Source organism: Miscanthus floridulus, chromosome 3 (genome assembly GCF_019320115.1).
Source record: "Miscanthus floridulus cultivar M001 chromosome 3, ASM1932011v1, whole genome shotgun sequence".
Taxonomy (NCBI): Eukaryota; Viridiplantae; Streptophyta; class Magnoliopsida; order Poales; family Poaceae; genus Miscanthus; species Miscanthus floridulus.
The window spans coordinates 151958554-152030264 of record NC_089582.1 but is presented as its reverse complement, the minus strand read 5'-3'; the positions used below and the strand labels follow the sequence as shown (position 1 = coordinate 152030264).

Genomic DNA, 71711 nt, shown 5'->3' with positions numbered 1-71711 from the left:
CCTGTGGGCCAACAAGTGGTATCCGAGCATGGGGGAAGCTGGCAGCTTCACCAACACCTTCGTCGTCGAGCACCTAGTCATCCACGGTGGTGGAGACACTGGGGACGAGGTGCCAAGCACTCCGGGAGGAGCGCCGAGCACTCCAGCGGCAGAGCCGAGCACTCCTGGGACAATGCCGAGCACTTCGGGAGGGATGCCGAGCACTCTGGGAGGAGTGCCGAACACTCCTGGAGGGATGCCGAGCACGCCAGGAGTGGTGCCAGAAGGTTCAGCAGTGGTGGCGACCACTCCAAGACGGGTGCCGAGCACTCCCGTGACGGAGCCAAGACGTCTTACAGTGGTGCCAACCACTCCAAGACTGAGGCTAGGTACTCCTACAGTGTGGCCGAACACTGTAGGAGTTATGACAAGAAATCCAGAAGTAGTGCCGAGCACTGCAACCAGGGTGCCGAGCACTCAAGGTGCTATGCCGAGCACTCCGACGGAACAGGGAACTCCATCAACGCTGATCGAGTTCACCTCACCTCCAAGTGACGTCACGGAGTTCGTGGACGCCTACCATGAAGGTGAGGAGGTGCGGTTCCGTAGGCTGGACGACATCGTCGGCGGCACAGGACCCTCAGGACTGGCTGGTCGGCTGCTCAATGAGGCAGAGCTGCTGCTTGTCAGTGCAGAGGAACCACCCACGTTCGAGCTGGCCGAGCGGGACGGAAACTGGCGACGGGCGATGTTGGAGGAGATGAAGGTGATCGAGGAAAACGAGACATGGCAGCTCGTCGATCCACCTCCAGGATGCCGTCCGATCAGCCTGAAGTGGGTGTACAAGGTCAAGCGGGACGAGCTCGGCGCCATTGTCAAGCACAAGGCGCGCCTCGTCGCCCGAGGCTTTGTTCAGCGCGAGGGCATCGACTTCGAGGAGGTCTTTGCGCCAGTTGCGCGCATGGAGTCGGTTCGTTTGCTACTAGCTTTAGCAGCAGCAAAGGACTGGCGCGTCCATCACTTGGATGTTAAATCGACCTTCCTAAACGGCGAACTGACGAAGACGGTCTTCGTCAGGCAACCTCCAGGTTTCGCCGTCAAGGGAGAGGAGCATAGGGTGCTCTGACTGCGCAAGGCGCTCTACGGGCTGCGGCAGGCCCCACGAGCATGGAACGCCAAGCTTGACGCCACACTGGGCGAACTTGGGCTTCAGCAGTGCACACCCGAGCACGCGCTCTATACGTGGCGACGGGGGAAGGAGGAGCTCGTCATCGGCGTGTATGTGGATGACTTGATCGTCACCGGCGCGCGCACGGAGGACATCAACGGCTTCAAGCGCGAGATGGCGGCTCGTTTTCGAATGAGCGATCTCGGCGCACTCTTCTACTACCTCGGCATCGAGGTGAGACAGGGGAAGGAGGAACTCACGCTCGGTCAGAGCGCGTATGCCCCCAAGCTGTTGGAGAGGAGCGGCATGGCTGAGTGCAAGCCAAGCGTGACTCCGATGGAGGAGCGGCTGAAGCTAACGAAGGCCAGCACCGCGGCGAAGGTGGATGCAACACTCTTCCGGAGCATCATCGGCGGTCTGCGCTACCTAGTCCACACGAGACCGAACATTGTGTTCGCCGTGGGCTACGTTAGTCGCTTCATGGAGGATCCCAGAGAGGATCACTAGGCTGCGGTGAAGCGGCTACTGCGCTACGTCAAGGGAACGGCGGATTAAGAGATCATTTTCCCAAAGATCGGCGGGAGTAGGCTGCAGCTCACTGTGTTCAGCGATGCAGACATGGCGGGGGACATCGACGGACGACGGAGCACCTCTGGCGTGCTCCTCTTCCTCGGGTCGGTCCCAATTTCATGTCTGTCGCTGAAACAGAAGGTGGTGGCGCTATCTACGTGCGAGGCAGAGTACGTAGCGGCGGCCACAGCGGCGTGCCAAGTTATCTGGCTGCGCCGGCTGCTGGGCGAGTTGACCGGTGTGGAAGTTCACCCACCAGCACTGATGGTGGACAACTAGCCCGCCATCGCCCTCGTGAAGAATCCGGTTCTGCACGACCGGAGTAAACACATCGACATGAAATTCCACTTCCTCAGGGACTGTGTCGATGGAGGGCAGGTCGTCATCAAGTTCGTCGAAACTGGTCGGCAACTCGCGGACGTCCTCACCAAGCCGCTCGAACGTCTTCGACTCACGGAGTTGAAGGAGATGATCGGCATGGAGGGGGTACAAGGGTTAGCAGTAGGATTATGGGAAGATTGTGAGATAATCTACTGCTACCTTGTGTGAACACAGCAAGGGAAGGCTGCGTCGAAAGGCCCCCTGCTGTGATACTGTAGCCGCTGCAGGTGCAGGCGCCGCACGGCTCACCTGCAGCACTGTAGCCACATGCAGAGGCCGGCGCCGAGTCAGCCCTGTATGTTATCTAGTCACTATTGCAGCAGGGCAGCTGTACTGGGACTAGATAGATAGAGTTGTATAAATAGACTATCACGACAACTCAGTAAAGAGAGTTCAGATTTGCCATCTCTCAGACATGACTTCGGCCAACGCTGGTGTCTTGTACTGTGTGTGCATGCTCTGTTCTCCCTTCTTCTTCTAGCTCTAGCCATAGTGAGTGGGGACGGACAACGCTTGTTCGTGGTCGGCACGGCTAGTGGGTGCTCGGCAACACTAGCGGGTACTCGGCAAGACTGGTGAGTGGTTCACTCACCTGAGCCGGTAATCCTGTGGGCCAACATTTAGTGCATCAATAACACGGAGCTGGGCATATGTGAAATCAACTGCAATCCCAGTGAATTTAAATCGCATCAAGGGAACCTTAGCCTTCTCCACAGTTTGCAGTTCTGATACTTCTGATCTGCCCTCAAGAATTTGTCTCAAAACAACAAAGAAATGGTACTACAAAATAGACAGGAGTTATTATGTCGACATTACAAATCAATATCGAGTCAGAGTAAGATACGAAACAGAAAGAACCATACCCACCTGCAGTGTTGCAATACAAGGTCCAACGCAAAGTACATCAATGTCAGATTCAGGTTCATGAGCCTTGAGAAAGAGAAATAAAGATTAGTCAAATCCAGTGGAGATGTGTCTAGATGGTACTTTATATAAGCATAGACACTAATTTCCATCCATAGACCCTAAGCTTGAAGAGCAATGGCAACAACTCATCTCTATAAACATTACAACTCAAGTCTAGAAAAGGCCAATGTGTTAGCTGCTGATGCTTTCCTTTTATTTGGATTCATGGAATTAATGTGTCATAAGCAGAAACTATGTCAAAATAGAAGATAGAAGATAAAATAGAACTGTGCTGGGCAGTAACCTGCACAATGCAATATCCACAATTGAGGAGGGTTGGAAAAAAAGATTTCAGATAATCTGCGGTCATTTTATATCAGCACTACCCAAGTGATGCACTTAAGTTATAATGTAGGCTAGCTTAATAAAAGACAAAATATGTTAAGCATTGAACCTAGGATATGTAGCTCAAATGTAATGTTATAAATAAAATAATTCAAAACATGAAATTGGGGATATCCCTATAAACAACATGAACGAGGAACATAAACTGCGCAACAATTCAGACACATCAAAAGTCCAAATTCACCATTCTCTCACTTAGCCACAATGTGTAATAACCGCATGTCAACAACATGAACTACAAAGAACAAAGTGCGCCAGAATTCAGAAAAATCAAGACTCTAAAGTTGTGCAGCTCTTGCTTACCCCTAATGTGTAAGAACCGTATGTCAAGACCGTAGCCGTGGCCATCCCCTGGGGCACACTCTGCTCATAGGCCACCGCGTTGGCCCAATGCATCACTATCTGAGAGAAGCGCGAGAACGCAACAAATCAGGAATCCAGGTACGGGCGTACGCCGTACGGCACAACCACAAGATGCTTTCTTTGACCCAAAGACCTGAGCGGGTGAGCCGCATTACCTTCTTCAGTTCTCGGATCACCTTATCCCTCTTCTTTTCATCCTCCGGCGACGGAACGGCCCCCTCATCCTTCAAGAACTGTGCCATGGCAGAGAGCGCACGAATGAGTCGGAAACTCGGAATGCGAGGGGAACGCGATCGAGATTGAACCTCCGGGGCAAGGCTCACCTGCACGAGGGAACTGCTGCGGCGCTGATCCGGCTCCGCGAGGAAGCTGGGGTGGGGCTGGAGCTGGATGACGATCGGAGCTGGGGGAGGAAGGATAGAGTACCCCGCAGGCGGCGGCGCCAGCAAGAAGGGTAGGGTTTGGGGCTCTGGATAGCCGGCGGCAGAGGACGCGTCGAGGAAGCCCACAGGCGCCAGCTCCAGTGGAGGTGGCCACCAGGGGATGGGCGCGACAGCTGCCATGTACGCCATGGCGGGCACCCTCGTCGCCGGCGACGGTCGCGGCGGCGGAAGAGGAGAAGCGGAGGGGGGCAGAGAGATTTCCGGCCGTTTCTTAGGGAAATTGTTGGGTTTAGGTAGCAAGGCGAGAGAGGGGAGGGGGAAGAAGCAGCGAGCGTGGAGAGGAGGAGAGGGGACGAAGACGAGGCGAGAGCGCCAGAGCGGGGCGGCGGTTATATATGTCGGCGGCTCGCGGATCGCGGCCGCGTGTAGTAGTTGATCAATGGGAAGCGCCAGCGCCCGTATACGGATCCATCGGACTGTTCTGGGACACACTCCCTCAGCGCGTCCTCTTTTCCAGCTCGCACCGCACGTTCTCCAGTGACACGTGCAAGGAGCGGATCCACTGGCGATGGTATGAGGTTCGGGCAGCAGCATGGACCGACGTCGCCACCCTGAGATTACGCGCCCACGCGAACTGCCGCTGCTGCATCTTCGTCGAACGAAGAGCCCCGCAAACACCGACGAACCTGCAACCTGCGATGCCTACGAAGAGCCCCGCTAGCCTATGTGCCGTGCAAGTCCGCACGTCCCCAGATCGCCCCCGCAGCATGTCGCATCCACCCCACGCCCGCGACGAGCATGCCCAGCGCCCCCTACGGCCACAGCACCCCACGTCCGTCAGCCCCAGCACCTCCGCCCGCTAGGCCCCGGCGAACCACGCGCCCCCGTCCGTCCCGGCTCGCCCCTTCCCGGCCGAACAACATAGAAAGCTAAAATAAAACACGTGCAACAACACGAAAAACAACTACTGCAACATTAGGCTGAAGCAGCTGAAACACCATAAACATATATATTGCAACAACAAGAAACAACAGCTGCAACATTAGAATGAAAAAGTTGGAACACCATGAACATATTATTACAACAACAAAGGAACAACAACTGAAACATTAGGCTAAAGCAGCTGAAACACCATGAACATATTATTGCAACAATACAGAACATACTGCTGCAACAATAGGTTGAAGACGCTGATATATTTGGAACATATTATTGCAACAACACCGAACAAACTGCTGCAACAAATAGGTTGAAGGAGCTAAAACATTTGAAACATATTCTTGCAACACTGATGTGAAGCATATGAAATAACGCTCGAAATAAAAACACTTGCAACAACATGGAACAACTACTGCAACATGAGATTGAAGCAATTGAAACATACTGCAACATCTCAAGCAGTACTACTGCAACATCGCAAAAACATCTGTTACAACAACAAAAAAAACCATTGCAACATTCAAAATCATCTGTTGCAACATCAAAAAAAACCATTACAACACGGTGAGATCTGACTCCCCGAGAGCTCGCTGGAACCCTAGCCACCGCCGCATCCCTTAGAGGAGGAGGAGAGCTCAGATCCAGAGGAGGAGAGAGGAAGGCTCAGATCCAGATCTAGAGGAGGAGGGGCAATGCCTCAGATCTAGATCCCTCCGCAACCTACCTCGTCGGAGCCACCGCCGTCATCCTCATCTCCGGTAGGGTGCGGGAGCCGGGTTGCAGGGAGAGTGGGGTGCATGGAGGTCATGGAGGGCGAGGGAGGGAGGGAGGAAGGGAGCACGGGCGGGCGGACGCGCAGCGAGCTCGCGTGCGGAGGGAGGGAGGGAGGTCGTGGAGGGGCGAGGGACAGAGGGAGGGAGGGAGCTCGCACGGTGAGGCGCGAAGAGCGAGCAGGAAAGCGGCACGGAGAGCGAGTGCAGGAGAGAGCGAGGGCGAGGACGGGCGGAGTGCGACTGCGAGGAAGCGGGCGGAGCGGGTGAAGTGTGAGTGCGGGGGGAGCGGGTGAAGTGAAGCGGCGTCAGGCGGGCGGATAAGACAAGGTGTGGCTGGTAAAGTCGTGAATGGTAGTCTAACACGCGTCCGGCGCGTCGGACGTACGCGTCATAGCATTTCCGTTGATCAATGGTTGCTTTCCTGGGCACCCGCCTGGTCCTGCGGGATGCGGCGGAGGGGGTCGGAATGCTATTTGGGATTCTTTTCTTTTATAAACTAATTTAAAGTTCAAACCCAGCTATCTGGTTTTAAAAAGCGCATTAACATTTATACAATGGATTAATTTCATTGGGTAAAATCTATTAAAACCTTTAACTTGTAGATTTTACACTTTAAAATATGAAGTTGGGTACCGGACACCTCTTATATAATTATTATATAAACCAGAAAAATATGGTCCTTTAATTAGTTTCAAATGTGATTTTCTATTTTTACTAAAAATAATAAAAATGAGTTTAATATAAAAAACCATCGCGTACCAGAGAAGGGCGAAAATATATGTTTAGAAAATAGAAAACCATCTTTGAAACCCGACGGAAGTTTTGAAGGTTGAAGGGTGTCTTGTGCCTAGTTTAATAATAGTTCAGGATTGAAAATTGAACTGTCTTATAAGTTTGAAGTTAAAATAATGGACTTTACTCATTTCATTATATCTACCATGAAATATATTGTGCCTAGGTTTAGAGAGCAATTCATACTATAATTCAAAGACACTAAGACAATGTATATAGATTGTTCTTAAAATGTACTTCAATGTCTTTATAGATACTATCATAGCAAATCATAATCAAAGCTAAACTATTTTTTTCGAGAGCGTGTCATTGTTCAAAATGACAAGAATTGTGAAACAAGACGCCTACCATTAAACATTTTATATGTGTTTTTTGCAAAGCATGCAATTTTTTAAAATGTTATTGAACATTTAGTGTATTATTAAAGATATTATTTTTAATTAAGTGCTCTTTGGATTCTTGAGCATTACCAATTCATAATTGGTCTTTGATTCTCATACCCTGCTATAAATAAAAGTGTGCTGCAACTGCAAGCACGGTGCACATAATAAAGATTAGTCATTTAGGACATTGACATGGTCTATAACTAATAAGGTTAGGCCAGTCTTAGTGGAGATTTCATGTCCCAGTTTTCAAGACACCCATATTTTGGACACAGTGCATAAGAGTTTCATTCACATGAAACTCTCTCTACTCCCATGAAACTTTCACCATATCTCTTCATCAATACAGTGTCATGTCAGCGTATTTAATGCCCATGAAACCCCTATTGAGACTGGCCTTACACTCCGAATAGCAATCTCTATGGAAATATAGTATTCCAAAAAGATAAAGTTATATATGATCAAATTACTTTCCCTAACAAATCTAATAGCATCAATCTTATATTGTAAATCTGCTTTAGATTTTTAGATAATGGTTGGCAAAGCTCAAAAAAGCTTGAATTACACAAACCTAACATGACATACATTTGGAATATACAGAAGGGAATATAAGATGACTAAAAAATCTATCCTTTCACCCTCGGTCTTTATTTTATTTGTTTCCACGTTTACAACACATCAGCTGGGGTGACAAATAAAGGATTGTTGTATGGAGAAGGGATTTTTCTAGGACCTTAAGGATATACTTCCTACATCCCAAAGTATAAGTCATTCTAACTTTCTTGGAGAGTTAAAGTATCTCAAGTTTGATCAAAATTATAGAGAGAATTATAAAGTTTATGACATAAAATAGATATACTATGAAAATTTAATTAATAAAGAATGTAATGATACTTATTTGGTATCATAAATATTATTATTTTATCATATAAATTTGGTTAAACTTGAGATGCTTTGACTCTCCAAGAAAGCTAGAATGACTTATAATTTGGGACCGATGGAGTACAATAGATGATAATCTTTATGTTTGTACAAGGCCCGACATGCGTTGCAATGTCGCATACTCCCAAATGGATGGGCACCTAGTAACTGCGGTCAATCTTGTTTAAACTGCAAAAGAATGCGGCTATCCATTGCCGCACAAAACAAATATGGGAGTAAGTACCTAATGTTATCTATATTTTTATTATTAAAAGTATTAATTTATATTTTTGTTGACGTCTCATAGCGTCAACTAGTAAATTTATATGGCTTGCACTCAGAGACTCATGATTTATACTGATTCACGTCAAGTATGGTGGTGTTCAATCATGTTCGTGAGCACGTGGGCTCGATGCTTGCAGTAGGGTCTGCAAATAAGGAGTGGAAGAGAAAGCTATCGATCTAAGACTAAGAGAAAGTCCAAAGACCCCGAGAGAAAGTCCTAGTCTCCCCTTATATAACTTATATCGAGGGCCATGTTACAATGAGAGAAAGGAGAAAAAAGAATAGAGAAATGCTTCTGTCCATCTCCGGTGTGCTTCATCCTTCATCCTTATCAGTCGGTGTTCAATTTGGGGGCACCGTGTTTGTACTTGTAGCGGGAGATATGGAGTTCATGATACCCTATGCCAGACGTTCTTCAACAAGTCATGGCGGCAATAGTGTTACAAGGGTAGGTATCCAAGGGTTGACAATCCTCGTTACTTAGTGTAGATGATTATATTGCTATGCAAACATAGGAATGAGCTAGCTCACCTTGTTTTTAACTTTCATGGTTGTATCCAAAGGTTGCATGCCCTTATCAAAACTACCTATCGGTGATATGTACCTAGGGTAACTCACCGCATGGACAATAGCCCAAGTAGGACGGGGGATGCCAAGCAGGCTATGCAAGGAGCCCAACCCAGACGGGGTACCTTATCTATTTGGAAAGCAAGGCATAGCAATATGTGTCGGGTTCCTAAAACTGGGGTCCCCAATGGGCTCGCTTCATAGCAAAAGCTCGGCCCAGCAGACGACATAGCGACAATGCGCGCCTCCTAGGCCGGCCCAGATACCTAATGACAGGTCAGGAGATCGATCCGATCTCCGACCATAAGGCCTGGCAAAGGAGGGGATATCGTCCAACTCCGACCTCCTTTTCCGACCGAGAATACGTCGAACCTCTACTTGCAGCTCTTCCCTGACCGATACGATCGGAGCCGACCGAGAACGACTGACCAGGGATGACCACTCGATAAGGACCCAAGGATCCGGCAGAGCAGATAAGGTAAGGTACTCAAGTCAACCGCAATACCGAGGACCGTACCCTGCCATACCCTGCACACCTACAGGACAGTGCCACCAGGCCATGCCAGACGGGTACTATGCAACCTTCTAGGCGTGTCAGAACCCAAACAGTGTTGCAGGCATTGACATTTGTTTTATAGTATTGTAGGCGCCAACATTTACCATACCAGGTAAACACGGTAAAACCTGCCAGATGCGTCTAGGCATGAACAATATTATGGGCGCCGACAATCCTCTCGTACCCGATCGCGTGAGCAATAAGACTAGGTAGCACATGTACACACTCTCTCTCTTTCTCTCTAAACTTGTAAGGCCATCCCCTTCACCTATAAAAGGGGATACGCTCTCTTCCAACAGGGACGGTCGCTCAAACTCTCTCTGGCTGGCTCTAGATAATCTAAGCATTCGAACAGCTCCATAGCTCTAGAACTCTAAAGCTACAAGAGCATACGCTCTAATACTTAGCGCACGTTAGAGCTCCCGTCACTCTCGGCCCTTAGGTTCAAAGTCCGACCGAACCTTTAACACCCCCTTCTTATTCCCACTCGTTTATAACCCCACAACAAACTTCGAGCACCTGGGCTCAGGAATAAAGTCACCGACCGACCAAAACTGGACGTAGGGCATGTTGCTTGAACTAGTATAAATCCTGTGCCATTGAGTGCTAGGCCATATCCGATCACAACGCATGGCAAAACTACAAATATTTACTTGTTGGTCACTTTTCGCACCGACAGTTGGTGCCGTCCGTGGGGAGGATGTTGTGCGTTCACGCTTTTGGTCATCGGATGGTCCATCTTTCCACCATCTTTGACATGGCAGGCTCAAGCGATACGATCTGCTTCGGGTCGCTGGAGTTTCCCATGCTCTCACCTATTGGGATGTGGGTTCCTTCTGTCTTTGAGCCGCTCTAGACCTTCCTCTTTGGAAGTCTAGACTTCATTGCTGACCAGCTCAGCGTACTCCACCTTAGCGTGGAGGCACCTATCCCGGCGCCCACTGGAGGAGGAGCACCCTCCATCGGCCTAGGACTGTTGGACGACCTCAACGACAAGATAGCTACGCTTTGCTTTGAGCCCACGCTGGGCTCAAACCCCACTATGAGTAACGTACATATTATTCTTTACTCGCTATTTAATACCTTCCACCGACTCTCTAGAGGGACCCCATTGTCCCCACCGCAACCGTCATGCGACCGGTTCCCCTACGACCCTCACGTCCCCATGGACACGTATGCGTGGGAGGCTCCGAAGGATGCTGACGCCGCCCCCTCTCACATCCGAATTTCTGAGGATGGCGGGCTACGCTCCGGTCTCTTTCTACAACCTCGTGGATGACGAGGTTGAAAGAAACGGCTCCAACATTGGCGATGTTGTGGCACCTAACCACACTCTGTCCCGAGAGTGTGCTATGGCGACGCTCCAGGACAGCCGCCGATGGTAGCGGAGTTTCTACAGACTCACACCCCTCTAGACCCTTGTGTGTAGGCCCTCGCACGTGCGCAGGAGCACGGCGAGGAGTTACGATAAAGGCGGCAGAGCCAGCCGCCACCTATGCTGGTGCACTCGGCGTAGTACGCTGCATCCCGCGCACATAACTTGGTGAGCGGCGTCTGGGGTCATGCCCGTCTGGTCTAGCGCAACATCCTAGACGGGGGGAATGCCCCCCCTCGGTTTGCTCAAGCTGGCCAGAACATCGCTGCTGCGGCGATGCTTCTACGCGACCTCCCCAAGCCGGCTGACCCCTAGGATCAAGCAATCCATCGGAACCTCCAGGCGCTGGTGGAGACCACCGCCATTCAACAGGCGAAGAGCTCCGCGCCGTGACACCGGCTTGCAGCCTCTTACCCCACCAGTCGAATCGCTCCATCCACTCACCACTACAGTTGCTGGAGGTGAGGCAGGAGGCCACGGCTGTGCCACAGCCTAACCCAGCGCCCGCTCCACACCGACCACCGGTGTGCAAATGCCTCGGGATGAACCATGATGCTTGCAATGTCATCAACAATCGATGCCATGCCCGACACAATGATGACACCTACCGAATGGTGGCAAGAGCAGGCGATATAGGCCCCGGACTGACCATCGAGGAGTGTGGGGACACGCACCTTGGGCATGGTCGCCGACCAGACGATCGGAGTCCTAGCTCGGATGGCCTAGGACCACGGGCCTTTGGTCATCACATCCAGAGAGCGTCGTTCCCACAACGCTTCCGACCACCCACCAACATTGCCAGATACACCGGGGAGACCAACCTCGGTATATGGCTCAAAGACTTCTGGCTCGCCTGCCAAGCCATAAGAGTGGATGATGACCACTTCATCATCCAGTACCTCCCCATCTGCTTGGGGGAGCATGTTTGAGCATGGCTCTAATTCCTCCTGCCCGACAGCATCCGTGACTGGGTGGATCTCAGGAGGATCTTCGTTGGAAATTTCCAGGAGACATATGTCTGTCCTAGGAATTGCTGGGACCTCAAGAGCTGCCAGCAGGAGCCCAATGAGTCCCTACGAGATTACATCCATAGGTTCTCAAAATGGTGCAACTCCCTTCCTGATGTCATCGATGTGGATGTCATCACATGTTCCTCTCTGGGACAACCTACAAGTCCTTGATCCACAAGCTCAGCTATGTGAAGCCCTATACCACCCATGACCTGCTCGACATCGCTAGGAACCATGCCTCTAGCAAGGAGGCGGTTGGGGTGGTCTTCAGCGGTGGTTGGGACAGGGGCAAGGCCAAGCGTGAGGACCAAGGTGAGGGCCCCTCTATACAAAAGGGGAAGAAGAGCAAGAAGGATCGATGCCAATTGACCAACCCAGCCTTGGTCACCATAGCCGATCATATGGGCAAGTAGCCCTAGCAGGGCTAGCCCAACCACTTTGACAAGCTCATAGAGAGTCCATGCACCAACCACACCTACCCCGTCAGGCACCTCTACAAGGACTACGAGCTCCTCAAATGCTTCTTGTGATAGGCCGACAGGCTGAAGGAAGGGAAGGGCAAGGAAGAGGTGGCCAGGAAAGAAGGCATGGCAGGCAAGGATAATGATGGCTTCCCTAACCCCAAGGAATGCCTCATGATCTTTGTGGGATCTGATTCCATCCACTCCAAGCGCCAGCACAAGGTGCACTATAGAGAGGCATGTGCCGCTGAGACGGCCGTCCCCTCTTTCCTTAGCTAGTCAAACTCTCTGATTACTTTTGATCAAAGAGACCATCCTTCACACATCGCCCGATTGGGTCGCTACCCGCTCATCACCAAATGTTGATGGACGGAGGCATTGTCCTCAACATTCTCTATGTTGACACCTTCAACGCCATGCACATCCCCCGGTTGGAGATCTACCCAGTGAGCTCTCCCTTCCACAAAGTGATCCTAGGGATGAAGGCGTACCCGCTTAGGCAGATCGACCTGCCCATCACATTTGGTGATCGAGCTAACTTTTGCTCAGAGGTCCTCACCTTCGAGGTGGTGGACTTCGTAGGGTCCTACCACGTCATCCTAGGCGGCCATGCTACGCCAAGTTCATGGCGATCCCCAACTATACCTACCTCAAGTTGAAGATGCCAGGACCAAACGGCGTCATCACCATGGGTACCACCTTTTCGCACGCCTACACATGCGACTATGAGCATTACGAGCTCAGCACGGTCGTCATCAACTCCACCGAGCTCCTAGAGCTTGGGACTTCGTTGACTCTAGTAGTCCTAGACTGCAATGAGCTGACCTCCTCAAGTGCCTTCCACCCCACTGAGGAAACCAAGGTGGTGGGGAGTGACCCCACTGACCAGACCAAAATGGTGTGGATCGGGACCAAGCTCCCGGCCAAATAGGAAAGCAAGCTCGCCGACTTTCTACGTGCCAACCACGATGTCTTCGCATGGAAACCCTCTGACATGTTGGTCATACCAAGGGAGGTCACCGAGCACGCATTATGCCTTGTCCTGGGCTCAAAGCCCGCCAAACAATGCCTACGTCACTTTGACAACGAGAGGCACAGGGCCATAGGTGAGGATATCACTAAACTCCTAGCGGCTAGATTCATCAAAGAGGTATATCACTTCGACTAGCTAGCTAATCCTATTCTTGTGAAAAAGAAGATTGGGAAATAGAGAATGTGTGTTGATTATACTAACCTTAAGAAGGCATGTCCAAATGACCATTTTCCTTTGCCACGCATAGACCAGATAATCGACTCCACCTCAGGATGCAAAATCCTCTCCTTTCTAGATGCCTACTCTAGCTACCACCAGATCATGATGAAAGAGTCCGACCAGGTCATGACCTCATTCATCACCCCATATGGTTTGTACTGTTACGTAACCATGCCTTTCGGTCTGAAGAATGCTGGTGCCACCTATCAATGGTGCATGCAACGATGCTTCGCCGACCAAATCGACCCGCCCGACCAGCTTGACCAAGTCAAGCGGCCAAAACCAACAATCGCCGTCTATGTAGATGACATAGTGGTCAAAACGGCTCAAGCTAGCGACTTGATAGCAAACTTGGCCGCAACATTCGCAAACCTCCGAAGGTTCAGCGTCAAATTGAATCCCAAAAAATGTGTTTTTGGGGTCCCAAAGGGGAAGCTGCTCGGATACATCATGTCCGAGCGGGGCATCGAAGCCAACCCCAATAAAATCATGACGATCTCCAACATAGGCCCTATTTGCAATGTAAAGGTCGTACAGAGGCTCCCTGACTGTTTGGCCACCCTGAGCCAGTTCATCTCTTGATTAGGCGAGTGGGGGATGCCTCTCTACAAACTTCTTAAGAAGACAGACACATTTGTCTAGATAGAGGAGGCGCAGCAGGCTCTAAAAAGCCTCAAAACATCACTGACGTTGGCCCCCAATCCTCGTCGCTCCTAAATGGAGAGAGCCCCTCCTCCTCTACATCACGGAAACAACCACATGGTGAGCGCCACCCTAGTCATTGAAAAGGAGCTAGGACACCCCTAGAAGGTTCAACGACTAGTATACTTCGTCGATGAGGTACTCACCGACGCCAAGGTTCGATACCCCTAGGTTCAGAAGCTTCTATACACTATGCTAATGGTGACCCAAAAGCTCTTGCACTACTTCATCGACCACGAAGTCATGGTCGTCACTTCATACCCACTAGGAGACATCGTCCGCAGCCACGACGCCGCGGGATGGATCTCCAAGTGGGCACTTAAGCTCATGGGCCATGACATTAGGTATATCCCCCACACTGCTATTAAGTCTTAGGCTCTCACCGACTTTTATCACCGAATGGATGTAGGTCCAGCTACCGACCCTAGACATCACCCACGAGTACTGGACAACGTACTTTGATGGGTCGGTCGTGGCACCTGGCTCGAGGGCTGGAGTGGTTTTGATCTCCACAGATGAGAGCAAGCTTCGCTACATGATCTGTCTTCATTTCTCAACCTCAAACAATGTCGTGGAGTATGAGGCCCTCATCAATGGAATGCACATCGCCGTCGAGCTCGGCGCTACATGGTTGTATGTCCACTGTGACTCAGAGTTGGTCATCGACCAGGTCATGAAGGAGTCCTCCTGTAAGAGCCCTCTCATGGCAGCATATTGCCAGGAGGTGCGCAAGCTCGAGGACAAATTCCGAGGGATCAAACTGCATCATGTCCTCTGAAAGGACAATGATGCCTCTAATTTCCTTGCAAAATTAGCTATTAGGCGGGTGCCGTCTCTAGTTGAGGTCTTCATCAACGATCTCCTTGAGCCATCTGCCCACGTTCTAGAGGATCTGATCTAGACGCGCTCTAACATTAATCTGGCACACGGAGGCTCCGACCTCCCGACGTGCCCTGACCCTAGCCATGTGCTCGGGGGCTCCAACCTTGGTGCTTCCATGGCAACATCGCTCATCAACGTCGCTATGGTGGCACTCGATCAGACTGACTAGAGAGCACCATTGCTCACCTACCTCCTCGAGGAGGTTCTCCCACTAGAAAGGATAGAAGCACGATGAATCACTCACCGCGCCAAGACATTCATCACCATCAGCAACGAACTCAACAAACGGAGCCCATCAGGAGTACTCATGAAGTGCATCTCGATCGACTAGGGGAAACAGCTTCTCCTCAAAGTTCACGCCAAAATGTGTGGACATCACGCGGCCCCGAGGTCGCTGGTCGAGAAAGCCTTCCACCAAGGTTTTTACTGACCCACCTCACTACGAGATGCAGAGGAGGTCATCCGTAGGTGTGAGGGATGCCAGTTCTATGCTCGGCAAACTCATTTACCGGCGCAGGAGCTTCAAACCATCCCCATCACCTGGCCATTTGTGGTCTGGGGCCTCGACATGATCGGACCCCTTAGAAAGGCCCTAAGCGGCTTCACTCACCTACTCATAGCGGTGGACAAGTTTACCAAGTGGATAGAGGCGAAGCCCATCACCAACATTTGCTTGGAAGAAGCGGCCAAGTTCTTCCTCAACATCATCTATTAGTTTGGTGTTCCAAACTGCATCATCACCGACCATAGAACAAACTTCACTAGGAAGAAATTCCTGGACTTCTATGATGGATACAACATAAGGATTGACTGGGCCTCAGTTGGACATCAGCGTACTAAAGGTTAGGTTGAGTGAGCCAATGGCATGGTCCTCCAAGAACTCAAGCCCCATATTTTTTACCGACTCAATAAGTATGCCAGGCGATGGGTTGTAGAGGTCCCAGTGATCCTTTGGAGCCTGAGAAGGACCCCGAACCGATCCACAGGGTTCACACCCTTCTTCCTAGCCTACGAAGCTGAAGCAGTGTTTCCCTCCGACCTCAACCACGGTGCCCCAAGAGTGAAGGCCTTCGACCGAGACTGAGCCACAAAGGCTCAGTAGTTCATGGTCGACCTACTCAAGGAGGCTTGTGAGACAACCGTCATCCACTCCACTCGCTACCAGCAAACTCTCCATAGGTACCATGAAAGAAAAATCAGGGGGAGGATCCTCGAGGTCGGTGATCTCGTGCTCCAGAGAACCCAATCGACCAAGGAGAAACATAAACTCTCTCCATCATGGGAAGGAACCTACACAGTGACTGAGGTGATCCAACTGGGCTCCTACCAACTAAAGGACAACAATGGCAACATTCTCACCAACACATGGAACATCGAACAGTTATGTTGTTTCTTCCCCTAAAGCTCGGTCTTACCATTTTCTTTTCATTCAACGTTTGCTCCTATAGCACCCTAGCCTGAGCACTCTCATCCTAGGTCGCTTAGGGGTCCATGTGGGTGCGATACCACGCTCCCTTTTTACTATCATATAGTAATACTTTTGCCCAAATGAAAAGGCGTCGCCCAAACGAAAGGGCATTCCGTTCATTTGATTACCCTACATAACTTTTGTTTTAAACTCCTGACCGGTCACACCCTACCATGACCTATGGTTACGAGCAGCTGAGCCTCATGGACCACACCCGGGTTCTTAAGGTTGCATCCTATGGGTCAACGGGCAGGTCCAAAAAAGAAAGGATAAAAAACAAAGCTATGCTTGGGTAAAAACAAGGGCGGATGGGACAAGCTTCCTTCACGAGTGCTTTCATCACAAAAACAAACTCAAAATAGTCATGAGTGTAAAAATGTTCATACAAGGACTTCCCCACGAACTCATCTTTTACATCTACTGACTATTTCTATTCTAAACTCTATTATGGCCGCCCGACGACATCGGCTGACGGCATGGTTGACGAGGACGAAGGCGGCTCGCTCTCGGTTGGGACGACGTTCGGCTCTGTTGGGGGTGAGATGATGCTGGCCTCTGACCCTATCTCCACTCCCTCCATAGGCTAGATGACATCTTCCCAGTGTAGTTCTTCAGCCTTGCTCGAACGACGAGCCTCCATCTCCCACTGTGCGGTGACCAGCTCGACGACCATCTATGTGTATGCCACCAAACTCTCCCCCAGCGCATGGATTTCATTTGTGCTCCACCCATCGGTGTATCCTCTACTGATGGCCGCAAAGTCTAGATCGGGGTGGTGGGTCACCACCGAGGTCAGCACCCCCGATGTCTCATAGAACATGCTGCTAGAGATGAGCGCCCTAACTATGTTTAGAACCTCCACCAGCTGGACAGCAGGCGTATAGGTGCTTGGTCCTGACCTGAACACCTCAGAGATGACAACCTGTGTGATGTTACGAATCTAGTCGAGCTCTCCCTCGAGAGCACGTCGCTCCTCAAGGGACTTGGCTAACGCCTCCGCACCCTGACCGACCGCCGCTTTGGCCGTCACCAGCTCTTGCTCTAGAGAGCCAATTTTTCCACCCAGTTCTAGAAAAAGACAACAAGTTCAAAAGCAAAGGAAAGGAAAAACCAAGGCATCAACTGAAGGTGGAATAGATTCGTACCAAGGCGGACGCTTTTGAGGATGGAGAGTCCTTCCTCTTCTAGGTCACCTTCTTGAGCAGTCGAGCGTTCGACTCCTTTGCCCCGAGCACCTGCCCCTGGAGTGCAACCACTTCTTGTTCGGTGTTCGACCGGGCCTTTCGCTCCGCCTCTAGAGCCTCCAAGGCCTTTTGAAGTGCCGCCTTGGTCTCCACCAAGTGGACCTTTGCCGCATCGAGTTCTCACTCAGCAGCAGTTGCCCGCTCGACCACACGCAGTTCTGTCGCCCATGCTCTCATTGCCTCGGCCGCCCAGTCTTGGGACTCATGGTGGGTGGACTCTAGCTAGTGCCTAAGCTCATCAACCTGCCACAATGCCATGGTTTCCTGATCCATCCGACCATGCTCCTCCTGAAGAAATCTAGATTTGCAGATCGACATCGTCTCTAAATCCTGTAAGGCAAGAAGCAAACATGTGAAGACAACCATTATAGGGCCATGGAGTCAAGGACAACACCAAAAACATAGAGAACATTACCTCTGTGATGCATGGTAGGTCAACTATCATGGCCTAATGAATGAGCTCAACCCTCTCCAAGGCTTCCTTGAGCCTCGCCTTGGTATGGGCGAGATCGGACTCCATCGATAGTCCTCTCTCCCCAAGCAAGTGCTAGAGCTTCAACTCCTCCTCATCACAAAGGATAAACCAAGCCTTTCCTAGCTTGCCAGGGCAAGGCCACACCAGCTCACGGCTCACACCTAACCCGCTAGAAGATCTAGCCACCGCAGCATCATGCGATGACCAGATCATCACCAGCTCCCGGAACGGTAGGATGACCGGCGGCTCTAGCCCGACATTTTCCTCGCTGGAGAAAGGGATCTCCATCGCTTGGACTCCATGGCTCATCGATAGATGTTCTACCTCTAGCCTGGCCACGTCTCCTCCTGACCCCTCTAGCTCGGACCAGGAGGGCGAACCGTGCGCTCCTCTATCGGGCGAGGCAGGGAGCCTGGTTTCCCTTCTCTCCTCCTCCGTAGCTATTGGGGGAGGGATCACGAGGGTCACCTCTGACCCAACGTCTGCCATCACCATGGGGATCACCACCGTCGCCACTGCCGCCATGCTCGCAACTGGCAGGGAAGACACAACCCCCAGTAAGGAAGGTTGCGCGGTCGCCAGCCTGCTTCCTCTACCGCTCGTCGCGGCCCACTGCAGGCTGGGTCTCCACTCTTCTCGCATGGGAGGTGGGGTGACTCCTAGTCCTGCTAGCCCCTGGCTACTATCAAACAAGCGTAGGTTATCCACACTAAAAAACTCTACTATGAGAACAGGAAGGAGCATGAATGCTTACCTAGATAAAAGCGACAGAGCCTTAAAGCCCCGACTGGCTGGCGATGGGCCGACCAGATGAGGACCACCCGTGGGTCACAACCCGTGCCCCCTCATATTGACCGAGGTAGGAGCCAACTCGGTCGATCCTCGATCAGCCCACGAATGGCCATGACCGCTAGCTTGTGGCGAAACCACCGGAGCCACTGGCGGAACATCCCCTTGTTGGGGTCATGCACACACACTGACCCCAAAGATGCAGGGGAACGAACACGTTCCTCCAACTGGCTGGTGTGCTCTGCCACACTTGGAGCGGGGGGTGCGGAGCCAACAACACCTCCGAAGCACACGATGATCATGACTGCTTTGCCTCTTGTTCGATGGCGGTGTCTTCACTCACGGCGTGCTTCCTTGACTCAGGAACGTCGCCGCGCATCTCCATATCATGTCTGCTACCGATGGATGTGGTCATAGCCTCATGGTGCTCCACCGAGGCCATGATGGTGCCCTTGTCTCCTTTGTCCATAGAGGCACTCGTGTCGCCACCCATCTCCGTGGGCACCTTCGACTTGAGCTCTACCTCCACGTCGCTCTGGCTCTCACCCCCTAGACCCGCTAGCTAATTTCCTTCTCCTTTTCTAACCTCCTCTGGGCCTTCTCAGCTCTTTTCTTCTTCTTAGCAAGTGTCGCCTCCTTCTGGGCAGCTTGCTGAGCTACGCCCTCTGACCCCCTCAGAAGGTGCGCCAGGATTTGTAACCCGTGAGTCCCTACAAAATGGGCAACTTGAAATCAAAACAAAGAAGAGCAAGAGGGAAAAGGTCACAGGGGGCATATCAGATTGGATAGCTTTATGGTGTGAAGAGGTCTGGGCGTCCCTTTGAGGGAGTCTTTATCCCTCAGCTACAGCACCCAATCAAGTCAACTCCAGACTTCATCCTTTGGCAACTCCTCCGGTGATGAGCGGTCAGGATCCATCGGGCCGATGTATTCCCACATCGGCCACATTCTTTCCACCAGCGGGGTGACCTAATGGTGGAAGAAGGTGTGGAAGACCTGCAACCCATTGAGGCCATGCTGCACAAGCTTCTAAAGCTCCACCTCGATAACCTCCAACTTGTTATATCGACCGGTAGGACCCCACGACTAGCTTTCCCTCCTCTCCGGTCTTCTTCAGGTGAATGACAGGAATGGCGCCTCCACTAGGTTCCTAATGTAGAACCACTTGTTGTGCCCCCCCCTAGTTGGAGTCACAGGGGGAGTATGCTAGGTAGGGGGTCGACGGCTTCAGTTTCTTCTGCAAAGCGAATCCCCCAACCGGCGCAATTCTAGGTGGCTTCCCCTTGGATTGGGCTCGTCCACTGAAGATCAGCTAGAAGAGGCCCACGTGTGGCTCCATCTTGAGGAAGGCCTCGTAGACAACGATGAAGTCGATGATCTACAGCACCCCAGTCGGGTTGAGGTGCTACAGCTCTAGGCCCCACTCATTTAGGAGCTCGTGCAAGAACCAGTGCGCGAGATACCTAAGCCCATGCTCATGGAAGGCAAGAAAGGAGACGAACTCATTGACCTGGGGTTGTGGAACAACTTCCCTCGATGCAGGAGCCCTCTAATGCACCACCTCCTTCGATGGGAGATGCCCTTTCTCGACGATGGCGGCTAGCACCACCTCATCCACGGTGGAAGGCCTCCAGTTCGACATCACACCTCGAATTCATGAATGGATCTATAAGTTCTCCTCTCCCTTGCTTTACACTCTCCTAGAAACCACCACGGCACACTAATGGGCTTGGCGAAAAGGAAGAAGGAGAAGCAGCAGCAGTTGGAGAAAGGTGAAAGAATGAGAGGAAAACCCTCTCCCTTCCCCCTATTTAATGCGGGGAAGCGTGCGGTGGGACGCATCCTGGCTGATGGGACGTGCCCTGCCCAACAAAACATTGCCTGGTTAAACGGGACATGGCCTGGGTAGGGCCCACCACTACCGCAACCTAGGCACAAAAAACAAGGCGCAACAACCCACAAATGACCCTCTACCTTCCTAAGCAAGGTTTGGAAGGGCCCACCAACGGGGTCTCCATCGAGGGGAGACCAACAGGTCACCCGAGTTGATCAGATGGCTCGGGCGGCTACCGAGAGACAGGTAAGGAGTAGTGGGATGCCCCATGTGGGCTATGGCAACTTTGTCACGAACGACGAGCTCGGATTCTATTTAGACATATCTGATAAAGAGCTCCCCCAACCCGTCACTCGAGCCATCGAGGTAACTTTACCAAAACCCCTTTCCTATTTTTAGGTACATGATCATTCATTCATCCATTCTCATGCATGCATCCATACATTCATCCCATACATCCAAGCATTGCATATGCAGTTGTTGCATTATAATGCTTCGTGTTGCGTCATGAAGCGATAGTCGCCTCATTCGATATGAGCGACAACCGACCGAGGTTCAAAGGCCGGCCCGTGAAGGGCTCGAGGCCACCTCGCATCAAACAGAGCTAGGGGAGAAAACGTAGATGAGCCCTAGAGGCCCTCGCTCAATCTGCTCCAAGGCGGATAGGGTCATCTCAACCTTCTCATTCGATCCTAACCTCGAGCCATGCCCATAGAATCTCCATCAAGGGAAGGACAGTGGGCCACCTGAGTCAGTCTCTAGAATGGCTTGGGCATCTACCGGGAGGTGGGTTAAGGAGTAGTGGAATGCCACATGAGGGCTATGCCGGCCCTGTTATGAACGACGGACCTGGATTCCACTCGGACGTACCCGTTAGTGAGCTCATCGAGCGCATCACTCGAGCTATTGAGGCAAGCGACATTAGCTCAACCCCTCTGGTTGCGAAAACCACGGATGGGGTAACACATGAAACTAGACCGACCCCTCGGCCACGCCCGACACTTGGGTCCATGCTACGTCGCACCCGACCCCTCGGCCGCGCCCAACACCTGGGTCCATGCTCCATCGTGCCCGACTTATCGGCCGCGCCCAACACCTAGGTTCGCGCTCTGTCATGCTCGACCCCTTGGCCATGCTGACACCTGGGTTAGTACTTAACACTTAGGTTGGCGCTCCATCGCACCTGACCGCTCGGCTGCGCCCGACACCTGGGTCCACATTCCATCATGCCCAACACGTCAGCCACACCCGATGCTTGCCCAAACCCTCGGCCGCGCCTGACATGTGGGTTCACGCTCCGTCGTGCTCGACCCCTCGGCCATGCTCTGTGTCGCCCAACCCCTCGGCCACGCTCGACACCTAGGTCCACGCTCCATCGCCCCCGACCCCTCGGCCGTGCCCGATAGTTGGGTCCGTGCTCCATCGCGCTCGACCCCTCGGCCGCGCTCGACACCTAGGTTGGCGACTCTGCCTCGCCCGACCCCTCAGCCGCGCCCAACGTTGGGGTTGGCACCCCGTCTTGTTTGACGGCGACCCACGATCTTACACCCACCGGATGCCCTCGTAAAATGAGTGTAAACAATCCCTTCATGACTTCTCAAAAGTCCCAAAAAGGTTCGGGGCCTCCTATTGAGTTCATAAATCCGGGGTCCCCAATAGGCCCGCTTCACAGCAAAAGCTCGGCCCAGCAGACGGCGTAGCGACAACGTGCGCCTCTCGGGCCAGCCTAGATACCTAATGATAGGCCAGGAGATCGATCTGATCTCCGACCAGAAGGCCTGGCAAAGGAGGGGATATTGTCCAACTCTGACCTCCTTTTCTGACTAGGAATACGTCAGACCTCTGCTTGTAGCTCTTCCCCTACCGACACGGTCGACGCTGGGGTTGGCGCCCTATCTCGTTTGATGGTTACACCCACCAGATGCGCTCGTAAAATGAGTGTAAACAACCTCTTCATGACTTCTCAAATCATAAACCCAGGGTCCCCAATAGGCCCGCTTCATAGCAAAAGCTCAGCCCAGCAGACGGCGTAGCAACAACACGCGCCTCCTAGGCCAGCCCAGATACCTAATGATAGGCTAGGAGATTGATACGATCTCCGACCAGAAGGCCTAGCAAAGGAGGGGATATTGTTCGACTCTGACCTCCTTTTCCGACTGGGAATACGCCGGACCTCTACTTGCAGGTCTTCCCCGACCAACACGGTTGGAGCCGACCGGGGATGCCCGCTCGGTAAGGACCCAAGGATCAGGCGGAACAGATAAGGTAAGGCGCTCAAGTCAACCGCAATACCAAGGACCGTACCCTGCCATACCCCGCACACCTATAGGACAGTGCCACCAGGCCATGCCAGACGGGTACTATGCAACCTTCTAGGCGTGTCAGAACCAAAACAGTGTTGTGGGCGCCGATATTTGTCTTACAGTATTATAGGCGCCGACATTTACCATACCAGGCGAACATGGTAAAACATGCCAGATGCATCTGGGCATGAACAATATTGTGGCGCCGACAATCGTCTCGTACCCGATGGCGTGAGCAATAAGACTAGGTAGCACACATACACACACTCTCTCTTTCTCTCTAAACTTGTAAGGCCATCCTCTTCATCTATAAAAAGGGATGCGCTCTCTCCCAATAGGGACGGTCGTTTAGACTCTCTCTGGCTAGCTCTAGACAATTTGAGCAATCGAACAGCTCTATAGCTCTAGAACTCTAAAGCTACATAGAGCATACGCTCCAATACTTAGCGCACGTTAGAGCTCCCGTCACTCTTGGCCCTTCGGTTCAGAGTCCGACCGGACCTTTAACACCTCCCTTCTTATTCCCACTCATTTGTAACCCCACAACAAACTTCAAGCACTTAGGCTCAGGAATAAAGTCACCGACCGACCGAAACTGGACGTAGGGCACGTTGTCTGAACTAGTATAAATCCTGTGTCATTGAGTGCTAGGCCACATCCGATCACAACGCACGACAAAACTACAAATATTTACTTGTTGGTCACTTTTCGCACCGACAATATGTATTTAGAAACCAACTATCTGGTAGATTTCCTTTTAACAAACTAGGAAACCCACATGTAAACCGATCGGGACTCTATCTATAAGCTAACCCTGGACTATATAATGAGGGGTGGGGAGCTCCCAGTCGGTATTCTAAGATCCAATATTTGCTCATAGCAACCCAAACAACTAGCCATCAGCATCCCCTCATAAAGTCGAGCATACGAGATAAAGAGATCTACTCCAAACTGGACGTAGGGTACCATGTACCTGAATCAGTATAAATCTGTGTCCCATGTGCTATCCTTCTGATTCCCTATGCGTGATGCGTTGATCTATATTGCTAGAGCTAATTATTCTGATACTACCCTCCACCCATGGGATTTCAACTTGATTTTAGATCTAAATTCAGTATTATGGTTGCTCCTTAAGTTGAAATAGAGCCGAGATCCTAGGTTTCTTAAAACACATTCGTCTCATTTCTCTTGTGTTTGCCACCGCTTCGATTCATGGTTTCTTAACTTTGTTCCTAGGATAAGTATGTCTGTTGTAACTACATGAGTTTGGCATTTGCTACAAAGATGCATATGTCAACATGTGTGTTAAATCAAGACATAGGGCCTTTTTGTTTGAGAATAATTTGATGTTAAAATTTATGGATTCACCCCTCAATTACTATTTTAGTTCTTTAAATTATTATTTTTTTCTCATAATGCTATTTTATGGTTTTTAGTGGTTCGATTTTGTGCCTAGTCTATATATTCGTGCCTTTATATATCTCCTTATTAATTTAGTGCTAACAACAAAGATCATACATATCACATCATTTAATGTGTACGTTACTAACCATCTAAGTAGCATGATATATCAAGATTAAATGTGGCTTATTAATGTTATGTGGCTACCTGTTCAAAGCTTATGTGGTGGTAAGATTCATATTTTATATCCCCCTCTTAATTTGGTGCCAAATCAACAAAAAAGAATATTTATCCAAATATACCAAGACTAAAGACTTGTAAATGATACATGGATACCTATTCAAAGAATGTGTGCTGATAAGATTCCTATTATAATGTTGTACTACCAATCTAAGGGTGCCATATACATATTTTTGCATTGTTAAGTATGTCAAGTTTATATAAAGGTTGTCAAACATTTAATACGATATTTAAGACTTTATAATGAACCGTTGTTGGATTCTTGGACATTACTATCATAGCCAGTATTAGATCTTGTACACTACTATAAATAGGAGCATGCACTGCAAGTTTGGTGTAGATGAAGATTTATTTTTCTTCTTTGTAGCCAAGCATTATTGTAATACCTCATCTTAGTATCTACAACACCAAACAAGTAAAGGATGAATATAAAACTAATCCTTCAACCTTTGGTCTTTGCTTTATTTTTTACCTCATTTAGAACACATCAAACTTGGGGCGAGCAGGATTGTTACGAGGAGAAGAGATTGGTTATTCTCTATTGTGGTGGAACCATATCAAATGTGGGCCCCTATGAACCTCCAACCAATGGGTGTCTTCTTGTTTGTAGAAAAGCTGACATGCCTTGCATATGTCGTGTACTCAACTATAAGGATGAGTGCCTAATAAGTGCGGTCAAACTTGTTCAACTTGCAAAAGAATGCGGTTATCCATTACCAGTGGGAAGCAAATGCGGGAGTAAGTACCTAATTTTATGCAATATCTTTTATTATTACAATATTATACTTTTGTTTTCATACCAAAGATGCTTTTGCAACTCATTATTTAGCGTTGATAAATTTGAGTAATGCAAACTTCGTTTCTCAGGTTGGACCGTACCACCACAACTGCCATGGTCACCCACCAAGGACATATTTACAATGAAAGAATGAATGTGTTCTTAGCTATGGCTTTCTTTGTGATGTATTTAGTTATGGAAAATAATGAATAATATATGTGTCAAGTAACAATGATCAAGGTAAACCAATGACTAATATATGTGTCAAGTAACAATGAATAATATATGTGTCAAGTAACAATGAATAATATATGTGATGTTTTTATGCATAAGCCCGACAGGTAACAATGATCAAGGTAAACAGTGACTAGGAATAAATTATGATAGTTTAATTTAAACACATGCATATGATTAAGATTGCATTAATAGTGAAGAGGAACAAGGAAGCCTCATATTAGACTTGCCTTCTTCGAAGCACTGCTATTAGTCCTGCTCATCGAAGTACTGCTACTCGGTGTCTAAACACGATCAATAAGCATCGCACAAGCATCCGCACATACACACATAGCAAACCAATATAGATTACTTATAAAAGTACACCAAACATCATAAATGAAGAGTAAAAAGAGCTTAAAACTATTCTACATGTTGCTACGAGCACACAAACATGAAAATCACATTAATCAGAGTTAAAACAAAGAATATATGAGCAGAACAAGTTAGCAAGGGTAGATCTGTTATTTTAAAAAGGACCTACATATAATTTTACATAAAAACATGTGGACTAATATGTTAAAACAACTTCCTGGACGGTGATCGGTGAGTTAAAGTTTGAAAAAGAACAGACGATTTTCGAAAAGAAAAAAATCTAAACAGAATCATTTTTGAACTAGATGAGAGAGCAGGTCGATTTTAGCAAAATAGGAGGGGCTTTTTGCAAAATAAACAGGACAACTAGAGTGCTCTAGCATGCTGGTCCGTGTGGCAAAAGTTGATAGGCCCATGGGGCGTGCATCGGTGGTGGACTCAAACAATGGACCTTATCCGCCGGAGTACGGTGAACCGGTTACATACTTCAAGGGGTACTTGATCTGAAGCACCCATCTCAAGATGAATGGTTGTGACAGTTTAGGGGTTTCCTGGCCGAAACAGAGACCAGGCCTGGCATCGCCATTGAGGGTGGTGGTGTTTCTCACCAGAATTTCGCCAAAACAGTGTTTGGTATCGTTTGGCTAAGGGAGGGACACGGGGTTGCGAAGGAGATCACGACAAACTCGTTAAGGATGTTGATGTTGGCTAGTCCCAGTGGCAGTTTTATTCTCATTTAATGAGGCGACAAATCAGCAAAAATGATAACATGGCACAAAAATTATGAGGATAGGTGATGAGTTTTATCTAGATGAAACCCAACGCACAGCGTTTCCACTGGGAAAGTGAGTGAAAATCCACTTATTCATTCAGGGCACCCCTACTCGACTTGGTGGTTCTCGTTCCTCAAACCAGAACAACTCTGAATGTTAGAAAAAATATGGAAAGATCACCTGAGCAAACCGACCAAAGGACTTCATTACTTACCCAAGATGGACATTAATGGATTAAGCTAAGCCTATTATAAGTAGCGTTACTGCTTGACCGGTGGTGAGGAAGATCTCAAAGGGCCTATTTGGTAGAGCTCCACCACTGAAAAAGTAAATCTGGATCTTGGATTCACCATAGAGCAGTTCCACCGTGGATCTACCAGGAAACTATTTGGCTACGCAACAGCTCCAGATCCACGCAAGGGCATTTTGCTTGGAATGGCCTATTTTGCCTTTGGGATCGGCCCCACATGTCAATGTATGTGATCCATTCTTCCTTCTCTGGCAAAAAAAAAGACACGGCTTCTTATCTCTCTCACGCGGAGGAGATCGAGCACGGGGTAGCGTCCGTGCGGCCGACGGCGGGGCGGCTCTCGCGCGTAGGTGACTGAGCTATGCCACGGGCGCGGCCAGGCGTTGATAGGGTGCGACCGCGGGGTGTGGGCGCGGCTGGGTGACGGTGGGGGCACAGCCGTGGGTGTGGATGTAGCCATGGTGGAGTGGGGCGCGACAGCAGGTGGTGGGCGTGGCCGGGTGGAGGTGAGGCGTAGCCGGGCGGGGTGCGGCCATGGCTGCGGTGCACATGGTGAGACTCGAAAAAGCGCAACGCAAAAGCTCGTGGAAGAAGGAAAAGAAAAGAAACAATGTGGGTTTGTAACCAGTGGTGGATAATTTTCTTCAATCCACCAATTTGAGTTTGGTGGAGCACGTGTTGAGGAGCTCCATCAAAATGATAACCTGCCCCAGATTCATCAATTTTGGTGGATTTAGAGCGTTTGAGAAATCTTTTGCAGAGTGAAGCTATTTTTGGTAAATCTAAAGCCGGTGAAGCTCTACCGAACAGGGCAGATCAAACATGTTTACTTTGCTTTGTCCCTCGGAATCCACCACAAAGTTGGGTTTGAGAGCCCTGTGATCTAGATTCTAGCATGATTCAGAGAGCATGTGTATATATGTAGTCTACTTTGGTGAATGGAAGCCGCCGTCCTAAAAAAAGTTTTTGTTTTATCCTCACACATTGAAAATTGAGTGAAACTCCACCAAAAACATTTTATTCCATAACACCATACAATATTTAAATACATATAGACTTATAAAACTGTAAATAAAAAATATACACTATGACTTGTTTCTCCTCATCACTCACGCCCTACTTTTAGAAAAGTTCAACGAAACCTAGCATCAGGAACGGCCTAAACTGCAACAAAAGCTATTTGACCAAAATGCCGGCATAAACTGTACTCCTACCTGTGTATAAGGATCACTTTAGCAGAGCTCTTTCTACTCCATATTCTTCATGGAAGCTGATTCTATATGAGAAATACTTTTACTAGAATTAATTTTCTATGATTACGTTCGCGTGCCCTTAAACCCGACTTGATCCGCTTATTTTTTTCCATCCGGAACAGTGTTTTTCTCTCACAAATTCATCCAGCATTCCTCCAAACCATCCAGATTCCTCCAGAATTCAGACAAGCGAATAGGCCTATGTGTATATAGTGATTCTGTGCGTGAAATGAATTAGGAGAAACTACCTCGAATTAATTTTAGAGAATCATTTTATAGAACCAGAAAAAAAATCATTTTCAATAAAAAAACTGTTTGGCAGAATTCAGCAGCTACAGGAACTCTGCCGAATTGATCCTTAGATTCACAGAACATCATCATTTCGCACATCGTGATGTGACGTGACCTGCACCTCACCCAGGGAAGGGCCGAAGGGGGCTCCAAGGCTCCAACAGTCCAACTCGACGCCGGAGCCGAACCTGAATTTGCTGCCGCGGTCGCTCCCTCAACGAACAGATCCACCTCGCATCTCCGGCATGCCGCGCGCCCCGCGCCGGCAGTCCGGCGAGGCGCGCCGGGGCGCCTACAAGTCGCGCGTCGACTTCAGCCGCTCGCGCCGCTGCCGCGAGGACGACCTCCTCGCCCTCCGCCGCCTCGACCGCGACGCGGGGCTCTTCAAGCGCCGCCGCGACGAGCCCGCTCCCGCTGTCCCTGCCTCCGATCCGGCTCCTGCACCCGCCGAAGCAGCCCCACCCGCAGGCATCACTCGTCCGACACTCACTCCCTCCTCGCCGCCAGACGTAGCGGCTCCCCGTAATGCCGCCGAGTCAGAGGTGCGTGCCTTGCTTAGGGTTCGCTCAACTTATTTCGAGTGTTTTAAAAGTTCGATAAAGCCAAAGGTCATCTTGAAGACTTGGACTGAGTTAAGCCAATGCAATTCTCCTGTGTAACTTGTGAATCATGCCATGCTATCATAAATCCGTGAGGTTTAGAAGCCAACAATTCAAATTCAACATGATGAATCTAGTTTGAAGCATAAACATTCACAATTTACTGAAGCCCGTGATTAATGTGCCGAAGGAAATTCTGAAAATGGTTAGATGTCTACCATGCCCTTTTCTCCACCAAAACACTGTTTACACTACCTTCTCAGTGGGTGAACCCAACACATAGATGTGGGATTGAAAACATGGACCAATCCGATTCCATGTTTCTTGTATGGCTTATAGTAGCTTGCAAGGGATCTGATGTTTTGGTATTTGAAAGTTTAAGAAAAACATAATGCATTCAATAGTTTCATGTACTCGTGTTTCTTTTCAAATTTCGTTAGTTTGTCTTTTGTATCCAGTTAGCTTGAAGGCCTGTCAGAGCTGGTCGACAAACTATGTTCAGATGACACCACCAGTCAGCTCGAAGCCACAGTCCAATTCAGGAAACTTCTTTCAGATGGTACTTGACATGTTTAATGCGAGATGCAGCTCCTTTTATATTGTATTGTATATTTTTCTGACCTTAGCTCTGTCTATAGAGAAGAACTCAACTGTGATAAAAATCATCCGAGCGGATGTCCTGCCCAGATTTGCTGAGTTTCTTTCAAGACACGGGCTTCCCCAGCTCCAAGTATGTTCCTTGCTTCCCCCTCCATCATTTCCTCTCTTCTTTTATTTTCTTGTGTATTTAACCTCGTGTACTTTTTACAGATGGAGGCTGCCTGGGTTCTTACCAACATAGCTGCATCTGATTATACACTGCTGGTTGCAGAATGCGGTGCTGTTCCAAGGTTGGTGGAACTATTAGGATCACCAAATGCGAATATCAGGCATCAGGTGAAGCAGTTACATTGAATATTGATCAATATTTCTGTTTGTAATGGTTTGGTATGTGATATTGTGGGCTCTTACATGTTAAGCAGGCTATCTGGTGTCTTGGGAATATAGCTGCAGACCTGGCTAGCTGCAGAGACATTCTCTTTGATCATGGTGCTCTTACGCCTTTACTTTCTCAATTTAGAGAAGACATGAAGATTCCAGTTCTGAGAACTGCTATGTGGGCCCTGTCAAATCTTTGTTTTGGAAAATTGCCAGCCGAAGTGCAAGTAGGCTTTTGTTACTGCTATCTTTGTTCCTTCTTTTTTGTTCAATTTGTGAATAAAGGGTTTGCTGATAATCTGCTTTGACTGGGCACTGTAGGTGAAACCAATACTAGAAATTATCAGCCAGCTTATTCATTCTGCCGATGAGAAGATACTGGCAGATGCATGCTGGACTCTTTACTACATATGTGGCGGTAAAGGTGATGCTGTCCAAGATGTATTAGATGCTGGGGTCTGCCCTCAACTTGTAAATCTTTTGATGTAAGTTGTCTGATTCATTTTCCTAGTGCAGTGTACATATTATAAGGCTACCTGGCATTCCTTGTGGCTAATTGGGCTTCTTTTCATGATTTTAGGCATGCATCAGCTAATGTTCTTCTCCCTGTCATTATGGCACTCGCAAGAATTTCTGCGGGAGATGATAAGCAAGTCGAGGTAGCTTTATAGCTATGTATTCTTTGTGCCCTCGTCCTTTACTGATGCAGATTTCCCAGTGATCTGCAGTCACTAGAACGTATAATGTAATGGCAAAAGAACTGAGTATGGAGATGCTGGTTGTTGTCAGTAATAATGCTTTGGTCTTTTTAAGACCTAAAACCATATATCCTGGCCTGCAGTAACATTTTATTGCCACAACTGCAACTATGCTAACAGTACCCCTTTTTTTCCGATGTGAGCCTTTTTCATACCTTCCAAGTTCATAAAAAAAAAAACCCTCTGAATCACAATGCAATCAATATTTTGCAGGTCTTAATAGAGAATGGCATTCTCAATTGGTTAGCGCAATTGCTAGCACGAAATTACCCAAAGAACGTCAAGAAACAAGCGTATCTAATTGTTTCCAATATTGCTGCTGGTAGCAAGGATCAGATTCAGGTAGTATATTCCGGATCTTTGTGTGTTTCCTATGTAAAAATGCTCTGTCGTCAAAGGGACGTGCCTGAATATGTCCTACCTACATGTACATATGTTGCATCATCATATCTACTGAATCATGTATGAATTATCTCACTTTTGTTGGTTCTTGATTCTTCCATCAGGCAGTAATTGATGCAGACATTATAACACCTCTCATTGTCTTGCTAAGGACATCAGAGACGGATATAAAAAAAGAGGCTGCTTGGGCTATATCAAATGCTGCATCTGGTGGTTCAAGTGATCAAATTCAGTATGTTCTGGCCTGTGGTCATCTGAATCTTTCTTCAGTGTTTTGGCACACCGAGCTAAACATGGTTATCTGTAATGACTGGCTACCATTTGGATGCAGGTATTTGGTCAGCCGGGGATGTTTAGAGCCCCTCTGCAGCGTCCTCACCTACAAGGATCCTGACCTTGTATACACGTGTCTTGAAGGTCTTGAGAATATACTCCAGGCAGGTGAGGCAGGGAAGAAGGGCGAGGAATCAGGGACGAACCCATATGCCGAGTTTATTCTAGAGTGCGGAGGTCTGGAGAAACTAGAGGACCTGCAGGATGTCGACAGCGACAGAATCTACGAGCTAGTCATGAAACTGCTGCAGAGCTACTGGGAGGAAGAAGTAAGCGAGAGTGATGATCCGAACATCCCAGGTTCAAATGACTCGTCAGATACCGTGGAAGCAACGTCTGAAGATGCTGCGCAGCCACCAGTACCACCGCCCTCTGGTGCAGATGAAGCCGAGTGATGGCAGTTATTGTATTGCATATGTATTTCAGGAGACAAGGCCGTGTTCCTTTTCTTAGTGGCATATAGTATGATAACTACTATAATCAGATTGATGTAGAGAGGAATACGTGAAGGTCAGGTAGTTATGTGCAGAATTTTCGCATCACTTTTCTGTAGGCGACATTGGGGCATTTTGACTAGACAGAGATTTTGAATGGAGAATTTGGGCCATGAGAAGAGAGGTTTAATCTTAGAAGGCTGGCTCGTGTAATAGGACACTCTAGTTGAAAAGAAAAATTTTTGGTGCGTGCTGCTGAAAGGTTGAAGATTTGGCCCCATGTTTCCGTTGATTGGGCTGGCTGTAGAATGAGGTGCTGCTTCGTTGTACTGATGAATCTTCACTCAGATTTGCCTCGTTGCCCTTGCAATTTCTTTGTTGGTGCCCAGTTGCCCACTGCTCTTCACCGTCGGAACCTGCCAAAAAAAAAAAGTGGGATCTGGAATGGCTGCTGGTGGTGGTGGCAAATGGCAAAGAGGTTTTGGACTTCGGAGAAGCATGTCATGGATGACCAGGATGGATACATACTCACGTCACCTACTGTAGTATCTATCCATCCATGCATTCATCTCCTCTGAAACTGAAATGTCACGGAGAGATATATACATGGTTCGGGTTGTGCCATGGATTGATTGATACACGTTCAGATTCACAAGCAAAGCATGGATGAATGGATATATGTTTCGTTGGCACGCAAGAGCAAGAATATAATCTGATATATTTTGGAGTGTTGTCTCGAAGACGTACGTAGTGGCTTGAGGTGAGCACGAGACGACCGGAACTCCGGCCGGGCCTGCACGCGCCGAGGCGTGCTTGGACTCTGTTTGTAGTTGTGTGTTTTCCGTGCGTGATGGCATGCAAGAGATGGATGTGCCACAACCAGCAGAGCCACCATGCAAGTTGCTGGATGCAGTGTCCACGTCGCAGACCTCGATCTCTGCACTGCGTTGCGTTGGACATTTGGACGGCGGCTAGCTGGTGGTAGACGTGCAGGGTGCAGCTCTTTCCTGCTCCTTTTTGCGCTTTTGCTTGCTTGATGACTTGCATTGTTGGCTGCGCTTTTCGCAGCGATTTGTGGCGGAGACAATCTTGAGGGTCGCTGGGCGCTGCCTCAGCTCCATCTCCGTCTCCTCGAGGGGATGACGCTATACTCCATCTATCGAGGAAACACAAGTTCAGAATTCAGACATGTGGCGGCGAGAGGAGATCGAGATGCATGATCGGATCGGAGAAGCTAGCTACCTAGCACTGCAATTCTCTGGTAGCCTCCGGATACTCCGGATAAAAGATGCATGTGTGGCGTGCGTGATATGTACACTTGAGCCTAGCTCGTTGGTCGTCTTGCCTTGGTCCCCAGAATCATGTAGTCCACTGTTGCAGGCGATAAGGATGAGATCAGATCAGATCATGACCAGGCGACCAAATTAACCAAACAAACAAGTCGTCTTACTTTGTTGCATACTTGCATCGTAAATTATATTAGCTATATATATTCCATATTGTAAAGTTAAGCAAGGTAAGTTAGCACGTACAGTACAGATGGATGCTGATGCAAGTCATGCACAACACAATAGCAGAGGATTATTGGATCCGTGGTCAGTGTGAAGCCCGTACAAGACATGCATGCTGTATCGCCGTGCTGTGCTGTCAGTCAGTGTGAAGGGATGAGCCTCGGAGGTACAGGTACTCCTAGTCCCAGTAGAAAAAGGTGACGGGAACGGGATCGGCGCATGAACGCGTCGTGCACGCGCGGGCACGCGGCGCGTTCACAAGTCAAGTCGCCCTCACGTGCTGCTGATGATGATCGATACGTCCGGAGGGCCGTGGGCCCGTGGCATCGACCCGGCGCGTTCGCAGTCACTGTTGCCGAGCACACAAAAACACATTCACCGTCGTCGAGATGGCTTAATTGGGAGATAATAAGGAGACGTCAATTGTCAATGGGTAAACCTTGGTAGGCTAGCTGATGATGCTCGGCAAAACGATTTGGAGGACGCGGTCTCACTCGATAATATCTAAGGGCATGTTTGATACCATGGCTATTGTTAGCTAGCTAATTTTTAGTTTAATAAATTAGTTCTAGTGCATCTAAATCAGGAGCGAAGCTAGACCAAAGTGGCACTAAGGTCAATCCTAATACAAGCTCGGGGCTTTGCCTCTGATAAACAGTACAGTACATTAATTCTCATTGAGTTTGCAGAAATTCATTGACCCCAACAGCAAAGCCTAGCTTCGTCCCTGATCCAATAGAAGAGCTAATAGGTAGTCTAATTTATTAGCCAAGTCTTCAACTAATTGTTAGCCAACCGTAACTAATTTGGACTAATTTTTAGCCCTAACTAGTAACTAGAAATCTATAATGTATCTAAACATGCTCTAAATATACATGCGAGGGATTTACCATGTTCAAACCCCCACTAGAATAAATGCTCTGCATCCTGGACAAGCCGGGCTAAGGCTTATTAGGCCTATTCTTGTTCTCGTCTCTGAATACATATGGGGGACCCCTCTATAAGGCGTTGGTCTTTTATGTCCAAGGCTATAGTCCCATGCCTGGGGGCACAGTTTTTACAACATTATTGTTATCCTATCTATACGTACTCTTTTATGCTCAAACCCAATATGTAAATACCCTCAGGAGTAAAACTGTCCATATTTTTCGGGCGAATTCAATGTCTTCATGACTTCACTTCGCAAGCTTCATGATGGTGCCACGCATCCTCCAACTCATCCTCCTATTCTTGAGGTCTATGTCGGTTAAATCCACCACATGTGGTTTTGAGGCTAAATCCACCAAACCGTCCATGCATAGTTCACCAAGGTTAGACGCTTTTGTATTTTTTTCTTGGCTTGACGGACACCATCTTCATCATTCCTAATGTAGACGTGTGTTTGACCTCCGCCAAGTACCACGATTTCATCGTACTCCTCGACTTGGCCTATGCCATCTTCATAGTCCTCTTGTCCTTGTGTCTTCTTTGTGCCCAAATGCGAGATGCCCATGGTCCATCCCCGGCCTTTTTGTCCTTTGGTTGTCCAACCCTTCATGTCCACCTTTCACTGCCCTGAGTCGTCCATCGTGCACGGATCCGTCGCTTGACCTTCTCAATCGTCTACCGATCACCTCGGCACATCCAACACCTACACATTTACAAGACAACACAATGCCACACAGTAACACACCTCTGCTCCACGCATGCACGGGTAAACACTTTTTTGAACACACCTTCTAGAATTCCCGCTGCCTTCATCTTTTTCTCAAACCCATTTTTGGCCACCCAACTATTTTGACCATCCAACAAATTTGACTTTCTTCTTCATTTTTGGCCATCCTTCTAGAAATAGTTTTTGGTGCTAGTTTCAAAATTTTCTGATTTAAAATAATTTTGTCATGAATTTTTTAAAAACTGCGCTAGCTTTTGTCATTTCATACCTTTTTTATTTAAAATAAAGTAGTCATGATTTTTTAAAAAAAACTGAGCTATTTTTTTGTTATTTTCAGAAAATACAAAACCACCTTTGAAAAAAGGTGGATGTCCAAAAATTTTCAGCTGGTTAAATAATTCGGATCTTAGAGTTGCATGTCCAAAAAAAAATCAGAATTATTGAATGGCTAAAAATATAATAGACCCTTCCTCCTTTTTTAAATATTGTTCTTCTTTATCTTCATCTCAGAATTAGTGGCAACTTAGCAGTCCCGGGCTGCAAATGAAGCCAAAATAACTTTGGAAAGAATAAAAAGCCAAGATTATAATGCTGATGCGGGAGCAAATGATTAGGATAGATCGTCAGTGACCACTGGCCAGTGTGAAGCCCGTACGTGCAGTGCCGTCGTTCAGTGTGAAGCGCCGGCCGGGGAGCCTCGGCCGGAGGCAGAAAAAGGAAAGGTGCTTACGGCACGCGGGCACGCGGCGCGTTCACAAGTCACCGTCATGGATGTGGTGGTGGCGGTGCTGCTGCTGCTTCTTCCGGCGGACCGTGTTATCGACACACCTGGCCTGCAATCTTGATGGTCTGGGGCGCTGGTGTAGTGCCTGTCGCTGTAGCCCAACAGATGATTACCTCCTCGATCTGTTCTGCTTCTGCATCGGAGTAGCTACAGTAAGTACTGCCATGCATGCCAGAAAAGGAGTAGAACGAGGTCGATATCTTCGAGCATGAAAGCTACGTAGTTACTAAGGTTCATGCATTCACATGATGAATTTGTTTGCAATGGGTTGGTAATTTGTATCTTGGGGCCGGGGGAGGTACATGTACATGCACTTGCTGCTGGCTGCAGTTAAACAAAAACCATTCCATCATCAGCAATTCAGCATGCATGCATGGTGGTGTAGTTCTTGTTTGTTTTTCTTCTTCTTCCTCAGCTTGCACTAGCTGCAGCCTGTTGTGTTTGGATAAACGATAATAATGTGGAAAAGAAGCAAGACAGCTGTGGTGGTAGCAGACTGTTAATGTGGAGGCAGTCGGCTAATGCGCTTCGCCATCAAGCAGACTGCAGCAGCACGAAACTTTGGACTCGTTCAATGCAATTTTAATTTTCTTGGATGCATGGTTCGTCTCTTTGTTTCCTATATACTGCAGTAGTATCTGTATCTCGGCGATGGATGCTTTTGTGGATAAAATGCTGCAAGTGCAAGAATATAATGATGGATGCAATCATCAGGCAACCTCCTTCTTGCACGCTCACTGGCATTGCATCTGCATCTGCGCTCTGCAGTTGCATTGGGATTTTTGATGTCGGCCCAGCCACCACGAAACCCGGCCGCGAGGGAAAAAAGGAATCGATGCTCGATGCATGCCTGCCATTGCTGCATGCGCTCGCTCGCTTTCCTCAGGTGACTCCGGTTGGCCTCGTTGTCTCCATCGACCGATGGGTCCGTCGCCGGAGCAGCAGCACTAGCACTAGCACTACTAGCAGCAGTGAGAATGCGTGTGATGAGATAGTCATGCATATATCATCAGCATCTCTAATGGAGACGGGCGATGCATGGCTAGTAATGTGATGAGAGTTCAGATTCCCTGGCCTGCTCTGCGGACCTGACAGAGAATTGAGAATGAAAAAGCGCCTTCCTTTTCCTTCTCTTTTCTAGTCCCGTTTCCCATGCTTATATATGTATGTAAGTATAGTACTACGTGGTTATTATGGTCTCTAAGACCAAGCTAATCATGCATGCGTACGCGTGCCACATGTCGGCACTGCATGCTCGTGCGATCAGATCCACTAGTGTTATTCCTTCCTCACAGTATCGTCGTCACGGCACTGTGCAAGGCTCTGTTAATTTCCACTTGATACGGTACATACTAATAGGCAGCTCAAGCATGATATAATAAATTATACTTCAATGTATTCCAAATTGTACTCGAGCCCGTTCTAAATTATTGCATAAGTTGTTTTACAATACCAGGAAGTGTTCTGAAATTTTTGTAAATTCGTGAGGGGATAAAAAAGATTAAGTACACTAGGGAGGGTCGTCCCAGCGTCCATATACAATCTCTTTTGACGCCCTAGGACGCCGCTAAGGCATGTTGTATTGAATTTTTCTCTACCTTACAAAAACACGCAAATCTTTTGCGCGATCGAGAAAAAGAAAACATAGCTTCAAGTTACCCTCAACAACAAAAGTGGGTAATAGACACCCTACAACGTTAAAACCGGATAAAATTAGTGCTATATGACTGGTTTCAAAGGTGGTTTCTGTTTTTTTAAATGATAACAACCTGATTTGGCCTCTAAATATTTATAATTAATTTATTTTAAATCAAAAAATATCGAACTAGCTCTAGATTTCTTTTAAAAGTGTCATCTATTTGCTGATACTCTATTTAGCGTTATTTGGATCTTATTTGTTTTAAATAGACAATGAGCATGACTACAAGCAATAAAGCAATAGAAATAGAAATAAACCAATTTCAAATAACTATATATAAATAATAGATAGGTAGATAATATTTTTAGAAAAAATAATACTAGTTTCATATTTTCCTAATTTCAGATAAATTAGTTATGAATTTTAAGAGATCAAACTAGATTTTTATTCTTTTTGGTATATAGAAAACCACCCAGAAACCCGCTAAAGAACCAAATTTATCATGTTTCAGGAGTTAAGTGTGTCCGTTAACTGGTTTTGTAATTCAATGTTAAAAATCGTACTTACTTATAACTTGAAGGTTGAAAAGCCATCATTTTATAGGTACATAAGATTGAACTAAAATTTCATAAGATTTTTATGAATGTAACCTATATATTATTCAGAAATGAGTTCACAACGAGCGGGCATCATATTTTGTGGTGTTGCAAGCCGTTAGCCGACTCCCATGGAAATTATGACTCTCATGAAAAATAGACTATTTTATGGTGGAGATAGTCATTTTCATGTCGGGTTATTAAATACACTCACAAAAATAGCTAATTTTATTAGATACACCATGGGATATATCTTGATAGTGCATTCATTCGATATTGTAGATGTTAATATTTTTTTTCTATGAACTTAAGTCAAAATCAGATAAATCTTTTTTCTTAGAAAAATAAAAACCTATATATAATTTAGACAGGAGAATACAAATACCAACGTCGATCTGAATATATCTGATCCGGCAGCCCCTATCAGTAGTCGTTCATCATGTGCATCTGCAGAACTGCAGACTGCAGAGTCGGTCGGTTCTCGGTTGCAAACAATTCTGTGCTCATCACTGCAGTAGTCACCATAGTCATCTCGTCAGGACAAACAAGCTTGCATCATCATGCAGCTACCTACCTCATACAGTTCAGTTCATCACTACTACTGTTAATGAACAAACCAAACACCCACCAGTGCATGGCATAGCTTAGGCGGTGCTTCAGCTTTTATTTCCATCGACTTTTTTTTCCCAGGATCATCATCAGACACTTAACAAAGTTACAAACCAATAACCACTCAGATATTTACCCACAAAGAATCAAAACAGTAAAAAAACAGCAAGCTTATGGTAAATAAAACTAGCTGCTAGTGCGCTGCTAGCTGCTACTCCATGACCATATTAAATAAAGCTTCTAGAAAGTATATATGGCAGAGAATGAGGGGGAGACGATGGGCAAGAACTGGAGAAGAAAAATTATTGGCGGGCAAAGTGGGACGAAGACGAAGACGCATGGCTTCAGTCTTCAAGGTCAAAAGCCCCCCAATAATGGCCTTCTCCTTCTTCCAGCCCGTCTCGATGACTGTTGTATAGACTTGCTGCTGCTGCCTGTGTGTGTGTTTGTGTCATCTACTAATTAATTAACTCGCCGCCCGTCGTCTCCACCGGGCTAGCTAGAAATCCGTCAGGTCAATCCAAGCGGCCGGCGGACTAGCTTTAATTTCACAGCCCCATTATCTGCGTGTACCATAGGTCGTCGGCGCCGGAGACGCCGGCGGTCCACATGGTGTCGGGGTCGCAGAGGTCTGGGAACCCCATGTCGGCGTACACGCCGCCGCCGCCGCCTGGGAGGCCAGAAGGGACGACCAGCAGAGACTCGTCGGACCAGCTGCAGGTCCCGGCGCTCGCCAGCTGTGCCGTCGTCGAGTGCGGTGGTTGGCACAGCGTGTCCCACATGGACATGGCGGCGTTGCTGTTGTCGATACCGTAGTAGGAGGCGTCGTTGTTGCTCTCGCCGAAGGCGGCGGCGGCCACGGCAGGCGGCGGCGGCGGCGGGGACACGGCGACGAGCTGCTGCCGCATGCTGTCCGTGGACACGGACGACGACGACACGGCGGTGGTGCAGGACAGCTCGACGTCGTCGACGCGCCACGCGGCGGCCGTAAGGAGCTGCGTCGGCGTCGGCGTCGCGGCGTCGTGCGCCACGGCATCTATAACGACGGCTCCGTCCCCGGAGTCGGAGCCGATGCGCTCGAGGAGGCGCGGCATCCAGATGTAGCGCATGAGGTCCTTGAACTGCTGGCTGTTGACGTCGCAGTTGAGCTGCCTGGCGTGCTTCTGCACCCGCGTGCGCCAGTAGTTCTTGATCTCGTTGTCGGTGCGCCCCGGGAGGTGCTGCGCGATCTTGGACCAGCGGTTGCCCCACCGCGAGTGCAGCTCCAGGATGAGCAGCTGCTCCTGCGCCGTGATGTTGCCCCGCCGCAGGTCCGGACGCAGGTAGTTGAGCCACCGCAGGCGGCAGCTCTTCCCCGTCCGCCGGAGCCCTGGAATGAAGAAAGCAAGCACGCAGTTCATTAGTTTGGTTGGTCACTTGGTCGGCCAAGAGCTCCGCTAGCTCGTCGGCAGCGATCGACATGGCAAGCAGAAGCAGCGTACATACCTGAGCATCGTGCCAGCGCGTTCCAGCGTCCCTCGCCGTGCGCGGCGACGTAATTGACGAGGAGCATGTCCTCCTCCACCGTCCACGGCCCGCGGCGGAGGTCCCCGGCAGCAGCCACCGCGGAGTCCTCGTCGCTGCTCAGCTCTCGGTGATCACGCGCCGCCATCTTCTTCACTTCGTTAATCGATAGATAGCCCTGTGCAGATGTTATATATCTTCAGCAAGGTAGTAGGTAGCCGATCGAGGATGGGGGAGAGGAGGGAGGGAGTTTGGAGGATTATGGCGAAAAGGGCGGGAGAGGCTGGCTTTTATAGAGGAGAGAGGAGCGAGGAGAGGGATGCATGACGGCTTGGTTGGGTTGTGCTGTTATTGTGACTGCTGGCTGTGCGCCGTGGACTTGGAAAGACGAATCGAAGACGGAGAAGAAGAAGAAGAAGAAACGGCAGGCAGGCATGTGAGTTGTGAGGGAGAGAGAGGGAGCACGCCGCAACGGTGGAGAAATTGTTTATGCCATCGCAGTCGATTGCTCCGTTTTCTTTACCTCAAAAAGCCGAAAGCAGAGGCGAGATTAACTCGCAATGCTAAGCTAATCCCATGGCACACGTCAACTTTGACGGGTGGTGCCACTGTTTTGACCTCTCCAATCCATGCATTCATACTACTACTTCCCGTCGCCTCAAATCATAAACCCCCACTGCTTGCCATATGCCTGTACAAATAATCTGACTATAAGGGTGTGTTCATTGAGATAAGAGGGCCGGAATGGATCTATTCTAGTTTTCTCGTATAGAATGTCCCTGCTCTGTGTTAATTTGATCGGCGGACCCATTATATGGGTCTTTGTTGGAGACAGTCCTAAAACCAAAAATTGGGATTTCTCACGTACTGTATATACTCATTCCTCAGCTAAGATTCCGGCTGTGACTGGATATATGAGCATATACATCCACCGGTCAATATAACTGACGTCCTACTGAAAATAGGCACTCAACCACTCATATCCTATCCTATGAATCCAACGATTAGCTCTCAATTATTAGCAGTCAAGTAAGTCAACCGCTTGAGCAAATGAGCAGAAGAACCTCTGCTCATCAGCCTGAGCAAAAATGTCAGAAAATTGAGATCAACTTGTTAATTCTGTAACCGAAAACGTCCACAAATTCAAATCAAATTAGTAAACAATGCGAGAGCCGAGGTGTAGTGGTCCAAGACAGTTCCCGTTCCACACCGGGGCTCGTTGAAATGCGAGACGGGACGGGATTATTCTCCTGGGGCCTAGGGGAGGGGGTGGCCCTGTTTGTCAAACGCGCGGACTCTGGTCTCCCCTTCTGAGTTCTGACGCCGACTGCATGCCGATCCATCCATCCGTCTCCGTCTCCGTCTCCGTCTCCGGCAGCAAGTGCTGTGCTTTTGGAAAAATCTATCCATTTTGGCGCTGGCTGCGCCGAGCCACCGTACCCCTGAGCTGGAGGTGGATCATGCGTCCATGGTATTGGATCGGGATCGCATCCAACCGGCCGGGCAGTGAAGTGCTGCCATTGCCATGGGTCGCCGGCGCCAGCTGCTAGCTTGTCCCTACTAGCTCTCAGATTCAGCCTAGATCTCGTAGAGCTGGTGCGGGACGATGCGTGTCAATCAGGCCCCTTCGGTACAGATTCACTAACTCCGGCTCCTCCGACAACGACACTGTAGCAGCGCACTGTTCGCAGAATCCATTTCTCTCTCCTCCCCCTCCCTCTCACATAAGGATGGCATGGCAACGGGGATATACCCGTCGGGTATCGCCGGAACGTTCTCTTCCCCGCTACGGAGAATTCATCCCGCCCCCATCCCCATTAACTGTCTCGGGTATAGATTTTTGCCCATCCCCGTACCCATCGGATATCGGTCGAGTAACAGGTACCCGACGGGTACTGCATACCCGATAAACAAGGACACTTAGGGTCGCAGCTTTGCAATCGGAGACATTTCTTCTTCACTCGGATATAAGTGTCGGAGTCTCGGAGATAACAAGGAGAAGGAGCGAGGTTGCGAGAAGGACGAGCAAAGGTGGCAGAGAGACCGAATTGAGGAAGCGAGGGGCACGAGCGCTCGTGAGGCAGGCGTGCTTGTGCCGCTGACGAAAATGGTGACGAAAAATTGAACTAGGGTTCTTAGAACACACAAACTATATATATGATTATTCAGATTTGGACCAAAATACATATGTTGAGCTTCTTTGGGCCTAATACTCGCATGACAGCTCAAATAGTCGGATTCCCCAATGGGTAACGGGGATGGGTAAACAGGGAACGTTCCCGTACCCGCTATACCCGTCGGGATGGATTCTTGCTCATTTAGATGCCCGCGGGTAAAGATATGATCCTATCCCCGTCCCCTAATGGATCAAATACCCGTCGGGTATCGGATATCGGGGCCCCGTTGCCATCTTTACTCTCACAGAGCTGAAGAAGCTAGTTTTAATGGCTCCAACAGCTCTAGCTACAGTGAAGGAGCTAGATCACTTGAATCCCTACCAAAGGGGCCTCAGTATGAAACTTGACACGTCCACACTGACGTCTGATTGCTGGGCTCCAAAGGTCAAAATATTCCCTCAACCATCATGTGTATACGTACTGAGGAGATATATGGATCCTCGCGAGTTGACCACAAACAAGGGTCGCTCCACCGCTGCCTGAGAGGCGTCTCCGGGCCATGGGAATCTGTCTCCGACGACGTGCATGCCCATCGATCATGCCGGTTCGTGTGTGCTTATTCAGAACTACTTTTCAGTCATGAAATAGTATTTTCTTCTCATAATATTTTAATATAAATATCAGTATAACTTAAATTTTAGCATCAGCGAACATGGTGCGCTCGCAAGGCACTTGTCTTGTTCTGAACCAAACCAGAGGATGAAGATAGAATGATGTGTGAGTGAGGTACGTACGCAAACAATCTAGGACAAGGAGTAGCTCCAGCCTCCAAATACGTGCCCACCCGCCCTCGATCGCCACATACTCACGTTCATTCGATGAGCCTGGTTTTTTTAGGGTCCCAAGGAATGAACGAGGGGGATTTTTTTTCCAACTTGATTTTATTTTCTTGGCCGTACCATGAAGCATATTTTTCATTAAAAATAACAAGAGTTTGGAAAAAAAAAATATACAAGGACATGTAAGTAACCCTAAGATTACCAAAGAAAGCAACAGGAAAAGGTGAAGAGAAGAGAAAAAGCGAAATGACCTTGGCGGCAAAACGTCCGCCATGAAAGGAACCAACACAATCTTAACAACAAAGCATCCACCAAAGAACTATGCGACATCGGCGGCAAAGGATTCATCGAAAAAGAGACCAATGACAGCCATACATCCGCCACGGTGGCTAAGCATATGCTAGAACAAGGACAGTCCACTGCGAAGAGGAAGGATATAAAGCACACACAGACACAACAAGGAACTCCTCCAAGAAACGATGGCGCGGCAAGAACCACAGATGGCAATAGCAACCACACAGGTGACAGGCATGCTCAAGTAACCAAGAGACGGAGGGGACAAAGCGACGAGCCACAAGTGTTTCTTCAACAGCACCTTCAGGAATGGGAGTGGCGTCTAAGGTCCACCGTGGACGCCACCGTCGCCGCCCTTAGAGGCAGGGCTTTCGCCCATAACCTAGACCATCAATGCTGGTTGTTGTAGCTCCGTAGAGCTCCACACGACCGCGCTATTGTACAGGGCTAGAAGAGCCAGATCTGGTCCCAAACGACCGGACGAGCTTGGGCGGCGAAGGCACCAGATGTCGTGGAGGTCATAGATCATAGGAGCAAGGAGCCTAATCCAGCCCCAGAATAGACCTGGATCTAGCCACCAACTAACTAGGCTATTGGTGAAGTGGATGGGGGGAGAGGCAGGGAGGGGTTTAGGAAGGTGAGAGAGGTGGGATGGATGGATGGATTGTGGATGGCCGCCTGTTTAAGCGCCACCGTTCGCCAGAGAGGGGCGGCAGCGACGAGTGAGGACTAGCCTGAGGTGGGGGCATTCAGCAGCGAGGGCTCGGCGCCCTGAGTCGCCTCCTCATGGGGAAATGACGCGGGTTCCGAAGTATGTTGACCTTACCTTCACCCACCTGAGGGATTTTATTTCTAGCCCAAGACAGTCCTCATGGTGAGTGTCACACTGTTTACAACAAATTATAGCGATTTTATGATCAACAACAATAACGACTTTACAACGTCGAATGAAGATTGAACGTCATCACCCGTCTATGAGTTGGTGCAAGGACATGACTTCACGTCTGAAGACCACACCGAAGCTAGCCTGTTCTTGTGTTTGTGTGCTAAGAGTATAATTGTATTAGCGTCATCTCTAGACTAGATATTACTAGGTTAGAACTAATTAGCGAAACAAGCATATAGCTCAGCTAGTTAGATTTGACGTGGGTGCTTATGTTTTTTAGATTTATTCTAAAATTTAACAGTTCTATTTTTTCAACAATAAACGAACACGTCTGTGGTGATTTCGTTGTTAATTAAGTCATTCGAATTGCTCGTAGGAGCGAATGTGTGTTTTCAATGGTAAGCCATATATCTGTGGAGACTTCGTCGTTCTCGAAACCTGCCGATGGACCCAGCCTTTCGGATGTGTTCGTAGCGGGTCAGTTTGATATACTCAAAGGTTGAGATGGTTATAGGCACGTGTGTTCCGAACCCACTAACCTTCTATTCTACTTCGGACAGGAGGACATCATGTGGAGAGCATGCGTGCCACCTATAAGCAGCTGCTAGTGCCCGTCGTCGTTCATAGCTTAATTCGCTTTCCGTTGCAGCATATGCATTGTATTGTGCTACTAATTTGCAGTGGCTCGTGGATGATCGATGGGTCATCAGGTAGCTAAGCTAGTGGCCTAGTGGGGGACACATGTATGATGGGGATTAGCGAGTGGGAAACCGGGGGCTTTCTTCGTGCGACGTGTGCTACCCCCCCTTACCTTTTTTATATCATTATTAATTATTATCCTGCTTAACTTTTAATTACTTTGCGTTTTTCTAGCTAGGTTCTCAGGAAAACGTTTTCACGACAAACTGTATAAAAAAAAAGTAAAAGAAAAAATGATAAAATATATAAGCAAGTCTAACCTATAGCTTCTTTTTTTAAAAAAAATACAAATAAGAGGGGTGGTAATAAACAAAGCTAAAAGAAGCCTTAAAAAATATGGTTCAGCTGTTAGTTTAACTTAATTTTTGCATTGATTAAACAGCTTAAGCTGTAGTCGTCGTGGAAGCATCTGCATGCGCGTCGTGGGTCAGTGTTTGTAGGCTTCGGGTTCAGAGCGCGCAAAAAGAAATAAAGCTGCTCTCCCACCTCGCGCACCTGCAATGCATGCTTGCTTGTGTGTGCTCAACTCCGGCTCCGCTTTTTCAGACGTGTTCCAAATCTGGAGGCTGCTAGATAGACATAGATGGATTATATATTATATATATATGGTACTGATCGATCGTCGAAACACGGTCAAGGTAGAAACTAGAAAGTATCATATGATATAGATCAATCGCCCCTTGACAAACAACTCACTGCAAAAGTATCCATAGTGAAATTAATACTGGATTAGAAACAAGTTTTGTTACTGTTACTGAAGAAGTATATACTAGTCACTACTCACTAAGCAAACCATCTTTTAGGACACCATCTACTGATGAAGTTCACTCATACTATGAACATTCAGAGAGATGGTGTATATAAGCTAAAGTCTTTTGGCACCCCATGGAGTATAAGCTAGAGTCTTTTGGCACCATGCACAATGAACATTCAGAGATAGAAAAAGGCAGACATCTGACACACGAGGGAGCCATAGCCTTATTAGCTTAACCAAAAAAAAATGCACACGTTGCTGAAAAGAGCATGTCCCGATTTTAAGGACAGGCTCAAGAACATGTTCCTTCAATCAGCAACAACATGTTTGTTGGTAAGATTAGCGCTCACTTAAGACAAGGCAACGTGTTGTTGTTAGATGTGGTTCCGATCCTACACGTACTACTGATATGATCATACTCCTAGCTAAGCTAGTGTACATATACGATACAATAACATTAGAGTTGCTTTCCTTTGGGTTGTTTAATTAATTTGCACCATCATGAATGCACGCTTTGGTTTCTTGTGTTGTTGTTCTCTGTTTTGTCTCGATTCGAGTGGAAATAAAGAAGACTTTTCTCCTAACAACTGATCTTGAATTGTTTATACAAGTAGTACTTGGTTCCAAGTTCCAAGTGAAAGGAACCGGGAAGTAGTATGACACATGTCGAAAAGACTTAATTAGTATATGCTCATCTTCCTACTTTTGTCAAAATGTGCTAGTAGCTTCTTCTCTCTCAGAAAAAAAAGGACAGAACATATTCCCAACATCAGTTTCCTCAGGGCGCGGATCGACCGTTGCAGAGCTCAATTTAAGTTTGCTTTCGTCTCTCCAAACCAGCAAAGAACGCTGTGCAGTTCGCCAGAATCATCATCAGAGTTTGTGTGTGTGTATATATAAATAACTCAGCTAGAAGAGGGGTTGGAACTGCAGCACAAGATAAGAATTAGTGCGGCGTTACCTTTTCATCTCCTAGTTAGTCGCCATCATGCTGCTATCTGTAGCTAGCTTTATTACAAAGCTCAAGTTACCTTTGCAAGAAACTTCCTCTTAGTTGTTCCTACTTTCACCACCATGCATTTTTTCAAGTTCCCATGCTAAAGCAAAGCTACCAATGCTTCTACATGACGGCAAGTTTTATATATGTAAACAAACTTCTTAACACCATGTGATTGTTGAATATCTGTTTAATTTATATATACTTTGCATCAAATTAAAGAATCTTAGTTACTCGTGTTGTAAGAAATGGAGGAACAGACATGCAAGAGATTGCATGATTGGGATTCCGTATTCTGATTAAATCAAAAGGGATCGGAACGCTTTGGGTGAGAAAGTTTAGCACTACTAAGCAAGCATCAACCTGGACTAATTAGTATTCTGATGCTTAGACTGTCTGAAAAGCCATGCTAATTGCGGCGAAACTTTAGCAAACAATGGTTTCATACGTGTTCTTGAAAGCGCCAGCATGTGTAGTAATATAGTAATTTTATTTGTGAATCCCTAGTTTATTAGGTGATTATCAATACACCCCGCTCGAAACAGACGACAATGCTACACGGTGGCCTACCCACTACAACACATCCCATTATGGGAGGCGTTTACAAATGCCTCCAAAAATGATCAAAACACCATAAAGACCTTTTGAGACATTTATTAAAATGCCGTTTAAAACATGGAAGTAAAAGGTTTTTTTGAAGCATTTTTCCAAAATGCCTCTTAATATCAACATTTAAAGGCATTTTCTGACGGCCTAAAATACTATTTAGAGGAGGCGTTCAGTACAACGCCTTCAAACATTAACATTAATGGAGACATTATTAGAAATGCCTCCAAAATCAAGCTATCCATATGGAACTGCTAGCAATATAAAATCGACATGATCCATTCGAGAATGAATCAATAAGAGCACACGTTAACACTAATACTCCAAACATTTTAATCTTGCAGACATACATAGTTATATTTGTGATCGGATTGCATTGATCCCTTTAAGAGAGATAAAAAGTCTGACATGATGCTCCTGCTTGAAACCAAACATGTCCCAACAAGTGAAGGTATATAAAGTGGTGTTGTTATGACCGGCATCCCCTATGTCAGGCGCAGGCCCAATAGTGGCTAGGGGGCCGGTCTGTTAAGGGGCTTAGAGGCTCAATTTATCATTTATTTGGTATTTTCTTATAGATAGATATAGTTCCTTAATTATAGCATCTATAGGGAATGATAAATACTTGTAATCGGGGATGATTGGAATTAAGCAGAAAGCAACAATTAAGTTGATGGCTTCCCTTGGGAGCCAGCAGTCCCTGCCCTCTCCCTCGCGTGAACAGTACCCATGTACTGTAGCACTACGAAACTCTAGGGCTGCAGCAGCAGCCGCCGCTCTCACCGCCACGGCCCCTCACCGACGTCGAGAGTACAGACCACGTCCTCCCCTCTTCCACCCCTATAACCTGCGCAGCAACACCGGTAGGGCATCAAGTCCTATCAATCTGGTATCAGAGATCTCTGGTTCGATCATGTCCACCCCTCTACCAAGTTCTTCCCACCCGCCGCCGCCGCACACCCACCTGCCGCCACCAGCGTCTTCGTCGGCGCTGCTGCCCCACACCTTAGGCGCACCGGTTTTAGGCGCGCTGGCATCCTCAGGGGTGCTCGCGCCCTCTGCCCCGGTGCCGTCGTCTTCCGCCGCCCTCGTCCTCACCCCGGAGCAGATGACGGCCGTAATCCTGGAATTAGGGCAGGGCGTGGCGGGCATCCGGGCCTTCCTCGTCGGGCCCTATGCGCCCCAGCCGCAGCCCCAGCTGCCACCTCCGCCGCCGCCACACCAACAGCAGCTACCCCCGCCACTGCTGCCCTCGGCCGTGACCACGGCGCCGGTCATCTCGTACCAGTATGGGATGCCCTACGACGGGACTGCAACGACCTCGTTCCAAGCCGCGCCGCCACCATCCAAGGGCGTCCCCATCCAGCAGATTAGGTTCATGTCGTCGCCGTCACCGCTTCCGGCTTGGATCGCCGGTTTGTCGAAACCCATCTACACGGCGCCCAATACCTAGCCGCACCTATCGCCGCTCCCGACCACCGGGGCTGTCATGGCGCCTGATGGCGCCCCGACTCCGAGCGTCCTCTACGGCGGGGTGGATGGCCCCCTGTTCCACGGCGGCAGCCTAATGCCAACGCTCTCCACCGCGTCGCCCTCGCTGGACAGCACGGGCGCGGCGCCCTCAGCCGCCGCACAGGACCCGCCGCCGCCCAAGTTTTACAAGTTGGAGTTCACCACATACGACGACTCCGTTGATCCCCTGAATTGGCTCAGCCAGTGTGAGCAATTCTTTCGGGTCAGCGCACGCTCGCCTCCGACCGTACCTGGCTCACTTCCTATCATCTCCGGGGGTAGCCCAGACTTGGTATTACGCCCTCGAGCAGGACGAGGGCATGCCACCGTGGGAGCGCTTCAAGGAGCTATGTCGTCTGTGCTTTGGCCCTTCGATCCGCGGGAGTCGGCTGGCTGAACTAGGCCGGCTACCGTTTGTTTCCACTGTGCAGGAGTTCACCGATCGCTTCCAGGCGGTGGCATGTCACGCCCGGGACGTCTCCACGCGTCAGCGGGCTGAGCTCTTCATTGGTGGCCTTCCGGATCATATCCGGGTGGACGTGGAGATGCACGACCCCCCGGACCTCCAGACGGCCATGTACTACGCCCAGGCGTTTGAGCGTCGTGCGGCTGCCATGCAGCCGACGCCGCCTCCTCGAGCCGCTCGTCCGACTCTGTGTCAGGGTCAGCCTCCTCCGGCGCGCACACCCGGGGCGGCCCAAGCGGGGCAGGCCCCCGCTGCGGCCAATGCGGCCCCCGTAGCACACCCATTTCACCGCCTTACACCGGCGGAGCAGCTGGAACATCATCGCCAAGGACTATGCTACAACTGTGATGAGCCCTACGTCCCTGGACATGTGTGTCAGCGGCTCTTCTACCTGGAGTCCGGGGACTACATTGCGGAGGATGCCACGCTCGCCGAGGACGGGGACACGACCATACCACTAGAGGAGCCGGCCGCCTAGGGGCAGGAGGCTGCTCATGCTCTCGTCGTGTCCCTCCATGCACTTGCAGGTATCTAGATGGAGAACACGATGCTGCTGCCGGTGATGGTCAAGGGGGAGCGCCTCTTGGCCCTTCTAGATACCGGCTCCACCCACAACTTCCTCCAGGGCGCAACCATGCGCCGCCTAGGGCTTCCGCCCACCGGGGGGCATAGCTCCGTGTCACCGTCGCCAACGGTGATTGCCTGTGTTGCGAGGGCATTGACCATCACATCCCCATCAGCATCGGGGGCAAGGACTTCTCTATCCCTTGCGTCGGCCTCGACTTGGGCTGCTTCGACTTCATCCTCGGCGTCGACTTCCTGTGGACCTTGGGCCCCATTCTCTGGGACTTCGAGGCCATGACGTTGGCCTTCTGGCTCGAGGGTCGCCGCATCCTCTGGAAGGGTGTGGGCGTCTCTGACTCGGCCACGCCCCAGCAGCATGTGGCGACGACCTTCATCGACTCTCAGCTGCCCTTGCTGGACCGCCTACTGTAGTAGCACAGTGCCATCTTCGAGGAGCCATAGGGCCTTCCATTAGCCCGTTCGTATGACCACCGCATCCACCTCCTGTCGGACATAGCTCCCATCATTGTGCGCCCGTACCACTACCCCTAGCTGCAGAAGGACGAGCTGGAATGGTAGTGCGAGGACATGCTCACCTAGGGCATCATCCGGCCTAGCACTTCGCCGTTCTCGGCGCCCGTGCTCCTTGTCCGCAAAGTGGACAAGTCTTGGCATTTCTGCATCGACTATCGCGCCCTCAATGCCAAGACGTCCAAGGACAAGTTCCCCATACCGGTCGTGGATGAGCTTCTCGACGAGCTCCATGGGGCTCGCTTCTTCACCAAGCCCAACCTACGTTCGGGCTACCACCAGGTGCGGATGCACCCCGATGACATTGCTAAGACCGCTTTCCGCACCCACCACGGCCACTATGAGTTCCTGGTGATGCCTTTCGGCCTCTCCAACGCTCCGGCGACATTCCAGGCGTTGATGAACGGTGTCCTTCGCCCCTACTTGCGGAGGTTTGTGCTGGTCTTTTTCGACGATATTCTCATCTACAACTCTTCATGGGCAGAGCATCTGCAGCACATTGCCATCGTCCTCAATGAGCTTCGAGCGCACCGTCTTCACCTTAAGCGCTCGAAGTGCTCGTTCGGGGCGACGTCCGTGGCCCACCTGTGCCACGTTATCTCTGCGGACGGCGTCGCCATGGACGCCAACAAGGTGGCGGCGGTTGCTGCGTGGCCCCGCCATGCTCCGCTTGGGGCCTCCGGGGCTTCCTGGGCCTGGCGGGCTACTACCGGAAATTCATCCGGGAGTTCGGCCTCATCGCGGCGCCCCTAACGCGTCTCTTGCGACGCGACGTGTTCACCTGGGACACGGAGGCAGAGGAGGCCTTCCAGGCGCTTAAGCGTGCCCTCACCACCGGGCCCGTCCTCCAGATGCCCGACTTCGACAAGCTATTCATGGTGGACTACGACGTGTCCGGCGTGGGGTTTGGTGCCGTTCTCCACCAGGGTGCTGGCCCTCTCGCATTCTTCAGCCGGCCGTTCGCCGCGCGCCATCTCAAGCTCGCGGCTTACGGGCGGGAGCTCATCGGTTCGGTGCAAGCTGTGCGCCACTGGCGCCCATATCTGTGGGGCCACCACTTCCTTATTCATACTGACCATTACAGCTTGAAGTTCCTCCTGGACCAGCGCTTGTCTACCGTTCCGCAACACCAGTGGATCAACAAGCTATTCAGCTTCGACTTCACCGTTGAATACTGCCCCGGGCGCCTCAACACCATGGCGGACGCCCTGTCCTGCCGCGACGCCGAGCACGGGGCCGAGGAGGATAGCAGCGTGGGCGCTGCCATGTGCGCCCGCTCAGGCCCCTCCTTCGCTTTCATCGACGACATCCGCCACGCCACGGCGACAGCGGCGGACGCGCAGCTACTCCTTTGGCGCCTTGAGGCGGGCGACCTACAGGGGTCGTGGCGCCTTGACGACGGGCTGCTCCTGCATGGTAGTCGCCTCTTCGTCCCCGACCACGGCGACCTGCGCCATCAGGCGCTCCTTTTGGCACACTCGGCCGGGCACGAGGGCGTTCAGAAGACCCTCCACCGCCTACGCTCCGACTTCTACATCCCCGGCGATCGCGCGCTGGTGTAGGACTGGGTGCGGACCTACAGTACCTGTCAGCGCAACAAGACGGAGACACTGCAGCCGGCGGGACTGCTGCAGCCGCTGGAGGTTCCGTCCCAGGTATGGGCGGATATCTCCATGGACTTCGTCGAGGGACTCCAGAAGGTGGGCGGCAAGTCCGTCGTACTCACGGTGGTCAACCGCTTCTCCAAGTACGCGCACTTCATCGCGCTCGGCCACCCCCTACACCGCCACCTCCGTCGCTCGCGCCTTCTTCGACGACATCGTCCGGCTCCACGGGTTTCCCTCCTCCATCGTCAGCGACCGGGATCCGGTGTTCACCGGCCACGTCTGGCGCGACCTCTTCCGGATGGCCGGCGTCAAGCTGCGCATGAGCACGGCTTTCCACCCGCAGACTGATGGTCAGTCCGAGGTGGTGAACAAGGTGATTGCCATGTACTTGCGGTGTGTTACCGGTGACCGCCCGCGTGCGTGGGTGGACTGGCTCGCCTGGGCGGAGTACTGCTACAACACCTCCTACCACACCGCCTGCGCGCCACTCCGTTCGAGGTGGTCTATGGCCGTCCCCCACTGCCCATCCTGCCGACGTCGAGAGTACAGACCACGTCCTCCCCTCTTCCACCCCTATAACCTGCGCAGCAACACCGGTAGGGCATCAAGTCCTATCAGGTGTGCTAATGTATTACTGCGCCTTGGAGGTCATGGGGATTACCACAGTGTTACGCTGCAGACCCCACCGGAGAACAAGCTGCGCCGGCGTCTTCCCATACTTCTCAGCCAAGCTCTGCAAATTGTATTGCTGCCACAGCGCCAAGTTATAGCTGATTACATTGGCACCAGAACTGATGATATTGCAAAGTACCCAAACAAAATGTACTCCTGTTTGTTAAACAAGGATGATGGTTGATAGTCTAGAGCTGGTTGCAAAGTATCCAAACAAAATGTACTCCTGTTTGAAATGACACCACCTTGATGATAGGGTCGTCGAGGCACGAGACCGACCCGAACCACTCAGTGTTGCCAATGGAGCCACTCAAGGGGGTATGCGCTGTGATGGTTGATAGTATTATTATTGTTGTAAAAAAAGTGACTTCGCCAGTATGAAAAGTAAATCACCAAGCATGGAAAAAGTTGCAGCAAGAAAATTTTAGTGTAAGACTTATTATACTCCAATTCAGGATATTTCGAAACTACACTACGCTTTCAGCACCAGCAATATTCCTAGTACAAAAGGGAAGCTTGCCAATGTAATGAATCATAATACAAAGGGAAGCTTGCCAAGACTAAATATCTCAAATGTCAAACTGGTGCTAACATAACAGAGAAAATTGTCGGTTCGGTTTACCTGATTCCAATGCTGCGCACCAGTCCCATGGAAACAAGTTCTTCCATTGCATGCCATGTTGTTTTCAATGAAATAGTGGAATCAATGTCTAGCACGCCATCATCACCAAGAGCACTAGAAGTTGTGCCAACTCCTACAGAAATACACATTTCTGTGAGGTACCCATTGAATCTTTCTAAATATTGTGCAAAGGGCAAGGAACTTACCTGTATGCCTAGTAGTTAGTGGGAAGTGAATAAGATAGAGATCGAGATAATCTAGTTGCAGCTTCTTCAAGCTATCCTTGCAGGCGTCAAGCACATGGCCATGATCTGAGTTCCACACGGCTGCAATAAGAACAGATTCCAAACTTTCAATCACATGAAGATTATGGAATAGAGTGGGGCAAAAAAAATATGTGTGTTGTATAATGTTACCTAATATAGTTCTATGGCTACAATATATGCGGTCGATGTTGGCCTGAAATTTGTTCGGTATTCCACAGATCTACTAACATGAACTCCTTTATGAGCTGTAAATAGCACTTGCGTTCATTTTTTAAATCAAGCTAACCCAAATTCTGTCATTGATTAATGCTCCCAACAAGATTGTCTGTACGCTGTCATGCTCATCCCCTACGGGCGCAGCGAAGCGCGCCTACCGGACTATTATATTATTATACTTCAAGGTTGAATCCATATATAGGAGTAGTATGCCCCAGCAGACGACGCTTCTGGAGTCCGGCGCAACTGTCATGGCATCTTTATCACTAATCTGAGCAAATTAGTAAGGCATCAGCAGCACTAACCCAGCACCCATCCCATCCCATCCTACTGAAAGAGGAAGATAGCTAGTACTAGTACGTGTATAATAATATATAATACTATACTACTCCTGTAGTAATGAAATAATATAATGATGCATGCATGGTCCCCCGGTGGCCTACTTGTTATGCTTTTGTGGGAATAAAATTGCATGACCGAAGTATATGGTCAGCTTAAATTTATCCATTGCACTTTATTATAGATAACCATGACTTCTTTCTAGGCAATTACAAAGCACCGAGACATCTTCCACAAATTAGTCAGAGAAAGTCAGAAGGCAAAGGAAGTGTTACAATTGATGGCAACAAGAACACTCAGCTTCAACGACAAACATATATAGGGCCTCTTTGGTACGGCTTATGCCGGCTTCGGCTTCATCTATTTTACGCAAATCGAGGCACTGTAGCATGAAGCCATTTTGTAAGCCGGGGTTAAAATGAACTAGAAGCCACCAGCTTTGGCTTCACCGGTGAAGCCGTTTTGGATGAGCCTTGCCAAAGGGGCTATAGTCAGTCCAATTGAAGTCACACAACGAAAATGTTGTAGAGACAAACATCTCTGAGGTTACTCAATTTAGGGGAGAGATGCTGGGTTGGCGGTCATGAGAGAGCGAGCGAGGGAGGTGAGCCCTGTTAGATTGATCTCCCAACCAATAAGCCCAACGGCCTATTGGGCCTTGGTCACGCGCCCTGATCGGGGGCGCCCAACCCTACATGGTTGGTGGGCTCCCGTCGCACTGCGCTATATAAAGAGGTGGGGGGCCGGCGGCTCGAGGTACGAGGTTCATCCGTGAGCCGCAAACCCCACCGACAAACCCTAGACCGATCTAAGAGGGCGCGCAGCCAACGACGGGAAGCTCCGCTGACTTCGCCGTCGTCACCTGCTACGCCGTCCGTCTGCACTGCATCGACGTCCATGCCACCTCTACTCCACCCGTCGCTGCCCGTGTGCTGCCTCCGTCACCGAAGCTGAGATGGCCAGCTCAACCGCGACTCCCTCCGAGGGCTCAGGTTCAACACCAGCACCCCTACCCTATCTCCCTCTCGGTGTAGTGTTCTAGGTCTTAGATGTGCATGTGCTATTACGGATCCAAGTGTTTCCCCCCTAGATCTACTGCTAGAGATCCTAACTGTAATTAACAATGGCATCAGAGCCAGTCGATCTAGTACGTGGATCTAGATCAGAAAATACAATTGAAAGAAACCCAAAGAAGTTGGTCCGATTTTTGAATCGGATCAAGAAAGAGAAAACCTAACCCTAACAAAAAGGGGACGATCATTAGGGGCTTCGGCCGACATAGGTTTCGGTTGAACCCTAACCTCGATCCTTTCGGATCTGAGAAAGGTTGAAGGTTCGGATGAAAAACACCTAACCCTAACTCTAGAGAGCTCAGGAAAAGGAAAGAAAGAACCGATTTAAATCGGGGGCAAAAAGAAAACAGTGGCCATCCCAACCCTAACCCTAACCCTAATCGGCAAATTGGGCCAAATCCGAACAAACGAATCAAAGAAAGGGGAAGAAAGGGAAGGGGGTGGCCTACCTCGCCGTCGCGCTGGCATCGCAGTCATGCCGGCGCGCGGGGAAAAGAAAGGCCGGCCGGGGCTCCGCTCGCCGGGATCCGGCCACAGGGGCGCCACGGCCAGGCCGCTCGACGGCGGCGCGCTCACCCGCTGGGGAGCGCGCATGCCGGCGAGGGGGCCGACAACGGCGCCGGGACCTCGCTGCTTCGCCATAGTTGCTCGCTCGGTGATTCACTGAGGAGAGAAGGGGGGAGCAGTGAGGCGAAGAGAGAGAAGTGTGCGCGTGAAATGGAGCTAGGGTTGAGGGAGGCGTGGCTGGCCGGGGTTTTGATGCCCCGAGCTGTGCGCTCCACCGTTCGATCTGGATGGACGGACGGAGATGATCGGGCCAGCGCCGCAGCCCAGGCGGGATAGGGCGCGAGGCCGAATTCCCAGCCCAGGCCCAGGTTGCGGCCTGGGCGCGGGGGAGCGCGCGCCACGCGGCTGGGCCGCGGGCAGCTGGGTCGGGTGCGCTGGCGCGCGCGCATGAAGCAGGCCATGGGCCGCATTCGCTGGGCCGCGCGCACTGTTGCTGGATCGGGCCGAAATGGCCAAACAAAAGTACAGTCACAGTTTTTGATTTTCTTATTTTTCAGAAAATAATTTGATTAATTTGAATTGAATTTTTATGATAATTTTCTGTACAAAATTTATCCAACGATATTTTTTGTTCAGTAAATAGTAAAGTTGCTTCTGGAAAATAGGAAAATGATTATTGAATGTTAATGTTTCCGCTGCGTATTTAAAGTAATTATGGACTTTTAATTAAATTCGAACCAACGAGAGAATTTGATTTTAAGAGCCAAGAGATAAATATGAGTTGATTATGATATTGCTATTTTCCTGACCAACGTTGTTAATAGCAATATTATAATTTTAATGATTATGCATTATTTCTATTTCTGCCCAACGGTGATGTAGATTTAATGTATAAAATAATTGTATGTTTTAATTTTGACCAACGTTAAACTAAGGCATGCAATTATTGTTGTTATTTGTGTTCTCACACTATTTGAATTGTGTTTTCAGGAGGAGACAACTTGATGAGTTGTATCAAAGTGATACCCTACTCTAAAAGGTGATAACTATATTGAGTAGAAGAAAAAAATAGACCTGGCTTTCATCCTCGCTGAGGTGGACTAGGTTGTCACCACACCGTGCCCCAGAGAACCTGTGGCACCGGTGAGGGAGACAGATGAGACTGATGCTGCATGGCAGAATAGAGAGCGGGATTTTGCTCCCGTAAAAATGTCCTATGACCTTGAGCATAGGAAATGAGTCACTGCCAACAAGAAGTGTTTGACAGTGATAAAGAACACGATTGAGCCTGCTATTGTGGGCTCAATTCTAGACTGTGACACGGTCACAGAGTACCTAGAAAGAATAAAGAGCCAGTTTACTGGCTCTTCAAAGACATATGCAACCCAGCTAATCAAGCAGCTGGTTACAGAAAGGTACTCTGGTGGCGGCAGTGGCATTAGAGAGCACATACTGAGAATGAGCAATCTGGCATCTAAGCTCAAACCAATAGATTTGGCACTCAAGGATGAGTTTCTTATTCATTTGATTTTTGCTTCCTTGCCCAAAAAATTTGACACCTTTGTTGTTAATTACAACATACAGCCTAAAAATGGGATTTGGAAAAGCTCATAGCCATGTGTGTGCAGAAGGAGGAAAGAATAAAAGTTTCACAAGGTGGTACTGTCAACTACCTAAAAGATAAGAAAAAGAACTATAATAACAGTTCTTTCTCTAAGTCATCTGGAAAAGGTCACATGCAACAGTCTCAGAACAAGCAATTCCCAGTGGATAAAGACCAGTGTCTCTACTGTAAGAAGATGGGACATTATAAAAAGAATTGTCCCAATTTCTTAAAGATGATTATGAAAAATAAATGTGAGAACATCATTACATTTGTAAATGAATCCTTGTATGTAAAGTTTTCAAAATCTACTTGGTGGATTGATTCAGGTGCAACTATTTATGTTGCTAATTTATTACAGGGATTCCATTCGATGAGAACTTTGCAAAGAAGCGAAAGTTTCATTAAAGTCGCAAATGGAATACAAGCAGATGTTGAGGCCGTTGGCGATCGATCTTCCTCTAGAGCTTGCTGATGGCTTCATACTTTTTCTTAGAGATGTTCTTTATGTACCTTCTTTGCAAAGAAACTTGATCAGTGTATCAAAGTTGGACCATGATGGTTATGATTGCCATTTTGGAAATGGCAAATATCAGATATTGTTTAATAATAAATGTGTTGGTCTTGCCTTCCGACAAGATGAGCTTTATTTGTTATCACTTCGTGAAAATGTGAATTCCGTATGTGATGTGGATGAAAATGTATCCTCATCGAATAATGGAAACAGAAAACAAAAGAGAGCTCATGATGCGTTGTCAAAATTATGGCATTGTCGTTTAGGCCATATTTCGAGGGGGAGAATAGAAAGACTAGTTAAGAATGATATTCTTCCTCTATTAGAGCTCTCAGATTTAGAACAATGTAGAGATTGCATAAAAGGAAAGTATGTAAATAAAATTAAGAAAGATGCCAAACAAAGCGTAGGAATTCTACAGATTATTCACACAGACATATGTGGTCCTTTTCCTGTGAAAAGTGTGGATGGTTATGATTCATTCATAACATTCACATACGATTACTCTCGGTTTGGCTACATTTATCCAATTAAAGAAAGAACAGAAGCGTTTGATAAATTCAAAATATTTAAAGCAAAAGTTGAAAATCAGCATGATTTAAAGATTAAGATAGTCAGATCTGACCGTGGGGGAGAGAACTACGGTTGGCATACCCCATATGGACAAGTTCCTGGACCTTTTGCAAGGTTCTTACAGGAGAATGGTATAGTCGCCCAGTATTCAACACCGGGCGAACCTCAGCAGAATGGAGTAGCTAAAAGGCGTAACCGTACCCTGATGGATATGGTGCGTAGTATGATAAGTTACTCCACTTTACCGATGAGTCTGTGGATGGAGGCGTTAAAAACCGCCATTCATATTCTCAATAGAGTACCAAGTAAGTCGGTTCCCAAAACACCGTATGAGTTGTGGACAGGAAGAGTACCCTCACTTAACCACTTGCGTGTGTGGGGGAGCCTGCTGAGGCTAAAGTTTTTAACCCAAACATTGGGAAGCTAGATCCCAAAACAGTGAGTTGCCATTTCATTGGCTACCCAGAAAAGTCAAAAGGTTTTCGTTTCTACTGTCCTAACAGACATACAAAGTTTGTGGAAACGAGACACGCTGTCTTCCTAGAGGATGAAATGATTAGGGGGAGCATGGTAGCTCGAGAAATTGACCTTGAAGAGAAGCGGGTGTATGCACCCACTCCGATCATTCATGAGCCATTTTTCTCACTACCTGCTATTGCTGCACCAACAGTACAAGACACTGTGGTGCCAGCACCTATTGTTATCCCGTCTGTGGCAACAATGAATGATGATGAGGAACCTGTGCCTCAGGATCCTATAGAACCTATTGCCACACATGAGGGGAGAGTAACAATAGCCTCAAACAGAAAATATGCCAATTGAGGAGGCCCCTAGAAGGTCTCAAAGAGTTAGAAAATTAGCTATTCCTGTTGATTATGAAGTGTACAACACTGAAGAATTCAAATAGAGGATGATCCCACCTTATTTGAAGAAGCCATGAAAAGTGATCATTCATCAAAGTGGCTTGAGGCCATGGAAGATGAGATCAGATCAATGAATGTAAATAAAGTTTGGAATTTAGAGATAATTCCTAAAGGAGCCAAAACAGTAGGCTGTAAATGGGTCTACAAAACAAAACTTGACTCTCAAGGGAATATAGAGAGATATAAAGCCCGACTTATGGCAAAAGGCTTTACACAAAGAGAAGGGATTGATTACAATGAGACCTTTTCTCTAGTCTCATGTAAGGATTCCTTCAGAATCATAATGGTATTAGTGGCACATTACGATTTAGAATTACATCAGATGAATGTAAAGACGGTATTTTTCAACGGAGACTTAGAAGAAAATGTTTATATGGCACAATCGAAAGGTTTTGTCATGGAAGGAAAAGAACGTTTGGGATGCCGCCTAAAGAAATCCATTTATGGATTAAAACAAGCTTCAAGACAGTGGTACTTGAAGTTTGATCAGACAATAAAGAATTTTGGGTTTAAAGATAATATTGAGAACAATTGTGTCTATGCAAAGTTTAAGAATGGGATGCTTATCTTCCTTGTCCTGTATGTGGATGATATCTTACTTGCTAGTATTGATGTCAGCCTACTACTAGAAACAAAGAAGTTTTTGTCCTCAAAATTTGATATGAAAGATCTTGGTGAAGCTTCGTTCGTTCTAGGGATCGAGATTCACCGAGATAGAAGTAAAGGGGTATTAGGACTATCACAAAAGGCATACATAAAAAAAGTCTTAAAGAAATTCAGTATGCACAAATGCAGTCCCTCACCTGCTCCTATAGTCAAGGGCGACAGATATGGGGATTTTCAATGCCCTAGGAACCAATATGGGATCGATCAAATAAAAGTGGTTCCATATGCTTCAGCTGTCGGAAGCTTGCAATATGCTCAAGTGTGTACGCGCCCTGACTTGGCATTTGTTACCGGGTTACTTAGCAGATTCCAGAGCAATCCTGAAATAGAACACTGGAAATTGGTAAAGAAAGTCTTGTGTTATTTGCAAGGAACGAAAGGCCTCATGATGACGTATAGAAGATCTGATTCACTCCATATAGTGGGATATTCAGATTTTGATTATGCGGGAGATAATAGAAAATCCACGTCTGGATACGTATTCACTCTCGCAGGGGGAGCTATTTCATGGAAAAGCTCAAAGCAAACCGTCACTACATCATCCACAATGTATGCCGAGTTTGTAGCGTGTTATGAGGCAACGGGGCAGGTGAACTGGCTAAAGAAGTTCATACCCGGTTTGAAGGTGGTTGACGACATCAATAGACCACTGAAGTTATACTGCGATAATAATCCAGCAGTACAGTATGCTCACGACAATAGGTCAAGTGGTGCTGCCAAACACATTGACATAAAGTATTATGTTGTGAAGGATAAAGTCCGGGATCAAATGATTAGTCTTGAGCATATAAGTACCGAAAAGATGCTCGCGGATCCGCTTACAAAAGGCTTACCATCCAACGTGTTCAGAGAACATGTAGCCGGCATGGGTTTAAGGGAAAGCCTATGATTCCTGGACTTTAAAGGGCCCAAAAGTTAAAGTAACTATTTCAGATCAGAGACGTGCATTGTAGCTGTTAAATCTATCGGCGATTGACCGTGACGATGAAACATGCTCTATGCATCATTTATGAAGAAATGAGTAAGGATAAAAGGATTGAAGTTTAAAGCTTAAAGATGAAAGTAATAGTGAGATCAAGGGGGAGAATATTAGATTGATCTCCCAACCAATAAGCCCAACGGCCTATTGGGCCTTGGTCACGCGCCCTGATCGGGGACGCCCAACCCTACATGATTGGTGGACCCCCCATCGCACTGCGCTATATAAAGAGGTGGGGGGCCGGCGGCTCGAGGTACGAGGTTCATCGTGAGCCGCAAACCCCACCGACAAACCCTAGACTGATCTAAGAGGGCGTGCAGCCAGCGACGGGAAGCTCCGCTGACTTCGTCGTCGTCACTGCTACGCCGTCCGTCTGCACTGCATCGACGTCCGTGCCACCTCTACTCCACCCGTCACTGCCCGTGTGCTGCCTCCGTCACCGAAGCTGAGATGGCCAGCTCAACCGTGACTCCCTCCGAGGGCTCAGGTTCAACACCAGCACCCGTACCCTATCTCCCTCTCGATGTAGTGTTCTAGGTCTAGATGTGCATGTGCTATTACGGATCCAAGTATTTCCCTCCTAGACCTACTGCTAGAGATCCGAACTATAATTAACAAGCCCATCACGAGGACCAGGAGAGTGTGCTGGTCTGGAACACTGTATATGTGCTCCAGGAAGTGGAGCAGGATCTCATCACTCATCAGCTGGGAGTGCGCTCATCCTATCTTCTTCTTCGAAAGCTTCTGCTAAACAAGCAAGTGTTTATTTGATTCTAAGGATGGACTAGTGCTCGATCATTTTCTACTTTCAGAGTGTAGCTATTCCCTTCCTTTCTACTGTATTGGTTTCCTTTCAGAGTGTAGCTACCAGATATCTAACCAAGGACTATTCCATGACCGGTGACCTATTAGCAAACATCAGGCATCGATAGTACCAGATATCTAAGAAATCTATTAGCAAACATCAGGACACTACAGCTTCGATTCATATTTAGATATTCCATGACCGCCAAAGAAATTTCAATCATGTAGTACATTACAGTGCACACTATCTAAGCATGCCAGTACTGTTCAGACAAGCTCACAAACCTAGTGTTTGTCTAGACAAGGGCAAGAGTGATGGACACACAAACCGAGGCTCAACCTCCATGGTCCTTAGACGCGCCGCCTCCTCGTCGCAGTCGTGCCGTCCCTTCCCTTGCCGCCCGAAGCAGCCACGCTGCCTCCCCGCAGCCGTGCCGTCCTCACGGCGACGCCGGACGCAACCGCGTCGCTGAACCCTATCGCAACAGGTGAAGGGGGAGGATAACGGGGCGAAGCTTCTTCTTCTTTTTTTTTTTCGACAGATATGGGGAGGATACGGGAAGAATACGGGAGGGATACGGGGAGGGCCGCGTCGTCCTTCAATTCACGAGCTGGGCCGGGGCCGAGAGGGATGCAGGGGTCTTCTCCTATAATCCGTCTTTTTCAACTTGTTTTTGTAGTCGGAACAGTATTTTTCTCTCACAGTAAATCAGTCACAATAGTGTTTTGACTTGTTTTTTCAGCGAAGCGAACGGGGCCTAAAGATTATAGTTATTTAAGGCGTTTTTTAGTTTTGCCTTTAAAAATATACTTTCAAAGGCCTTTTAAAATAAATACCTTTATACAACAATAAATTAAGGCACTTTAAAAAAATGCCTTTGACAAAACGCCCCTGTAATGGGACGTGTTGTAGTGACCATGGAGACCATGGGCGTCTGTCGTGGATTCATGACACATGTCTATATGCAAGCATCCCACGTAAGGGACTGCTGCATAAATTCAAAAGAAGCATTTAGAAATAGAGAAAATTAATAGATCCTAAGGTGTTGGATGCTTGTGTATGAACACACCTATGAATCCGCATCAAGTGCCAACGGCTGCTCAATAAGGACACACAGGTTCCACCGATTTTTTTTCCCGTTCATTTGAAGTTAATAGATCACATGTCTGCGCACATGTTGCTATTGACTGTAGTCCTACTGCCACTGGTGGCTATATTTATACGGCATATAATTCAACTTCAACCTACTGTATCTTATTCAGAAAGACAAGCACCGAGTGTTGCATGGAACTGATCAGCTATAGCTAGCTGCTAATAATCCAAACTAAACAAACATTACCACGGCAAGCATGAAAATGATGGGCGATGGATGGATAAGTGCCCTAATTCCCAAGTATCGCCACAGTGGTCTGCAGCCTGCTTCCAAGTTGCAAGCGTCGTCTTTGACCCGAATTGCTTTCACATATCTTTAGAATTAGACCTTTCCATTCCATGTTCAAATGCATGCATGCGTAGATACAAGGGTCATGTCCAGCACAGTTTAATACTCCGATGCATCTATCGGCAGCAATGCAATGCAAGGAGCAGCAATCTGGTGCAGCTCGATCTAGACTTGGCGTACGTGGGCCCCAGCAGCTTAGACGCTTGCTTGCAACAGGCTGCTGATATATACCATACCAACAAGTTCAGAGAAAACTGGTACCTATATATGTGCAGTCAAATGCAGGCGACATCGTTCAAACAAACAGGGTAATTCGAGTCAAAAAAAAAAAAAACAAGTGACGCGAGACAGCATTTTGTTTGTTCATGGAGACAAAATGCTGCGGCTGCATGATGTGAGGTCTTACTTATCCCCGATAATGCATTGTTATGCGAATTTGTCAGAGTTCGTACTGCCAGCCATTCTTTCAGGACGACGTCTTGACTTGTGTGATGCAGAGCGCTAGCTGCTAGTGCTGCTGTTGTGCGTGTTAGGTGAGCGGCGATTCATATAAAACTGCCCACTGGGTAATTAGTTTCAGGAAGGCATCGTAGATGTGTTTCTTTATGGGGAAGAAAATTGCAGGAGTTGGTGGTGCAAGTTTCAATGCGAGGTCCATGCAGAAAAGGACGTGCATGCCGGCCGTTTTGCGTGCGATGAGCGAGCAGAGCATGACCGATGGATGGATCTTCTAGAGGAACAAGAGGAACAAGAAGTTAGGGAATTCCGTTAGCAGCACAGCCCCGTTCGGCTTACCTTATAACCCGTACTATTTAGCTTGTTTTTTTAGCCGGAACAGTGTTTTTCTCTCACAACAATTCAGTCAGAACAGTGTTTTTCAGTCAATTCAACCAAGTTTCAGCAAGCCGAACGAGGCCACAATCAATCAGTGGTGTTTGTTAGTGAGCTAATTCTTGCGTATTAGCCAGGTGGGAAGCACTGATGAAGTTACGGTCTTCGCCATCAGGCTGTTGCCAGCTCCATCAGAAGATCAGCAGAAAGCATTGCATTACTCTGCTGGCTTGGAGACAAACTAACTTTGGCTGATGGATGGATTGGTCTGAGTCTGAGTTTGACAGCGAGCGTTGGAGTTGAATTACTCTGACCGGGAGACAAATCTTGGATGATGGATCAGTCTGACAAAAATGCATGCATGCAGAAACGATTCAGTCAGTCCATGAAGCACTCCAGGGCCACACAAGACACAAGTTAATTAAACGAACTCACTCTAGCCTCCTGCTGCGACGAAGACTAGTAAAACACACTGTTTGGTCCTAGCTACTAGTTCGTTTTAGTGGGTAGGAAGGAAAGAAGACTTGGAAAGGAAACGAGAAAAAAAAATATGGATGGGGAGGAGCGGCAGATGCTGTATTGCGCTGACCAGAGGGTCACAATCGCATCGCAACCTATTCAATTGTTGCGGTCAAGTCCGACAGTGGACACAACAAAAGATTAACAGAGCCCAGGACTCTCTATCATCATGCAGATGCAGATGCAGATGCAACCAGCAGTGTTTAATTAGGCAGTTGATGGACAGGTATATCAACGTGCTGTGAGTCATCAGCAAGGCCTTCTTCCATTTGAGAACTGAGAAAGCTTCAGTTCAGTTGTCTGACCCACTGACGAGCGAGCGTCTAGAAGCTGCATGCTGCAGCCGCAAACGTTGCCTGTTCCAACTAGTCAAATTATGTCAAGGATATATATAAATCACACGAATTCAGCAGCCTGTTCGTTTGCTCGTAAACGATCATAAATTTTCAACCGAGAACAGTGTTTTTCTCTCACACCAAACCAGTCAGCAGTAAATAATCCACGATACGATACGGCCTCCCGAGCAGGCGGCAGTTTCACATATAGGAAGTGAGAGCTACAGTGGACAAACATGTTTTTTTTTCTCGGCATCGCTAATCCCGACAAATTAAAGACAAGGAAAGGCAGCCAAGTAGGGAAACTACAGGAATGGGACGCCTGCATGTTCCAACTAGTCTACCTACTGTGCTGATGATAGTGGTAGTAGTAGTATCACGAGCTAGCAGTGGAACAGGATTGGACAAGCATGTGATGGCCTTGTGCTTGCTGCCTGTCTCTCTTTCAGCAGCAGCAGCCCGCGAATCCTTACTTACTGTTGTGCTGTGCTTGTGCCATCACTCTCTCATAGTACTGCTACTGAACAACTTTGATCAAAACCAGATCAAACTATTTACCTTATATACTCCAGATTTGTCTTTAATCAATATCAGATCAAACCGTTTAGTGCATACTCCTTCCTAAAAGTCATATATATGGTTTTTTGTCTTTAAATGCTACTACTTTTTTAACCACAGATTTATCAAATATTATCAACCATTTAGCACGTAAAGAAAATACATAAGAGTTGCTACATCTTTTGGTCCTTCCTAAAAAAAATAACATTATAATGTTGTCTGCTAGTTTAGATTCAGCTTCAGTATTGTCGGGTATCGATATTAGGGATACCCAAAGCAAAAAAGTTAGCGTCCACGCTGACTTCCTCGGATGGAGCAAGACGTATTAAGGCCATGTTCGCTTATCTTATAATTCGTACTTTTCAGCTTTTTTCAGCCGGAACAATGTTTTTCTCTCACAACGAATCAGCCGGAACAGTGTTTTGGTTTGTTTTTTCAACGAAGCGAACGGGGCCTAAAAGGTCTCGTCCGATCCAAGGCCGCGGGCTCGGGGTCGGGCTCCGTCTCGTCCGACCCCAAGGACGCGAGTTTCGTCTCGCCTAAGGCCGTGGGCTCCGTCTCGCCTGACCACAAGGCCGCGGTTTCCGTCTCGCCCAAGGCCGCGGGCTCCGTATCGCCCAACCCCTTGGGTGCGGGCTCCGTCTCGCCCGACCCCAAGGCCACGGTTTCCGTTCTCGCCCAAGGCCGCTGGCTCCGTCTCACCCGACCCCTTGGGTGTGGGCTCCGTCTCGCCCGGTCCCAAGGACGCGGTTTCCGTCTCGCCCAAGGCCGCGGGCTCCGTCTCGTCCGACCCCTTGGATACGGGCTCCGTCTCGCCTGACCCCAATGACGCGGTTTTCATCTCGTCCAACCAGGACCCATACCGCTGCCAACCACTTCAGGTCCAAGCGTATGGGCCTAGGTCAAAACTCTGACATCGGGGAAGAGACTGGCACGCCTCGATGTAACTCGTGGCCATAACGGGCCAACCTGGGTATTCACATCAAGAACAGTGTCGGGCGTGCCGGTGCTGTTCTGCCTAACCCTCGTACGGACGCTGACAAGCGCGTCAGTTCACCACGACGTCCGCCGAGACGGAGTGGAACGCCATGACCGACAGATGACGCCTGCGCATGGCGTTCATGACGAATAGGGCCACGACATGGAGCCATCCCTATTGACATCTACAGGATCAGCGGGACCTGCATGAAGGAGAAGAAGGACCTGGCGACTCTGGAAGCCTTCTTCCCTCTCTCTCTCTCTCGTTCCTCTCCTCTTCCTCTGCTGTAACCCACGCTTTCCCTTCGCCTATAAAAGGAGAAGCGGGGCACCCCATGAAAAAGAGGGATGGAGATCTGCACGAAATCAGAGCACAACATGAGCACACGGCTGAGCAGCAAGCTTATGCGGAGCTCGAGTGAGAGATAGAGCGCCACAGAGATGGTGGGCGCGCGTGCGCTGTGTCCCACGATGTGAACCGAAGGATCATCGAGGACGACGAAGCCCTCCCACACTTCACCCGGGCAAACCAGAACATCATTGCTGCGGCGGCCTTGCTCCGAGGGCTTCCGGAGCCTGCGATACCCGAGGATCGTTGGGCCCATCGTGATATTCCAATGCTACTCAAGCGTGCGGCGGCGTAGCAAGTCGAGAGCTCATTGTCCCGACAACGCGAGCTCGGCACCAGCCAGCGCACGCCATTAGAGCGACCCGACAGGGATGTGTCAGTCCACTAGGTGCAGCAAGGCGGTAGGTCGCGTGCCACGGTCCCGGTGAATGAATGTCTTGTCCTCCACCGTGACGCGCGTGACACCCTCGATGCCCGTAGGCGTGCCCACGGCGATGCAACGGAGGAGGCTAGCCATGGCTACCACCCTCATCATGGCGGATGCTACGACAACGGCGAGGATTGAAGCCTGAGCCCTGTCTTACCAAGACCTTAGACTTTTAGCCGACACATCCTCAATGTCATCTTCCCACCGCGGTACCGACCACCAACCAACATCCCAAAATACTCTGAGGAAATGAACCCTGGACTATGGCTTGAGGATTATTGACTTGCTTGCCAAGTCGGTGGAGCGGATAGTGATGATTTCATTATCTGTAACATTTCATTGTTCCTGGCCGATTCGGCGCGAATGTGGTTGGAACACCTTTCGCCCAACCGAATCCAATGTTGGGCGGACCTAAATGAGATCTTCATAGGAAACTTTCAGGGTACATACGCGTGTCCTGGGAACCCATAGGATCTCAAAAACTACCGATAGAAGTCTAAGGAAACTCTTTGTGGGTATATCCGGTGCTTCTCCCGGCAGTGTAATGAGCTGCCCAACGTCGTCGATGCCGACATCATAGGAGCTTTCCTATCTAGGACCACCTGCGAGTCCCTGGTTCACAAGCTGGGACGTAAGGGCCCGCGAACCACCAAGGAGCTCCTCGGTATTGCCACCAGCCACGCCTCGGGCAAGGTGGCGGTCGGGGCAATTTTTGACCGCCCCAAGGTCGAGGCAAAGCAGGACAAGGATGCCAGCGAAGGTGCCTCCAACCGCCCCAACAAGAAGAACAAGCAGCGGCGCGAGGGCTTTCTCGTGGCTACTCCGACCGTAAGGGGGTCGAAAGCCCACCGAGGGTACCCTAGACCACTTTGAGAAGCTGCTCGAAGGGCCATGTCTGAACCATGCTTTCCCCATCAAGCACATGTATAAGGACTACGTCCTCATAAAGCAGTTCTTGTTTGGAGGCTCCAACAAGGGGATTCATTTCATATGCCCCTTGGACAACCATCAAGTCCCAAGTGCTGGCTGATTTCATTGCAGAGTGGACCGAGGTCCAAATATCGCCAGCAGTCATCGACCAAGAGTATTGAACGATGTACTTTGATGGATCACTGATGAATAAAGGCGTCGGCGTGGGGCTGGTCTTCGTTTCGCCCCTCAAGGTACGCATGAGGTACATGGTTCGCATCCATTTTCCCTCCTCCAACAATGTGGCTGAGTATGAGGCACTCATAAATGGCCTACGCATCACCATCGAGTTGGGTATCCGATAGCTTGACGTCCGAGGCAACTCCCAGCTAGTCATTGACCAAGTCATGAAGAAATTAAGTTACCACAATGCCAAGATGGCTGCGTATTGCCGAGAAGTCCGCTAGCTGGAGGACAAGTTCGATGGTATCAAGCTCAATCACATCCTGAGGCGTCTCAACAAGGTGGCCGACGCGCTGGTGAAAACGGCATCTGGCCAAGACCTTTGCCGATGGGCATCTATGCCAGCGATCAGTACAAGCCCTTGGTCTGCTATGAGGAGCCAAAATAGACCGGTGATGGGCCACCTGCCCTAGGCTCAGGGGCTAACCAGCCAGTGGCTCCATCTAACCCTGAAGTAATGGAGCTTGACGAGGATCCAGCGATAGAGCTCGACACTCTAGCCGACTGGAGGACGCCTTACCTCAACTACCTCCTCCATGAGGCGCTGTCAACGGACAAAACAGAGGCTCGATGGCTCGTGCATCGCGTCAAGTCCTTTGTCCTTATTGAGGGCGAGCTCTACAGGCGAAGCCATACTGGGGTCCTATAGCACTGCATCCCCATCGAATAAGGAAAGCGGTTGCTGAGTGATATCCACAGTGGGGTCTGCGGGCACCATGCCGCACCTAGGACCCTAGTCGAAAACATGTACCGACAAGGCTTCTACTAGCCGACCGTAGTAGCCAACGCTGAACAGATTGTGCGCACCTATGAAGGGTGTTAATACTATGCTTGGCAGACCCACCTACCGGCCCAAGCACTCTAGACAATCTTCATCACATGGCCATTTGTGGTCTAGGGGCTTGATCTGGTTGGACCTCTCAAGAGGGCACCTAGGGGCTATACGCACTTGCTTGTCACCATAAACAAGTTGACAAAGTGGATAGAGGCTCGACCAATCTCCACGATCAAGTCCAAGCAAGCCGTGTTGTTCTTCCTTGATATCGATCGTCGCTTGGAGTCCTGAACTCCATTATCATCGACAATGGCATGTAGTTCATTGGGAAGAAGTTCATATGATTCTATGATGAATACCACATCCGCGTTGATTGGGCTGCCGTGGCACACCCTCGCATTAACGGGTAGGTCGAGCGAGCAAACAGCATGGTCCTATAAGGCCTCAAGCCTAGGATCTTCAACTGGTTGAACAAGTTTAGCGGACGATGGGTCATGGAGCTTCCTGCGGTGCTCTAGAGCCTGAGGACGATAGCCAGTCAGGCCACCGGCTACACAACATTTTTCATGGTCACAGTTCCAAGGCTATCCTCCTGACCGATCTCGACTATGGAGCTCCAAGGGTCAAGGTGTATGATGAATAAGGAGCTGAGGCATCCCTCAAGGAAGCCATGGACCAGCTAGATGAAGCACATGATGTTGCCCTCCTCCGCTCAGCCATGTACCAGCAAGCATTGTGCCGGTACCACAACCGTCGAGTGTGGGGTCGGGCCTTCAACATCGGGGATCTGGTGCTCTGCCTCGCCCAGAGCAACAAGAACCACCATAAGCTCTCTCTATTATGGGAGGGACCATACGTCATCACAGAGGTGCTCTAACCAGGCACCTATAACCTCAGGGCCATCGACGGTGAAGTCTTCGTCAATGCCTGGAACATCGACCAGCTACGTCACTTTTACCTTTAAATCTACGCATGCTTTCTCTTATTGGTTTTGCTATTGACTCCTCAATCTTTAGTGACACCTGACCTCAGCAACGGTAAGCGGCTTAGGACCATCGACGTTGAAGTCTTTGTCAATGCCTAAAACATCGAATAGCTACGTTGCTTTTACCCTTAAATCTATGCATGCTTTCTCTTATCAATTTCGCTATCGACTCCTCAATCTTTAGTGACACCCAACCCCAGCAACGCCAAGGGGCTCAGGACCATCAACGATGAAGTCTTTGTCAATGCCTAGAACATTGAACAGCTACATCACTTTTACCCTTAATTTATGCACGCCTTCTCTTATCAGTTTTGCTATCAACTCCTTAGTCTTTAGTGACGCCTAACCCCAGCAACGACAGGGGGTCGGGCCTCACTTGGGGGCTAATAAGAGCATATCTATCCGATAGACATTCTCTATGTTTGACCCTTTCTCAAGTTAAGACCTAGAAGCGAGGGTTGCAGAAACAAACGCTAAGTAAAACTGGTCAGAATGCAAGAAACCTACGCCCCAGCGGCTACAACATTTTTGCTCACTAGTGTGATTAGAGTTTTTTGCCCGCACCCTGAGCTTTTTAGCCTTAACTATGAAAAGAGTCAGAACACATTAAAGAGTATATCTACCCAGCAAACATTCTCTGTGCCTGACCCTTTTTCACGTTAAAACCTAGAAGCGAGGGTTGCAGAAACAAACGCTGAGTAAAACTGGTCAGACCGTAAGAAACCTATGCCCCAGCGGCTACGACGTTTTTGCTCACCATCGTGATCAGAGTGTTTTGCCCACACCCCGAGCTTTTTAGCCATAACTACGGAAAAAGTCAGAATGCATTACCCTTTTTATACAAAAAGGGGAGAAGAGCTAAAAATTTGTTTAGCCATAACAAAATTTAAGAGCTTGTCTACTTATTATAAGTTCGCCGCCTGCCTTATCTACCTAACAAATTTCTTAGGGGGATGATCTCATCCTCTATCTCCACAGGTAAGTCCTATGCCAGAGGGGCCACCTCCTTGATGTCGTCTAGCTCAGAGCGAGAACCATCATAGGCAAGGTGGGTTACGGAGCTAAAAACGCTCCTACAGCCCATTTAAGCCTAGGAGTTCAAAGGTTGGCCCTCCGACGAGTTCATAGCTGCTCCGGAGTGCCCTTAGAGTGAGAGGTGGAAAGGGATGGGCCCACTAGAAGCTAGTACCT

General features: G+C 48.8%; 3 protein-coding genes and 1 pseudogene across 3 annotated transcripts; 1 reads left to right on the top strand and 3 right to left on the bottom strand.

Annotated features, from left to right (window-relative positions):
• The window catches only part of LOC136547591 (nuclear poly(A) polymerase 3-like), an 8030-nt pseudogene extending 3686 nt beyond the window's left edge, over window positions 1-4344 (bottom strand).
• Window positions 4345-28843: 24499 nt separating this feature from the next.
• LOC136547590 (importin subunit alpha-1b-like) lies at window positions 28844-32604 on the top strand. The gene is made up of 10 exons (XM_066539556.1): window positions 28844-29282; window positions 29802-29898; window positions 29978-30069; window positions 30150-30275; window positions 30362-30544; window positions 30639-30802; window positions 30898-30976; window positions 31289-31417; window positions 31582-31709; window positions 31809-32604. The coding sequence occupies exons 1-10, from the start codon at window positions 28986-28988 to the stop codon at window positions 32203-32205; spliced, it is 1692 nt and encodes a 563-aa protein (XP_066395653.1). The 5' UTR covers window positions 28844-28985; the 3' UTR covers window positions 32206-32604.
• Window positions 32605-38928: 6324 nt separating this feature from the next.
• Window positions 38929-40778, bottom strand: LOC136547589 (transcription factor JAMYB-like). Its single transcript, XM_066539555.1, has 2 exons — window positions 40523-40778; window positions 38929-40406 (listed from the first exon to the last, which is right to left on the bottom strand). Exons 1-2 carry the CDS (start codon window positions 40686-40688, stop codon window positions 39586-39588), a joined length of 987 nt encoding a protein of 328 aa, XP_066395652.1. The 5' UTR covers window positions 40689-40778; the 3' UTR covers window positions 38929-39585.
• Window positions 40779-53043: 12265 nt separating this feature from the next.
• On the bottom strand, window positions 53044-56242 carry LOC136544720 (NADP-dependent D-sorbitol-6-phosphate dehydrogenase-like). The gene is made up of 4 exons (XM_066536783.1): window positions 56050-56242; window positions 53913-54032; window positions 53707-53839; window positions 53044-53203 (listed from the first exon to the last, which is right to left on the bottom strand). Exons 1-4 carry the CDS (start codon window positions 56240-56242, stop codon window positions 53044-53046), a joined length of 606 nt encoding a protein of 201 aa, XP_066392880.1.
• Between the last annotated feature and the right edge of the window lie 15469 nt (window positions 56243-71711).

Coding starts and splice junctions, on each gene's coding strand:
- LOC136547589 (XM_066539555.1), bottom strand. CDS start 40,688: ATGGCGGCGCGTGATCACCGAGAGCTGAGCAGCGACGAGGACTCCGCG. Junction 40,407..40,522: donor CGCGCTGGCACGATGCTCAG/GTATGTACGCTG, acceptor TCTTCATTCCAG/GGCTCCGGCGGACGGGGAAG.
- LOC136544720 (XM_066536783.1), bottom strand. CDS start 56,242: ATGGCGAAGCAGCGAGGTCCCGGCGCCGTTGTCGGCCCCCTCGCCGGC. Junction 53,840..53,912: donor ACTAACTACTAGGCATACAG/GTAAGTTCCTTG, acceptor GTATTTCTGTAG/GAGTTGGCACAACTTCTAGT. Junction 53,204..53,706: donor GTGCGCAGCATTGGAATCAG/GTAAACCGAACC, acceptor CAATATCATCAG/TTCTGGTGCCAATGTAATCA.
- LOC136547590 (XM_066539556.1), top strand. CDS start 28,986: ATGCCGCGCGCCCCGCGCCGGCAGTCCGGCGAGGCGCGCCGGGGCGCC. Junction 30,070..30,149: donor ACGGGCTTCCCCAGCTCCAA/GTATGTTCCTTG, acceptor TACTTTTTACAG/ATGGAGGCTGCCTGGGTTCT. Junction 30,276..30,361: donor ATGCGAATATCAGGCATCAG/GTGAAGCAGTTA, acceptor CATGTTAAGCAG/GCTATCTGGTGTCTTGGGAA.